Source organism: Cervus canadensis, chromosome 8 (assembly GCF_019320065.1).
Source record: "Cervus canadensis isolate Bull #8, Minnesota chromosome 8, ASM1932006v1, whole genome shotgun sequence".
NCBI lineage: Eukaryota > Metazoa > Chordata > Mammalia > Artiodactyla > Cervidae > Cervus > Cervus canadensis.
The window spans coordinates 14,705,541-14,777,629 of record NC_057393.1 but is presented as its reverse complement, the minus strand read 5'-3'; the positions used below and the strand labels follow the sequence as shown (position 1 = coordinate 14,777,629).

The window sequence follows — 72,089 nt, the reverse complement described above, 5'->3', positions numbered from 1 at the left end:
ACTCTGATTCTTCGTGACCCCGTGGACTGCATGCAGCACGCCAGGCTTCCCTGTTCTTCAGTATCTTCCCAGAGTTTGCTCACATTCATGTCCATTGAATTGATGATGCCATCTAACCATCTCATCCTCTGTCTCCCCCTTCTCCTGCTGCCTTCAATCTTTCCCAGCATCAGGAAATGAGTCAACTTTCCAGTGAGTCAGCTCTTCACGTCAGGTGGCCAAAGTATTGGAGCTTCAGTTTCAACATCAGTCCTTTCAATGAATGTTTGGAGTTGATTTCATTTAGGATTGACTGGTTTGATCTCCTTATCATCTTCTTAATGACAAATGGCATGCTAAATAGACATAGAATACTTAAAAGAGGTTGAGAAAAAAAAAATCACAGTGGAACTGGGCTGGAACACAACACCAAAGGGCAAGATTTCATGGCCAGGAGGGAATTACTGTACAGATACCCTCGTAATGCCAGCATAGCTGCCTGAATCATTGATGAGGGAGGCTCCCCAGTGTTACCAGGTATGGTGGAGGCAAGAGGCAATGCTTCTGCTTGAGCAGAATGAAGGAGAGAAAAGAGAGGGGAGAGGTGATACAAGTGTCAGCCCTGTATCTCCTGGCCTTTGGGAAATGCCACTCCTCTGCTGAGCCTCATTCTCGGAATCCAGTCTCTGCCACCTCTCTAGAATCCATGTGGGAAGACACAAGAACAACTGTTGGTCTTTCTGCAAGTCTTTGTTTCTTATACTTTCAAACTCATGCTCACTTACTTATTCAACAAATATTTGCCTCAGGTAAGAACTTGCTTTTTGTGTTTGAAGAACTGTGCAGGGTTCAGGGTGGTCAGAGCCCAGAGCACAAGGAAGAAGGTGAGAGGACATGACATCAGGGAGCAGAGTGACCAGCCTTACAAGACGTGGTGAGAAATTTGGAATTCATTTGAAGAAAGTTGGGGGACCAGTGGAAGATTTTGTGCTTTCTAAAAGTTAACTCCCTAATAAAATAACTTTGCCATTAACTTTTGCAGAGCTGTTGGCTAAAGATGTGTCCAATTTTTGTGAAGAGGTTTCCTATTAACAGACTATATCAGCCTGGGAAATTTGGTAATCTTGTATGCTTTTTTAATTCTTAACTTCTTATTGGGTGTTTTATTTAGTGAATTGATTCCTTTGAAGAATGACTTCCTTGCAACTTCTTTGCAAGTAAACATCTTTTCTTTTTTAAATGCTTCTGTTTCCAAGTCATTCTTTCCTCCAACCCACAAGCCTTAGTGACTTTGCTGTGCTCAGAAAGGAGAGCAAATTCATTAGAACTGTCTTCCCTCCTCCAGCAGCTATAATGGATGTGGACCTGAGCTGGGCAAGGGAGATTGCTCATGGCTGGGCTATCTCAAGATGTGATGTGTGTTTGGAGGACAGGTTTTGGTGGCAAGTCCACACAGCCCACCTTTGGTATCTGAGTGCTGTCTGTGTTACTGATCCACTGGGCAATTCAGCCTCACAGAAATGGTGTCTGAAGACCCAGGCAGACACTGGGTGTCCCTTGATCTCAAACTGCCTGGGAATCACAGTTCCCACAGGCATGATAAGTAACAAGCATTGTAACAAATGCTCTACAAATCATGGATTTTAATTTAGTGACAGCAAATGGAAAGGGATTTTTTTCTCATATGCTCTTTTTAAGATATAAGGGTTATAAGCGAATACCGTTTCTTCAGAAATACTGAAAAGAATGGCCCAAACCATTAATGATGTTTGCAACTTGTAGGAGATTTTTGTTTCATTTGAACTTTTAATGGACTTTAGGGGGAAATCATTGGAAAATGAAATACTGAAATATTCTAAACTACTTTTCTACTGGGAAATAAATGGCACTCTAGAGGCCTGAATAAATCATTACAGCTAATAAAATTTCCTGATATTGTCTCCTGTAAATTTGCACCAGGAAGATTGAATTTCCACAGATTTATACAACCAAATAAGGTCAGTCTATATGAAAGACTGCTGTTTATCCAGCATGGGGGCAACATAAATTTAGACTATTCATTATGTAACCACACCTTCAGTGGGAGCCCTTTGTAGTTTTTCTGAGACTGGAGGCTAGAAGGCTTACATTGCTAGTAGTACTTATTACTGCCAGTAAGAGAGGGCTCTATAGGATTTGTTCCAGGAGATTTGACTCAAAAGTCTGTGTCTTTAGTCATGATGGGCTTATGTTTTTTACCTCATCAAACTGATATCTCATTTTAATTTGCACCTCTCATTACTATACTTCATTTTTACATTTTATATATTTTGTTTTTACATATAATTTCCACTTTTCATTATTACATTTACACAGATTTTTAATTTCTGAATATCCTTTTTATGTGCTTTGCCTATTTTATCTGAATGGTTTGTATTTTCCTTATTGGTTTATAAAAACTCTTTGTATATAAGAGGTTCAATTTTTTGTCTGACCTACATATTGCACTTATTTTCCCCAGGTTGTGATCTGTATTTTGTTTTTATACTGTGGAGATGTTTCTGACTCTTATGAACTGTCAGGTTTGGTGTAAGAAATGAGGTTAGGATTGACTTTAATTTTTTTTTCAAATGGTCCATTAATTATCTAAAATTTATGATGTTCCACTGATTTAATGACACCTTTTATTAGATTATACTTTGATAGGTAGTTAGATCTAATGCTCCTTTCTCTACTCTCTTCTATTCATTTTTGTCTGTTTTAGTTTCGCTGCCTTCCACTATTGCCATTTGTGGGCCAGATTATTCTTTATTTGGGACCAAATGATTATCAGGGGTGGGAGTGAGGGTTGTCCTGTTAGATTTTTAGCAGCATCCTTGACTTCTGTATACCAATCCAGTCCCCATTCCTGAGTTGTATGATCAAAACTGCCTCCAGATACTGCCAACTCTTTAAGGGGCAAAGCTGCACTAGTTTGAGAACCCTGGTCTGTATCTACCCCAGTACCTCATTTTTCTAATAACTACAGCTTTATAGTGTAGGTGGTGCAGTGGTAAAGAATTCACCTGCCAATGTGGGATATGCAAGAGACACAGGTTCAATCCCTGGGTCGGGAAGATCCCTTGGAGTAGGAAATGGCAACCTACTCCAGTATTCTTGCCTGGAAAATTCCACGGACAGAGGAGCTTGGTGGACTGCAGTCCAGGGGTTTTGCATAGAGCCGGACACAACTGAGTGACTGCACACACAAGGCAAGTTACCTTTATTTTTTCTCAGAATTTCCATGTTTAGGTTTCCAGAGTTTAGAATCATTTGGCAAATTGAGAAAAAAATCCTGACATGAATGATTATAAATCAATACAATTTTACATTTAAAAATTCTGTCAGAATTTTATTAGGTTTAAATTAATTCAAATATAATCTGTTAAGAACTGACATCTTTCATGACGTTCAGCCATCCTCTTCACAACATGTGTTAGCGATGGTTGGTCGGTCATGTGCAGCTCTAGAACTCCATGGACTGTAGCCCACCAGGCTCCTCTGTCTATGGAATTCTCCAGGCAAGAATACTGGAGTTGATAGCCATTCCCTTCTCCAGGTGGTATTCCTGACCCAGGGATTGAACCCTGGTCTCCTGCACTGCAGGAAGATTCTTTACTACTGTCTGAGTCACTAGGGAAGCTCTTCTTTGCAACATATCTTCCCTGAATTAGGTGTTTTTATGATCTGTTAGTAGAGTCCTTTGGTTTTCTTTGTAAATAGTAGGGGTGGGGGGGGGGAACCTATGAAAGAAAAAAAATAACCCAATAAAAATGGTCAAGACTTACCTACTGGTTAAGATCGTGAACGCTGGTTCAAATCTTTACTGTGTTCCATGGATGACCTTGGCAGGTTACTGAGTTCTTCTGCAGCTCAGTCTTTCAGTTACAAAATGAGTATAGTACTTGCGCATAATCATAGTTTGCTTTGAGAATTAAGTGATAAATCCCTCACCCTCAATAAGGGCGTTAGTGGCAAAGAACCCGCCTGCCATCACAGGAGATGTGAGAGTCTCAGGTTCCATCCCTGGGTTGGGAAGATCCCCTGGAGGAGGGAATGGCAACCCACTCCAGTGTTCCTGCCTGGAGAATCCCATGGACAGAGGAGCCTGGCGGGCTACAGTCCATAGGGTCGCAAAGAATCAGACATGACTGGAGTGACTTAGCACACATTAGTTACTCTTGGAATCCCTAGGTATTTAGTGTCATTGTTTCAGTGAGCAGAATCTCTTCTTTTGTGATGTGAATTACTTCCATAGAAATGAATCTGTTGAATTTTGCATTTAACTTTTACAACTGGCCATGTTACAGAATTCTCTTATTGTTTTTGGTGATTTTTTTCATAAATATAATGATAGCTTCTGGAAATAAGAAAATATCACCTCCTCCTTCCCAGCTGGTATATTACTTGTTATTGAAATGTTGCATTATTTAGCACCTTCACAACAACTTAAATTATGGTAAATAACGAACATCTGGTGTAAATGAAAATGCTTCTAGTCTCTCATCATTAAACATTAGTTCCTGAGAGGTATTATTGTTATGTTAAGGAAGTAGCTTTCTATTCTTACTCTCTAAATTGTTTTTTTAAATGAGATGTTGTTAGTCAACAGGTGTAAAGTTTCAGTTATTTTCGTTGCTGTTTAGTCACTCAGTCATGTCCAACTCTTTGCGACCCCATAGACTGCAGCACACCAAGCTCCCCTGTCCTTCACTGTCTCCCAGTTTGTTCAAACTCATATCCATTGAGTCAGTGATGCCATCCAACCATCTCATCCACTGTCACCCACTTCTCCGGCCCTCGATCTTTCCCAGCATCAGGGTCTTGCCATGTAGGGCCGCCTAAGACAGATGAGTCATGGTGGGGAGTTCTGACAAAACGTGGTCCAATGGAGAAGGGAATGGCAAACCACTTCAGCATGCTTGCCTTAAGAACCCCATGAACGTATGAAAAGGCAAAAAGTTTCAGTTATACAAGATGAATAAGTTTGAGAGATCTGTTGTATGATATTCAGCCTATAGATAGCTATCTGTACTGTACACTTAAAATATGTTAAGAGGGTAGGTGTTCTTATCATATAAAGAGTTCTTATCACAATAAAATAAAAATTAAAATAATAAATGTTGAGTAAAAAAGCAGACAAAGAGATCTATGAAACAAAAGATGAAGACCCACAAAAATATAGAAATGGTACAATTTTGAACTGGAATCTGCAGAACAGTAGGAATAGATTGGATTTTTTAACAAATAGTGCTTGAACAATTGGTTATACATATGTGGTTGGAACCTCTACATCATACTGTGTAGTTAAAAAAAAAATGTATTCCAGGTGGATTAAGACTTACATATTAAAGGAATAACTACAAAACAGTTAGATATTATAAATCAAATATCTTTGCAACTTTTTCTTTAAGAAGGATAACTGACAAAGGAAATACATATTTAATTACACTAAAATTACACTAAAATTAAGCCATACACATAAAAAAAAACCAGAATGATACTAAGAGTAGACAATGCAGAAGAGCATTTCTGAAAGCAGAGTAATAGGAACTACCAAAAATGATACATAGAGAGAAAAGAGAAGAACTTTTGAAATGAACAGAATATCAGTGAGCTATGGAACAACTTTAAGCAGCTTAATATACACATAATTGGAGTCCTGAAAGTAAAGAGAAAGAAACAGAAAACATATTTGAAGATATAAAGGTCATTTATTTTCTAAATGTGATGAATTTCAACACATCCCACACACAAGAAATATGAAGAAAATCAGACCAATGTACATCATTATCAAATTGCTTAAAGTTAGTGATAAGAGAAAGTCTTAAAAGCAAGGGATATAGTTACAATACCTACAGAGGAATAAAGACAGGATGATGATAGATTTCTCATTGGAAACAGTACAAGTGAGAGGACAGTGGGTCAACATCTTTAAAGTACTGAAAGAAATAAAACTGTCAACCCAAGATTCTACACCCAGCAAAAAGAGTTTTAAAAAATTAAGACTTTTTCAGACATACAAAACCTGAAAGAATTCATTACCTGCACTATAAGAAATGTTGAAGAAAGCCATTTAGGCAAGATAAAAATGAAACCAGATTGAAATCAGAATCCATGCAAGAGACTGAAGTACATAGTAAGTAGTAACTAAATGCGTGAGTTGTTATGTGATTTATTTTCTTATTATCTAAATATGTTCAAAAGATAATTGACTAATAAAAATAACAACAATGTAAAAAAAAAAAAAAGAACTTCTGTTCATGAAAAGAAAACATAAAGTAAAAAGTCCACTATCCCATAGTCAGAAGAATATAGTGACATGTGTAACTGATAAGTTATTTATATCCAGAATACGTAAGGAATCCTTACAAATATGAAAGAAAAAAATAACCCAATAAAAATGGTGAAGAGGCACTTTACAGAGGAAGAAACCTAAATAGCCAAAGAAAAGATGCTGAATGTCATTGATAATCCAGGGAACACTGACTGAAACCACGAGGTGGTTTTGTTGCCAACAGACTGGCTAAACTGTCAAAGTCTGATAACATCAAGTTAGTGTAAGATGTGGAGCATCTCTGGTTAGAGTAGATGTACAGTCCTGATGGAAATGTAGATTGGAACAGCCTCTTTAGAAATATCAGGAATTTGACACAACCACTAAAGAGCAAGAACAAAAGACCCAACAGCCTATCAAGTCCATTCCTAGATATGTAATCTGAAAACACACAGTCACACAGGTAGTGTGTAAGAGTGTTCACAGTGACAGTTTTTGTAATACCAAAACCAGATATAATCCAAATGTCAGTAAACAGAGAGAAGTGGATAAGTTAGTGGTGGTATAATCACAAAATTTTATAGGCCAAAGCTACTCACAATATGGATGAACTTCAAAAACGCAGTGTTAATGGAAAAGCCAAATCGCAGAAGAATGCATACATACAGTATGATTGCATTTATAGAAAGTCAAAGATATGAAAAACTAAACCATATGTTTTTAGGCATACAAACACATATTGTATTTCAAACACACAAAGTTGTTTTTAAAAATGCAGGGTGGTGATAAACAAGGTTAGATTCATGGCCACCGCTGATTGAGGAGGAAAGGGTGGAGTGGAGGAGGGTCACGGAGAGGATTTGTCCTGTTCCTTCAGTTGGGTGCTAGATACAGGGGTGTCTTCTCATATACACACACAGCAAATATTTACCCAGAGCCCTCTGTGTATGAGGGGAGACGACCATGAACAAGACAGACATTGTGCTCTTTGGAGCTGACTTTTGGCGCTAAAGTGATAAAGAACCCGTCTGCCAAAGCAAGAGATGCAGGAGACGTGGGTTCAATCTCTGAATCAGGAAGATCCTCTGGAGAAGGAAATGGCAACCCACTCCAGTATTCTTGCCTGGAGAATCCCATGGACAGAGGAGCCTGTTAGGCTACAGTCCGTGGGATCGCAAAGAGTTGGACACGACTGAGCATGCACACAACTGGAGCTTAGAAATAAACCAAAAAATATGATTAATAAATAATATATGTTATTTAGTGATAATAACTAAAGATTTTTAAAATGAAGTACAGAAGGAGATGAGGAAGGAAGTGTTGACTAGGATGAGTTGAAATTTTATGTAGGGTGACCAGGGAAGGCTTGCTGTGGAGGTGGCATTTTTCCAGTAGTCATGTATGGATGTGAGAGTTAGACTATAAAGAAAGTTGAGCACCAAAGAATTGATGCTTTTGAACTATGGTGTTGGAGAAGAGTCTTGAGAGTCCCTTGGACTGCAAGGAGATCCAACCAGTCCATCCTAAAGGAAATCAGTCCTGAATATTCATTGGAAGAACTGATGTTGAAGCTGAAACTCCAATACTTTAGCTACCTGATTCAAAGAGCTGACTCATTGGAAAAGACCCTAATGCTGGGAAAGATTGAAGGTGGGAGGAGAAGGCGACAACAGAGGATGAGACGGTTGGATGGCATCACTGAGTCTATGGACATGAGTTTGAGTAAACCCCAGAAGTTGGTGATGGACAGGGAGGCCTGGTGTGCTGCAGTCCATGGGGTTGCAAAAAGTCAGACACAACTGAGCGACTGAACTGAACTGAACTGACCAGGGAAGGCTTGCTATAGAGGTGGCATTTGGATGAAGTCCTGAAGGCAGTGTGACTCAAGCCCTGTGGCCGTGTGGGGAAGAGAGCTGCATGAAGAGAAAGGCCAGAGGCCTGCTGTGGGAGCAATCAGCCCTCCAGGAATAGGGAGAAGTCAGGTGGCTGGAGCCCAGCTGAGGGATGGAGGGTGGGGAGGTTAGGGGTGGGGGGTGGAGGGTGAGTAGGAGACACATTGGAAGGTGCCAGGTGGGAGTGCATCACAAGGAAGATTTTGGTTTTATTCTGAGGGCAACATGATGCTATTGTGGTTTTGAGCAACGAATTAACCGTCCTTTATCATGATTCTTTATGCCACACACATATTTTACAAGTATTCTTTTGTGACAATTCAATATGAATTTTTAAGCGTATTTAAGAACTAAAGTAAGTCCTTCTCCCTCTGCTTCTCTCCTTCTCTCTGCTTTATTCCATGGACTTATGAAACAGGAGACAGGTGAACATGCAACTCAAATGTTTAATTAGTAAATAAGCTTTGAACACAACTATAAATAGCAATAGTCATCAGAGACTTGAAGGTGTGCTTTCTAAAGCAGCCAAAAGAAGCTATGGAGAACTCACTTTTGTAACAAGCCCAGACTTAGTCTCTGGCTGTGACTGAAAGGTTAGCTTGATATTCACATGACCAAATGCCTTGAAGAATTAGGACTGTGATTCTTAGAAGTTTCTGTTCTCTGATGTTTTAACCTAGTTCTGAGATAACGAGAGCTCATTAAAATACCCATGCAAGATTTTACAGACAGCTGGTATGATGATGCCTATTGAACACGATAATTCACTCTTCCTCTATCCATAACTAATCTGACTTTATCAGAACTGGTTCTTTTCTCTGTGTGTGTCACTACAAGCAGGTCACTCACCAAACTTCTCGATCATTCATTATACACAAAAGCCTCTGCCCTTTTATTCCTCTTGCTTTCTTTTTTTCTGCACCTACTCTCTTATCTGGGTATGGAGTCATCTTTTTTAGGGACACATATTCAGGACTCAAAGGCACCGGCTCTTTGTCATGAGGCTCGGCTCCTGGCCTCACAGAGCACATCTGAGCAGGTAGACTAGAGAGATGCTGTACACATAAACCTCCAACTCTCTTCAAGAGAATATCTTTTCTGACTTTTTTTTTCCTGGACAGAATTTTCCAAGTTGAATCTCAGCTTATTCTTTCCCTCATAATTTCATCCGATGGTCTATAACTTGTTCTTCCATTATGCGTTAACCACAGCTCCTTCACTTAGCTCACTTTTTCTTCTGCATTATTGTTGAGAGGTAAATTGGTCGGGCATCCTTTATTCTAACTTAAAGTGCACTCATTTTTCTAGAATGACTGAATGACTTGGTTGAGTTTGCAGTGAAGAATTATCTTCAATCTCCTGTTTCTGAATTTACTGTGGTTTAGTCAAGCTGTTTATAGAAAAAATACATGGGCAGGTACTTTTTAGGGTTTATTTGGCAGCCTTCCCTAACAGCCTCCGTGGTAACAAAGTCTTTTTCAACCACAAGCATATTCCAGAATTATGGAATTAAAAAGAACCACAGTGAAATAGTGACTCATTTAAGCATTGCTTACTCAGATGTAAGAAGGGCATGGCAACCCACTCCAGTATTCTTGCCTGGAGAATCCCCATGGACAGAGGAGCCTGGCGGGCTGCAGTCCATGGGGTCGCAAAGAGCAGACATAACGGAGCAGCTAAGTACACACACACTCAAATGTAAAGATAAATTTAATGGATACACATGACTTTCCCTCAATGTTTAATGATAAAAGTTTTTCAATGGTTAATATTGGAAACATTTTGTGTTCTCTTTCTTTGGAATTACAAGCAAAGGGAAACATTTACCCATTAAAGGACATTTCTATTCTAGCACAGTATACGGAACCTCCTGAAACTGCCTGGTGAATGGGGAAATTTTGTCCTATTTAGTCAGATATTGCAAATGCTTTTCTTAAAAGAATAAAACATACTTCATACCTATCTACCTTTAAGTTAAATTTAAATATATCATGGCTTTGAGTATTCTGTGTCATATACTCTTAAAAAGTGTCACTGTTAAATATCCTTGAGAGTTTTTAGGTATAATTTACGTAAAGCAAAGTGTACGATATGGCTTGAGTGTAGGGCTTGATGCACTCTTATGTATACTGTGTAACCTTTACTCAGATCAATATGTAAAACATTTCCATCACCCTACAGTGTTCCCTTCTGGCCCTGCTCTCTGCCTCCCCCACTCAGAGGTAGCCACTTCTCTGACTTTGTCACCGGTTGATAGTTTTCTGTTTGTGACCTTCATATAATAGGAATCATACAATATTATTACACATGTTTTAAAGTTTTTAAAACTGAAATTATTAAGTAGAATAACCATTTGATCCAGGAATTCCATTTCTGAATATAGGCCCAAAGAAATTGAAAGCAAGGCTTCAAACAGATATTTGTACACCCGTGTTCATAGCAGCAGTATTCACGATAGTCAAAAGGCAGAAGCAATGAAGTGACCATTTGTGGATGAATGGATAAGCAAAATGTGGTACATAAAAATATTACTCAGCACTAAAAAGGCAAAAAAGAATACTCAAGTTACATCATGGATGATACTTGAGGATACTGCTCAAAGTGAAATATATCAGTTACCAAAGGAAAAATACTGTGAGTCCAGTTACATGAGGTGCCTAGAGTACTCAAGTTCATAGCACAGAAAATAGAAATGTTGGTTGCCAGGAACCATGGGGAGAAGAGAACTGTAGAGTTATTCTTTAATGGCACAGAAAATCAGTTTAAGTGAAATAAAACTGAAAGAGATGGATGGTGGTGATGATAGCACAGCAATGTGAATATGTTTAATGCCACTGAACTATAAACATCAGAATGATTAAGATGGTAGACTTTGTTATTAGTATTTTACCACAATTTTTAAATCAAATTATTTCAGTCATTTTTCCAGTCTTTGAAAGCTAAATTCAACAGTTTTTTTGCACTTGTTTGTAGATGCTGCTGTTGGGGGCAATGGCAGAGAAACACAAATACTGTGTTTCAAGAGTTATCTAATGAAAGCCTTTGTAAAGTGCTAAAACCCTATACTTTCAAATTACTCAACAGGTAAAAGTTTGGTTATGCTGCATATTTTTTAAATTTAAAGTCTGTATTCATAAAATAGCCTTAGAATCTTGAAAGAAAGCCATACACTGTTTTATTTATAAGTGCATTTGGATCCAGGATATCTCCAGATCAAGCCAGGGATGGAAAAGTTGATGCATGAAAAGGGAAGTCTTCTGACCAGGATAGGACTCTTATGCTCGAGTTTAAAGCCTAAACCAAGAAAAATCAAAACCCAGTATTTCTCCTGCCTCTGAATTAATGGTCATGGCCACCAGCATTCAGTGGGAAATAAGGTTTGAAAGTATGACTGACCTGAAAAATGTCAGGGATAAGATACTTCTGTGCTTAGGAAAGAGCATTTTTGCTGATGATATTGCAGATAATTGTTGACACATTTGTTTGGATGTTTGGATATGAGTTGCTCTGACAGAGGAGAGAGGGGAAAGACATACCTGCTACAATGTGTGTGTGTGTGTGTGTGTGTGCACGCGCGCATGCATGCGCGTAGGAACACAGTATGAGATCTACCCTGATAACAAGTCCTTCAGTGTACAATACAATATTGTTGACTATACGTACAGCACTATACAGCAGATCTCTAGAGCTTATTCATTTTGCTTAACTGAAATTTTATGCCTTTTGATTATTAACTCCCCATTTCCCTTTCCCAGCAACTGGTAACCACCATTTCACTCTGTTTCTGTGAGCTTAACTATTTTCAGTACCTCATATAACTGGAATCATGCAGTATTTTTCCTTCTGCAACCTTATTTCATTTAGTTCATGTCCTCAAGGTTCATCCATGTTGTCACATGTTACAGGATTTCCTTCCTTTTAGAGGCTGAACAACATGCCATTGTGCACATGCGCCATGTCTTTATCCAATCATCTGACAATGGACACAACTCAATATCATAAAAACTAATAACCCAATTTTAAAATGAGTGAAAGATTTGAGTATCCCTTTCTCCAAAGAAAACATTAAAATGGCCAACACCTGTGGCTGATTCATGTTGCTGTTTGACAGAAAACAACAAAATTCTGTAAAGCAATTATCCTTCAACTGAAAAATAAATAAAATTTTTAAAAATTTATGAAAAAGTGCTCAGTATCTCTAATCATCAAGGAAATGCAAATCAAAATGACAATGAGGTATAACCTCACCTGTCAGATTGGCTATTACCAAAAGAACAAAAGACAACAAGCTTTAGTGAGGATGTGGAGAATTTGGAACCCTTGTAAAATGTAGATGGGAATACAAAATGGTACAGCTGCTGTGGAAATCTATATGGGGGTTCATCAAAAAATTAAAAATAGGACTACCATGCAATCCAGCAATTCCATTTCTAGTTAATTATCCAAAAGAATTGAAGTCAGGAGTTCAAATAGGTATTAGCATCCTCATGTCCACTGCAGAATTATTCACAATAGCTGAGATGTGTAAACAAATTTTATTTTGACTCTCCATGTACCATTTGGCAGAGGAAGGTCCTTAAATTATGTTCTGGATAAACTTGAAGCTCATTTTGGAATGCTTTCCACATAATTTTCCATGAGCAGCCATTTGGAATCCTCCTCGGGGAAAGATTTGAATATCTGCTCCTCTAAGGATAACAGAAGCAAACTTTCAGGACTACTTTTTTTTTAATGCCTATGTATTTTATCTAATCAAAATGAAGTTAAACTTATAAACTTTTTTTACTTATGATGCTGTAATTCTACTTTTGATATATGTTCACCTGAAATTACAGTTTATTTTTGCCAAAGAGATGTGTTCCCAACTCGTAGTATACTGCAGTAGCCAAAAACCAGAGACATCTCATCATCTGCCAATAACAAGGTGGCTAAATAAATTGTGGTATACTCATGCAATGAAGTAACACACAATTTTTAGAAAGAAAGGACTACTGATATATTCAGTATATCAGTATACTGGGCTTCCCTGGTGGCTCAGACTGTACAGCGTCTGCCCGCAATGTGGGAGACCCGGGTTCCATCCCTGGGTCAGGAAGATCCCTGGAGAAGGAAATGGCAACCCACTCCAGTATCCTTGCCTGGAGAATCCCATGGACGGAGGAGCCTGGTAGGCTACAGTCCACAGGGTCGCAAAGAGTCGGACACGACTGAGCGACTTCACTTCACTTCACGTCACTGATATATTCAACAACACGAATTATTCTCATAGACATAATATTTAATGAAAACTGTCAGGCACAAAATAATACATACCATATGAGTCCACTTATATGAAGCATAAAAACAGGCAAAACTAATAAACAAAGGTGATATAGGTCAGAATAGGATTCTTGGGAGTAATTTCTGACTCAAAGGGGTCCTAAGGAAGTCTTCTGGGTGCTGAAATATTCCATATCTTGATTTGAGTAATGGTTACATGCATGTATACATGCATAAAAATTCATCAGGTGGTGTGCTTTTTTCTATATAAGCCCTTAATTTTTAAAATGCTAAATTTTAAAGTCTAGAAAACTTCAAATAGTGAAATTGTATGTTTGGGGATCTTTAGAGTCAGTAAGCCCAAGTCATTTATGTAATTTAATGTTAATTAATATATTACATTGGTATTATTTTTGTTCTTCCATATAATAAATAGATTCTATTATTAATTGCTTTTTTCCCATGAAATGAGGCTTTTGGTAACATTTCCTCATAGGTCTATTTTTAATCAACTTTGTCATAAATTTTGTTATTTAAAATAAACTGCATTCAATTAAAGTAGATGATTTGATGAGTTCTGACAGTTGTATAAGCTGTTAAAACCTTCACCATAATGAAGATATACCCTCAAAAATTTCCTTCTTTCCCCTTTACAGTCCATTCTTCCCTCCACCCTGGCTCTAAGCAACCATTATGTTTTTGTATATGCAAAAAAGATTCACTTGTATTTTCTAGAACTTTAAATAAATGGCGTCAGACAATACATATTCTTTTGTTTCTGGCTTCTGTCACTCAACGTGATGACTTTGAGATTCATCCACGTTCTTGTGTGTGTCAGCAAGTCACTCCTTTACATTGATGAGCATTACTTCATTGTATAGACATGCCACATTTGTTAACCCAGTTATCTGTTGATGGATACTGGGTATTTCCAGGTTTGGCTATTGGAAAGAAAGACGCTATGAACTTTCATGTAGAAGTCTTCCTGTGTACATATTTTAATTTTTCTTGTGTAAATACCTGGGAATCAAATGGCTGCATCATTTGGTAAGTGTATATTTAACTTTAAGAAACCAAGAAGTATTTTTCCTAAGTGGTTATATATTATTGCATACCTACTAGCTTTGTATTTTTCAGTTTCTCCATATTCTTGTCAACACTTGGTATTGTTAGTCTTTTAAATTTTAGCCAGTCTAATAGGTATAGTGGTATCTTATTATGATCTTAATTTGCATTTCCCTGATTATGCTAATATTTTCAATGGTATAAAGGAAATTATGTCATAAGAAATGAACACAGAGAAAATCTTAGAAGAGAAGTAAAAACTATACAAAAGAATCAATTAGAAATTCCAGCATGAAACCATAAAATACATTAAAAATTCCACAAATGGCTTAATAGGTTGATGATGACGGAAGAACTTGACTATAGATCAGTAGGAATTATCCAATTTTAAGAACAGAGAAAGTATTGAAAAATAATAAAGAACAGAACCTTAACAACCTGGTGAACCATATAAAAAAGTCTCACATACTTATCACAGTTTGAACCCTGGAAGAAAAGGGACAGATGGTACATTACAAATATTTGAAGAAAAATTCCCAAATTTGCTGAAAGATATAAATGTACAGATTCAGTAAGCTTAGCAAACTCCAGGGAGGATAAATGCAAAGAAACCACACCTGGGCACAGTATAATCAAAATGCTTAAACCGAAGGTAAACTCTTGAGAGCAGCTGGGGAAAGCAACATATGACACATGATTTAAATAACTGCTCACTTCTCACTGGAAATCTAAAATCCAGAAGAAAACAGCATGTCTTTAAAATGCTGAAGGGAAAAAGCATCAACCGTGTATCTGTATCCAACAAAATACCCTTCAAGACTGACATGAGAAGAAAACAAAAATACTGACTCAAAAAGATACATGCATTCCCATGTTTAGAGCAGCATTATTTGCAATAACCAAGATATGGAAGCAACCTAAGTATCCATCAACAGATGAATGGATAAAGAAGATGTGATACAGCACACAGACACACAAAAATTGAACAATGGAAGACTCATGCTCAGTCACTCAGTCATGTCCAACTCTTTGCAATCCCGTGGACTATAGCCCACCAGGCTCCACTGTCCATGGAATTTTCCAGGCAAAGATACTGGAGTGGGTTGCCATTTCCTTCTTCAGGGAACCTTCCCTATCCATGGATCAAACCCAAGTTTCCTGCATCTCCTGCATCACAGGTGGATTCTTTACCACTGAACCATCATGGAAGCCCAATGGAATTCTACTGAGTCATTAAAAAGAATGAAATATTTTCATCTGCAATAACATGGATGGACCTTGAGAGAATTATGCTAAGTGAAATAAATCAGACAGTAAGACAAATACTGTATGTTCTCACAAGTGGAATCTAAAACCAAACTAAGCAACAGCAAATAAAACCCCAAGCTCATGGGTAGAGACCAGATCAGTGGTTGCCAGGGGTGGGGGTAGGGATTGGGCTAGTGATACGGGTTAAGGAGATCTAAAAATACAAAGTTCCAGTTATAAAATAAATAATTCATGGGATGTAATATACAGCCTGGTGACTATGTATTCATATTTAAAAGTTGATTAGAGATGAGATCTTAAAAGTTTTCATCATAGGAAAAATAATTGTAACTATGTATGGAAATGGATGTTAACTGGACTTACTGTAGTGATCATTTCTCAGTATATACAAATATTGAATCATTATCTTGTATACCTAAAACTAATGAGATGTTATAAGTCAGCTATATATGGTGTGCTAAGTCACTTCAGTCGTATTTGACTTTTTGTGACCCCACCAAGCTCTTCTGTCCATGGGATTCCCCAGGCAGGAATACTGCAGTGGGTTGCCATTTCCTCCTGCAAGGGATCTTCCTCACACAGGGGTCGAACCCGTCCGTGTCTTTTATGTCTCCTGCATTAGCAGGCGTGTTCTTTACCACTAGCGCCACTAGGGAAGCTCCTCCCCACTAAAAAATAAGTGGTGTGCCAAGTTGTTAAGGTGACAGAGAATGAGATAGTTGAATGACATCACTGACTCAATGGACATGAGTTTGAGCGAATTCCAGGAGATAATGAAGGACAGGGAAGCCTGGCATGCTACAGTTCATGGGGTATCAAAGAATCAGACATGACTTAGTGACTGAACAACATGTCAACTATACCTTGATTTTTAAAAAAAGATTTTAAAAACAGTTCAGAGAATTAGGGAGCCTTCTCTAAGAAGAGTAATGCAAAATTATGAGTGTAAAATTAGGCATAAAACCTTGAAAAGACTCATGCACCTGAAAGGAGCTCTAAAATCCAAGCTCCATTGGTAGATCTGGCTTGAGATGGTTCCTGCTGGCATTCTGCTTGCAGAAAAGTTTCTCCTTTTTCAAAGACATAATACCAGTTCTTAAAATATAAGCCTTCTGTCCTGTCTGTCTTGACTAGGGCTTAATAACTATACTTCTATTCCTCATTCTATTTCTATTTCTGTTCCTAATTGCTATTTCTCAATTTGAGTTAACTTGAGAGCTGTCAGAAATGGAAGTTTCCTGGTAAAGTCTTTTACAATGCAAAAGTCCTCTGCTCTCAACAACCTTTCTTTTGTGGCCTGAATCTTATTGTGTCCCATGATTTTAGGCAAGAACAGTATCTTTATATTGAATTTCTTTTAACTTAGAGGACACTTGCATTTGTATCCAGAGCACTTTCCTCAGTAATCTGAAGTCTTTCTTGTTAAGAGGTTTTTCTTCCTTTTCTTGTCATCTCTAATCCATGCATTAGTTAATTTTCTGAGTTACTGCAATTTCATTGGTTCTCGGGTAGCACTAGTGGTTAAAAAAAACAAAACCCTGCCTGCCAATGCAGGAGACATAAGAGACATGGGTTCAGTCCCTGGGTGGGGAAGATTTCCTGGAGGAGGAAAATGGCAACCCACTCCAGTATTCATGCCTGGAGAATCCCATAGACAGGAGTCTGGCGGGCTACAGTCCATGGGGTAACAAAAGAGTCAGAAACAATTGAAGTGACTCAGCACACCCGCATAAGCATGAACGCATATTCTTGCTTATAAATAACTAGCTTAGTAGAAAGATTGTGGAATTTCAAGTCAGAGGATCTGGATTTAAGTGCTGACTTACTCTACGTACAATCTGTATTGTTTTGAGTAAGTCACTTAATACCTGTTCTCAATAATTTGTCATGAAATGGGGATAAGGTTACTGTGAGAGAAAATCATGTGGGGAAGCAGTTGTAAAAGAAAAGAATGTGTTTTAAAAACAAGAGTGAAGTGAAATGAAGCCAGTTTTAGATCAAAGAAAACAAAGCGAATGTAGGCCTGCTAGACTACAAGAAATTCCAAAGATGGAAACTTGCAATGAAACACATCAGAAATGGTGAATATGTGGGCAAATAAAACAGATTATCTTTCCACCCATAAAATTTTTTAAATCTGTGGCTTGATTGTAACATTATCCTGTGAGGTATGTCTTATATACATGTAATAGATATGACAACTATAGCATAAAAGGACAGTGAATGGTACGAAATGAACCTACATAGTTGCAAAGTTGTTAACATTTATGTGAAGTGGTACAATGTTAACTCTAAGCAGACTGTGAAAAGTTAAAGATACATGTCTCCCTAGAGCAACTGCTAACAGCCAATAGAGGGGTTAAAATAACACAGTAGAAATTAAAGTCGATGAATTTGTATAATCAGAAATAAATACCTGAAGGGACTCCTGGGGCATAACTTAAGGCCAGAGGTGTGTGGGAGGAGGAACACAGTTCCACCTCAATGAAAACAGCAGTATTAGTGCTCAGCCCCAAAGTCAGAGGTTTCAAGGACTTTTCCTAGGTAGTTAGATAGACTGACAGATATTGACAGATATCAATAGAGGTGGAGAATAAAGCTACAGACAGTTGGGGAAAGCCTGGCAGTGGGGCTTGGAGTCTGGTCTGGACTCTGCAGTAATTGATGCTCTCTCCCTCTGCAAATTACTTTCCCTCTTTGAGGCTCGACTCCAATTTTGGTGAAATTGAGAATGTTAAAGATTATTTCACAAAATACTTTGGCCACCTGATGTGAAGAACTGACTCATTTGAAAAGACCCTGATTCTGGGAAAGATTGAAGGTGGGAGGAGAAGGGGACAACAGAGGATGAGATGATTGGATGGCATCACTGACTCAATGGACATGAGTTTGAGTGAACTCTGGGAGTTGGTGATGGACAGGGAGGCCTGGCGTGCTGCAGTCCATGGGGTTGCAAAGAGTCAGACACAACTGAGCAACTAAATTGACTGACTGACTGAAAGATTATTTCTAAGATTGCTTCATTTAAACGAACAGGATTTGGAATGAGGTTAGGATATTTCTAAATTAATTACTTTTAAGTTTTGTTGTTGGTGGTTTTAGCTTTCCCTCAAGCTCTAACATAGTATGATTTCATTTTTTATTTTGCTTATGACATTCTCCTCTATCATAGACTCCCCACATTATAAAGCTCTGGTGAATATCTGTATGTTTTCGTTCGAAATAACTTTCCATTGATATGTATTAATGGTAGAGATGTAAAAGTCATTTGATGTTTTTTTAATGGTCTTTTAATCATGGGAGAAAAAAAAACTTTTTTCACTTCCCTTCAATACATTTAGTTAAGGGGCCCTCTAGTGGAAGAATCTTGAATATAGCACTACAGTAGTTAAAGATGCTTACAGATTGATGGCTCAGATGGTAAAGAATCTGCAATGCAGCAGACCTGGATTCTATCCCTGGGTTGGGAAAATCCCTTGGAGAAGGGAATGACTATCCACTCCAGTGTTCTTGCCTGGAGAATTCCCAAGATAGATGAGCCTGGCGTGCTGCAGTCCATGGGGTCACAGAGTCAGACACAACTGAGCGACTGAACTGAACTAAACTGATACATTAAAAAATAAAATATCTATGTTTATATTACAATAAAATTCCCAAAATTCAGGCCCTCATTTAAATTAAACTTCTAGTGAATTCAATATCAAAATATAAGACTGCATAGATAAGATTATAAGTTAAATTTTCTGTCCCAATTATTGTTTGATTACACATTATCTAATCTACCCATTAGATTATGCATGAGAATGTATAAAATAGAAGTGATATTATGTTATTCCCCAAAAATGTGTCCAAAGAAAAGACAGTTGAGTCCCATATCATTCACCTCTTTCCTAGAGAGTGTCTGCATTTTTCAGGTGAAATAAAGACTGTGTTGACCGGAGAGAAAGTACACCTAGGACCCAAACTTGGGTCTCACAGAGTGATGGTGGGAGCCAACACGCATCTTTTGTGGGTGTCAGCCAAGTAACTGCGGAGTGGGGTAACACTATAAAGTGGTTTCCCGAGGCATTTCCCCTTTTGCTTACATGGTCAAAGGAGAATCACAAACACTTATAACTACAAAATATGCCTTATGAAAAACAAACAGACAAAATCTGACCTGTTACCAGGTTCCACAGGTTTCACCCTTAGGGGTTTGTTCTAAATCAATTGCATTAAGTGTGATAATCTATACACATTCTCCCCTTAATTCAGCAGAAAAGTCCTGTGAAAGACAATGATTTTTAAGCTTCATTCAGAAGCCAGTTTGACCTTATTTTCAGTCAATGATGCTTAGCAGCAGCAGCAGCAGCATACTTAAAAGATATAAATATATCTAAAGCAATTTAATTAATTAATCTGGTGTTTATACTGAATTTCAATCCATTATTAGTTTTAGCTTTAACAAATTGATATAATCCATCTAAAATATCAAATTGGTTGTATTAAAAGGAACCTCAAACGGCAAATGAAAAACTGAACCTAGCAGAAAGAGATATGAAAATCATCTTAGACTTGAATTTCATGGGGGTAAGTAACTATTTTAGGGCTTCCCTGGTAGTGCAGTTGGTAAAAAATCTGCCTGCAGTGTAGAAGACCTGGCTTCAATCCCCAGGTCAGGAAGATCCCCTGGAAAGGGAAATGCAGCCCACTATAATATTCTTGCATGGAAATCCTATGGACGAAGGAGCCTGATAGGCTATAGTCCATGGGGTCACGAGAGAAGGACATGACTTAGTGACTAAACCACCACCAAGTAACTATTTCATTATTAGTTTTAAAACAGTTTCCTAAATTGGTTTCTGATGAGAAGAACCTTAAATGACTCATCAATAAATTTAGCTTTCTTTTCACAGTAGAGGGATAAGATAATGACTCATGGTAACTACCTTAAGAGTTAGATGTACTCTTATTTTCTTTATTAAAAACAAAGGAAAAAAAAAAATGGCTAAAAATATTTGGAATGCTTTTATATCTTCCCTTGAGTGGACCTAAATCCCACTGTTCCTCTTAGATATTACCGTCGGATTATCTTGTTAAGTCAAAGTGCCAGAGGTTTCCACTGCATAGGCTATTTTATTATTGACTCATTTGGGCACGTTCTGAAGCAGTTTACTGTCTGAAAATGGACACTTGTCTTCTGAGGCTCACGTCACTGGAGACTCCTGGCTCCCAGTCTCCTGGGAGGGCTGAAAGGAGGACGGATGGGGCCACCAGGCAAATCACAGCCTGTCCATCCTGCAGCTCCGAGTAGGAAAGGCAATGCATTTAAGTCCCCTGATTATAATCCAACTGATAGTAATCTATCCCACTGGTGTATCCTGACCAGGGTAATAATTAGGAAAAAAGAAAACTATCTTTAATGTATAATCAAGTCTGATTTCACTAGATAATTTAGGATGTCTAAACATTTAAGAAGTAGTTATTCTAGTAGAATTCTCAACTCAAGAGAGTTTTGCAGGATATCCTTACCCTTCCTGTAATGTTTAATTGAGAAAAGTATTTATCATGACGTGGAGATGACTAGGGAATGGATGTCATCCATAAAAAATAGGACAGTATTTCCAGTAATTTTTATGACTCATACAATTTTCTCATACATTTAAGAAATTCTTTATATAACTGCTTATCCAGGAAAAGGTATTTTAGAGAAAGTGGAATTTTAATTTAACTTTAAACAATATTTAATATAACTTAAGTTATCCAAATGACTGCCTTATCTAAAGTATTTACTTTTCAGCAACGTGCTCAGTACTCTCTAAACAAAGTTATAGTCATCCTGTAAATGAAGAAAACAAATTGGCTTAATTATCTCTTACTGTGTTAACTGTGATTTTCCTTATGTGCTTTCAATTACTTGTCAATTATTTCTCATAGTCAAGTATAAAAATACACATATTTATTAAACTCAGACTTGGTGAATATGTATCGTTTCACAATTAAAATATCAAATTATGTGTTAAGCATGTATTTTTAATCAGAGGTAAGATATTTTGGCCTAGAAGGGTTAAAGATTGAGTTTAATTAGAAAAAAATAAAATTAATTGTTAGTAAATTATGCAAAGCCTTATAGAAGCACAAATAAAATAGGAGAAGTTCATCAGAATAACAACAATAATAATAATAAATAAATAAATCATCTACTCTATACCAGGCCCCATTCTACACAGTTTCCTTTATTTACTTCTCACAGGAGCACAGTGAGATAAGTTTTATAGCATCTCTATTTTATAGATGAGGAAATTGAAACACAAAGATCATTAGATTTCATTAGTTTTTCTATGATGAGCATCTGTGTGATTTTCATTGGATTTTTCCTGCTTGGGGATTGTTGAGTTTCTTGTATGTATGGATTCATTTTTAAAAACCGATGTTAGACATTTTCAGCCATTATATCTTCAAATATTTAATTTAGCATCTTCCCCAGGATTCCAGTTTTGTCTATGTTAAACTGCTTGTTATTTTCTCACCAGTCACTGTGGTTTTATTCAATTTTTCAGCCTTTTCTTCTCTATCTACTTCAATAAAATAGTTTCCATTGCCATGCTTCAGTTTACTGACCATTTTTTCTGTAGTGTGCAATCTTTTGTTATATCCATTGTTAAAATTTCTATTCCTAACTCATATGTCCATGTTTTCCTTTAGATCTTCAATATATTTATGATGTGTGTGTGTGTGCTCAGTCATGTCCAACTCTTTGTGACCCTATGGACTGTGGTCCTCCAGGCTCTTCTGTCCATGGGATTTCCCAGGCAAGAATACAGGAGTGTATTGCCATTTCCTCCTCCAGGGGATCTTTCCCACCTAGAGATCAAACTCATGTCTCCTGCATTGGTAGGCAGATTCTTTACCATTAGCACCACTTGGGAAGTTATATTTATGATAGATATTTTTAAATTTTTATTTGCTAATTTTATTATTTCCATTAATTCTGGATCTCCTCCTATTAACTGGTAAGTCATATTTTTCTGCTTCTTTGCATGTCTAGTAATTTATCATTATTGCTGGTCATTTATAATTTTACATTATTGAGTATATTCTTGTCTTCTACCAAAGAGAATCTTATGAGTTTAATTTTTCTTTTTTAGTTGAAGGGGGCACTCAGTTAATTTACTTGCAGATCAGTCTAATCTTTTTGAAATTTGTTCTTATGTTTTGCTAAGATAGATTAGGATTAACCTTTATTCTTGGGCTATGTTAACTCTCCTCCTATGGCATGGGCTTTTGGAAGGTATCTATTGAATGCCTTGATCATTCAATTAAATCTCTTACATTGTTATGCCAGATGTTTCCCAATTGTGTGTGAGCTGCAGGAGTTGTTCAGATTATAAATTTTTCCCCAAACAGTTGACCTTTCCCTAATCAGTTTAGTTCAGTCACTTAGTCAGGTCTGACTCTTTGAGACCCCATGGACTGCAGCACGCCAGGCTTCCCTGTCCATCACTAACTCCCAGAGCCTACTAAAACTCATGTCCATCACGTCAGTGATGCCATCCAACCATCTCATCCTCTGTCATCCGCTTCTCCTCCTGCCTTCAATCTTTCCCAACGTCAGGATCTTTTCGAATGAGTCTGTTCTTCACATCAGGTGGCCAAAGTATTGGAGTTTCAGCTTCAGCATCAGTCCTTCCAGTGAATATTCAGGACTGATTTCCTTTAGGATGGACTGGTTGGATCTCCTTGCAGTCCAAGGGACTCTCAACAGGTGGCCAAAGTATTGGAGTTTCAGCTTCAGCATCAGTCCTTCCAGTGAACACCCAGGACTGATCTCCTTTAGGATGGACTGGTTGGATCTCCTTGCAGTCCAAGGGACTCTCAAGAGTCTTTTCCAACACCACAGTTCGAAAGCATCAATTCTTTGGCGTTCAGCTTTCTCTATGGTCCAACTCTCACATCCATACATGACTACTGGAAAAACCATAGCTTTGACTAGATGGGCCTTTGTTGGTAAAGTAATGTCTCTATTTTTTAATATGCTATCTAGGTTGCTCATAGCTTTTCTTCCAAGGAGCAAGCATCTTTTAATTTCATGGCTGCAGTCACGATCTGCAGTGATTTTGGAGCTCCCAAAAATAGTCTCTCACTATTTCCATTGTTTCCCCATCTATTTGCCATGAAGTGATGGGACCAGATGCCATGATCTTAGTTTTTTGAATGTTGAGTTTTAAGCCAACTTTTTCACTTTCTTCTTTCACTTTCATCAAGAGGCTCTTTAGTTCTTTTTCACTTTCTGTCATAAGGGTGGTGTCATCTGCATATGTGAGGTTATTGATATTTCTCCCAGTAATCTTGATTCCAGCTTGTGCTTCATCCAGCCCAGGCATTTCACATGATGTACTCTGCATATAAGTTAAATAAGCAGGGTAACGATATATAGCCTTGACCTACTCCTTTCCCATTTTGGAACCAATCTGTTGATCCATGTCCAGTTCTAACTGTTGCTTCTTGACCTGCATACAGATTTCTCAAAAGGCAGGTCATGTGGTCTGGTATTCCCATCCCTTGAAGAATTTTCCACAGTTTGTTGTGATACATACAGTCAAAGGCTTTGGCGTAGTCAATAAAGCAGAAGTAGATGTTTTTCTGGAACTCTCTTGCTTTTTCGATGATCCAGCAAATGCTGGCAATTTGATCTCTGGTTCCTCTGCCTTTTTTAAATCCAGCTTGAACATTTGAAAGTTCACAGTTCACGTACTGTTGAAGCCTGGCTTGGAGAATTTTGAGCATTACTTTGCTAGTGTGCAAGATGAGTGAAATTGTGCGGTAGTTTGAGCGTTCTTTGGCATTGCCTTTCTTTGGGATTGGAATGAAAACTGACCTTTTCCAGGCTTGTGGCCACTGCTGAGTTTTCCAGATTATCCAAGATTCAAGTAGACCCCCACGCCATTTTCTGAAAACTCTTCATCTTTATAGCTTCCTGCACTCCAGTACTTTGCTCTGCACCTTCTAACTACCTTAGGCTCCGTGAACTCTGCTCTTTTTCTCCTTGGCTCAATTAGTCTGCCCTGCTCCAGCTGGAACCGCCCTCCTTGTGCTGAGGTTCAGGAAATGCCTCTAGGCATATAGCTCGAGTGATCAAAAGCCTCACCTCATTTGTTTTTCTTTTTTTTGTTTGTTTGTTTTTCTTTTTACCCCATTTATTACCTATCTACCTTTTACCCCATTTATTACCTATTACCTGTTTACCCATTACCTATTTTACCCCTATTTATTACCTATTACCTATTTACCCCATTTATTACAATCTTGCACTACCCATTGTTCAGTCTTTGCAAATCATTGTTATATTGTCCAAGCTTTTAATTATGTATGGTAAAAGAACAGTCCTGATGCTTCATCATGACTTGAAAGAGAAATCCATTAGCTTATAATCTTTTAAGTGGATTTTGCCAACCTTAAAAGGTTATTTATGAAATGCACATGGTGAGACAGCCTCTGGCTTTGCCTGCCCTCTGTCAGTTTCCTCAGATCTTTTCTAATTGTTTGATTCCCAAAACATCTCAGGTATAGAAAAAAAAAGATTTTTGTACAAATTATTAGTTTAGTATTTTTCTTTTCCTTTGTTTGTTATCTCTCTTTTGTCCCTCTTTCATCGTAGCTCTCAGTACCCAAGCTGTGACCTCTGAGTCTGTTGAATTTTGCATCTCTCTACCTATTTGCTATTTCTTCCTGCTCAATGACATCTGCTGAATCTTGTTATTTCATTCTTTAAGTACCTTGTAGTTGCATCCTATTAAAACCTCTTGAGAGCTCATGTCTTGAAAGAAGTTCAGACTGGCTAGAAAAAGGTCCAAATGGGTATGCAGCAAGGTTGGAGACCTCATATCTATATGAGGTCTAATCATATATATAAAGTCTTACTTGAAGTGAGGAATACAGCAGACACTAGCTACACGTGGCCACTTGAAATAGAACACATGTTGAAATGATAATATTTTGGACATTTTAGATTAAGTAAGTTGTTAAAATATATTCACCTACTTCTTTTTACTTTTCAAAATGTGGCTTACAGTACAATATTCCTATCAAGCCGTGCTGATCTGGAAAGCACAGGGCAGGGAAGGAGGCTCAAGTTTTAAGAGCAATAGTGTGGCCAGTCTGTGTTTTAAACCTGACTGTCAGGCAGTGTAGAGGATATACACTGTTCTCCTGGGGACAAGGAAAGCAGTTAGAAGACTACTGTGATGGTCCAGGAGATAAATGATGATCATATTTAATATCACAATGGTTTTATTTCCATTGGAAAAAAAATTGCCATTTGCTGCATTTGTAGTAACAGAGCAAAATACAAATAAAGCAAGTTATCCAAAAAATATGTGTTATTTTCTTTTGGAAAACAGATACCCAGTCTTATACACAAATATATACATACACATTTAACATCGCCTACTATGCCCATTCCTGACCATTTTTTTTAATCACCTCTAGACTAACACAGTCCTGGAGGGAACGTGACCTTTTGTGAATTTACATAAGTCATCTGGGGCTGGAGGAAAGAAATTATCCCCAAGACACCTCTGATGCTTACCAACAGCATGGGCCTGGAAAGCCTCTGAGTCTCACTGTCCTCATCAGTAAAACAGCTGAAGTGTCAAGGGTTCTGCAGGAGATTAACTACTAAAACTTCAGAAGTACGTAAAACTGAATATCTAATGCTCTAAAATTTCAATTATGCTTGTTCTTCTTTTTCACAATGTAAACCATCTTCATGCATAACAGAGGAGGGTTAGCTATAATTTCAGTCCCTGAGTCTGGGAGACCTGGAACCCCTCACACTTGGCGGGACAGATGCTCCGGAAGGTTTAAGACACAGTGACCCCCAGATGACTGCCAGCTCCGTCTGCTCAGGGGGCGTCTGGCTTTGCAGGCAGGTGTGTTCTGCATGCCGCTGAAGGCCTTGGTGGTGGGTGGAGCCAGATAAGGGAAGATAGGACAGGCTCTCTGAAGGTTAAGTAAATGAGACTCTGGCTAACATGCTGGTTATCTGGCCACGCAGGTGTCCCAGGGTCTTTCTTTCCCTCACCTGGTGTTTGGTATCACGAGGTTGCCAGAATCAAAGCCTAAACATATTAATATGTCAATATTTAACTCCTCTGCAAACATAGCTACTGGCTTAGAAACTTCTAAGTTTGGATTTTTTACATTTAAATGTCTAAGGATTGAGGGTCAAAACTGAATCAATGTTATGTAGTGCTCTGCTGAATCCAGGAGAAAGGAGTGTTTTGAATTATTTTTCAATAAAAGGCCACTTTCAGTGCCATACAATACCTGGGGAAGGACTACTATGGCTCTATCACCCTTCCCAGGGCCCACCCTGTAGCCTGCAATCCTGAGATGTCAGGAGTAATAAAAGCTGGTGGAGAGCAGAGTTCTGGTGGTAGCTACAAGCCACCTACCTATGATGTTTGAGAATTTCCTCTGTGTCCAGCACACCGAATTGCTCTAATTACACATAAATTGCATCTGGGGACCCAGGCAACATTGGTTGAAATTTTACTAAAACTCGAGGTATCATTTTGGCCTCAGATTGCTTTTGAAAACAATGGTCACCATCAGGGTCTGAATGGGAAAATGTCCATTAAAATTAAAATTCTTTAAAAAAGGAGTGAAGAAATTAATTTTTATAATTTAGGAAGAAAGGAGTTTTTTAAAACCAAGAATTGGAAAATAATCTGTCAAAGTATTAATGTTTTGCATCCAAATCTCACGGTAAAGTTTGCAGCCCAGGGTGAAAAATCCCATGGACAGAGGAGCCTGGTGGGCTACAGTCCATGGGGTCAAAAGAGTTGGACACGACTAAAGCTACTGAACACACACACATTCAGTGTTTGGTACCAAAGCTGTTCTTGGAAGTAGGAGAAATTATACAATAAAATAATCTCCATTAGTTAAGTTAATGCTAGTTGATATAACCTGAAATATCAGTGGCTTAACATAATAGGAATTTATTTCATGCTTATGTAAAGTTCAAAATGGGTGTTTGTGATTGATGAGCAGCTTTCCTCTAAGCAGGGAACCCAAGCTCCTTCCAGCTGTGGCTCCGCCAGCTTCAACACACAGTCTTCAAGGTCACTGTCTTTGTCTGCATCAAGCCATGGGAAAGAAGGAGCATGGAGGGTCATGTGAGGTTTCTTATGAACAGGACTAGAACTGATACACATCTGTGCACTCACATCTTATTGGCCAGTTGGTCTTGTGGCACATCTTGTTGCAAGAGAGATTGAGCAGTAGAGTTTAATTCTATTCTCTGGGAAGAGGCGCGCAATCTCTGCTACAAACCCTATAAACAGCCATTCCTAGATAGCACTTTTGTGATATGAATGAAACAATATGGTTTACAAAATTTTACAACCCAACTAACACATGCAGCAAGACTGAATTTAAGGGAAGTTATTCATCCAGAGTGGACTTGATAGACTGCTGATTATGTACAATTCCTTTCTTAGCTTTTATAACAGTTGTGGAAATTGACTCTTCCCAAAGCACTCTAAAATTTAAGCCTATCTCAGTTCATAAAAAAAATTCTCCATGGACTCTATGTTTCAGAACTTAGTGACTTTTAGTCCTAAGTCTACAATATATACTGAACAAAGATCACCTAAATTATGGATTAAATTTGTACTATCTAAAATGCCTACTTAGAAATTCTGTATGAATTACTTGGTAATTCACATGGAATGTATTTTATTTTATAGTAAACTCCAGTGTAAAGAAAGCTGAGCACCGAAGAACTGATGCTTTTGAACTGTGGTGTTGGAGAAGACTCTTGAGAGTCCCTTGGACTGCAAGGAGATCCAACCAGTCCATCCTGAAGGAAATCAGTCCTGAATATTCATTAGAAGGACTGATGTTGAAGCTGAAACTCCAATACTTTGGCCACCTGATGCGAAGAGCTGACTCATTGAAAAAGACCCTGATGCTGGGAAGGATTGAAGGCGGGAGAAGAAGGGAACGACAGAGGATGAGATGGTCAGATGGCATCACTGACTCAATGGACATGAGTTTGAGTAAGCTCCGGGAGCTGGTGATGGACAGGGAGGCCTGGCGTGCTGCAGTCCAAGAGGTTGCCAGGAGTCAAACATGACTGAGTGACTGACTGAACTGAAACCCCAGTGTGAACTTTGTTTCCCCTACCTCTTTTTTTTTTTTTTTTGGTTTGTTTGTTTGCTTGTTTTAGGTTAAAAATCACAGTTCTTTTCTGTGAGTTTGTGTAGGCAGTTGTTAGTATAGCAGTGATTCAAACTGTATTGTTTTTTGTATTCATTCCCTCATTTGTTTGGCCGTTCTTTCAAGGGGGATGTGTTCAGGGACCGTTTTGTGCCAGCCTGGCTAGATACTGAGATGTGACATGGCCTAGAGAATCCCAGCCTGGTCAGAGTTTCTGATCCACAGCTGCTTGTGATGGGTGTCATGTGAGGCTAGTTCTGAAGGGAAGTTTTTCTAGAGGGGAGAGGGAAACCAACCTCATCAGGTTTGGAAAAGAGTCCCTAAGGATGGGATTAAATGCTGAGACCGGAAGGATCCAGTGGGACTTTGCCACGGCTCCCATCCATGGAATTCCTTCCTTGCAACTTCTGTCCTGGTGTTCATATTTCCCTTGCTCAACTTTCCTGAATTTTCTTCATGCACAAATCATTTTGTGCCTTTTTTCTGTATCTGTAAACTCTGTCAGGGAACTGGACCATTTGACCATTTTTCATCTACAAACGTGGCTATTTCAAATCATTCAACCAATATCTGTGATGCTGTCAGGCCAAATGCTGTGGTATCTTAAAATTATGGTATCCTATCATAGTCTTTCTAAAATTAATTTTAAGCAATCTGTCACCCAATGAACACATCCTAGTTCTTTTCTATCAACTACTTCTCTTCCATATTATATTTCCCAGACCATTTTCTTCCAAGTTGGATTTGGTTCTTCTCTTATGGGTAATTTCATTTGGTGATAGGGTCACTGATTTCACCTCTATGTTCTTAGAAGTACCCCTGGTTCCTTTCATCAGTTCATTTATTCTGTCTTCCATGTTATTGTTGAGAAATAAACTATTCCTGTGGACTATCAAAATAAAATATCAACAGCTTTCCCCAAAGAAATGAAATCTCTTGAAGAATTGCCTCTATTTCATTGTTTTGGAGGGTAAGGCAAGATTGTACAAAATTGCATGAGCTGGTAAGCTCTTAGTATTTGTTGTCAAGACTATGGCTGTCAAATCCGTGGAAACAATTTAATTTCATACATACCCACAGACCAGCCCAGAAAACTGCAAACTAAGAAAGGGACAGACCAGAAACTTCACTACAATGAACTTAGGATGATTCTAACCGTTATAGTCCCATTAAAACAGAATGATTCATATCTACCGTTTTCTCCTCTTTCGAAAACTATGGTGGAAAACTTTACCTACTCTATCAGTCGTGGTTTATTTATGACTAAAATTAGAAATACATCCTTGGAACCTCCTCTTTTCTCTTGCTACTTTTCCATGGCACTGCCCAAAAAGATAAGATTTGCCCATAAAAGGACCTCTAGGTGCTATCTGGTTGTGCGCAGAACTCGACAGAACTGCCACGGTGAGTCTGAAGCATACTGTCTAATTTATTCAAATTTACCCATTCAGACTTGTATTATGCCAATCTTTTAAAAACTTACTTCCCTGGACTCAATTATATTTTAAACTTTTATTTAGATGCTGCTAATCTGGACATTTTCAGTGTTGCTGGGAACAGTCGTAGGTAAGAAAAAATATTTATGTCATGCTGGAAGAGACTTACTGCTCAATACTTGGAAGAAAGGCTACAACAGCTGAATTCAAGCCACTATGAGGATGAGGAATAAGTGAGTAGGAGAGATTCATGATTAGGAGCATAGGTATTGGGAGTAAGGCTGCTAGGTGAAAGCTAAGATGTCCTGTTAAATTTGAATTTCAGATAAAACCAAGAATATAAGCCACAGTCATATAAATAGTAAAATTTATCATTATAAAAAATAGAATTTAAGTTTATTGCTATTCTTACAATAAAAATGTATTGTTTATCTGAAACTCCAATTTAACTTGCATTTTTCTTTCTGAATTTAGCACTCCTTGCTTGGAGTCATGTGTAGAGTTTGAACCCGGGTTCCACCAGCCACAACTGCATTTCCCTGAGCAAAATTCTTAACCTCTCTGTGCGTCCCTATCTTCATCTGTCAACTGGGCACATAGTACCACCTCGCTGTAAGATAATTGTGAGACGTAGGTATGATAATGTATGTAAATCATGTTGCCTAGTACCTGGCACACAGTAAGTTTTGAAGAATGCAGCCTCCACAACAACTGCTGCTCCTAATGTTGATGGAGTAACTCCTGGATAACCCTTCCTTTGTATTGTTCTTTTAGGGGTTAACATTCGAGTGCAGAGTTGTGTCACACCATGGACTTTCTTTTAATTTTAATTAAATTAATTAATTAATTAATTTTTGGCTGTGCTGGGTCTTTGTTGCCGCACTGGCTTTTCTCTAGTTGTGGCGCGTGGGCTTCTCGTTGCCGTGGCTTCTCTTGCTGTGGAGCACGGGTTCTGGAGTGTGGGGGCTTCAGTAGTTGTGGCCCGTGGGCTCAGGGGTTGTGGCTCCTGGGCTCTAGAGCAGGCTCAATAGTTGTGGCGTATGAGCTTAGTTGCTCCATGGCATGTGGGATCTTCCTAGATGAGGGATTGAACCTGTGTCTCCTGCATTGGCAGGCAGATTCTTTACCACTGAGCCACCAGGGAAGCCCCACCATGGGCTTTATATTTGATTATTTGTGAGCAGCCTTTTTTTATCACAAGAATCTAGGATGCCCCTAAATATATCCAATATGGTGAGACCTAAATACTCACCCAGGTGGATATATAAAGTTTGGGCATTTGCATGAAACTTAAGCTTTCAACCCCAAACCCAAAGTCAGAAGATGGTTACAAGAAGGTAAGCACTTCATCCCCTACTCCAAGGCCTAGGGACACAAAGCTACTCCTTTCTTGGGCACCAGAGGACCAAAGAAGACATCTGAGTTGAGAGTCTTAATCAAGCCCTAGCATGGGACCGGACAGGGACAGAAGTGGAGTGAGGCGGTCCTATGTGGTAGAAACGAGAAGCAGCAGCGTGTCCTTAGCTGGGATGTTGTGTGTTGAAGCTGTTTTGTGAGTGTGTGGATAAGAAGGTATCTGAGGATGTGGAGGAAGAAAACATGTCACAAAAAGTAATTTAACTCAAACATTGGCAGGGAGACCATTAAAAAGAGCATTCTGCTGAAACTAACACTGCTGTGTGATTGTAGGAAAGGAGGTCTGCTACGATAGACTTGGCTGCTTCAGTGATGATTCCCCTTGGGCGGGAATTATAGAAAGACCCCTCAAAGTATTGCCTTGGTCTCCAGAAGAAGTCAACACTCGCTTCCTCCTGTACACTAATGAGAACCCAGACAACTTTCAAGTAAGAACGCTCATTGTTTTCAGAACTAAGTTTCATCTGCTTTATGTAATAAGGATACTGAATTTTGTCTTCTAAAAAGAACAAGTCACACTGTGGAGATTTTTAGGGCAGAGAGCTTAAGTATTATTTCATCTAACTTGTTTATAAAAGTCTTGTTTGGTAACTTGTTTAAAGTATCCATTTACTTGGTATTATTCTTATTCTACCTCTATGGTACATTTAATACCATATTCTAAAAATGGTTATTATATATATATGACATCTCCAGATGTCATGTGTAATCTCCCAACATATTTTGTATCTATAAAATACATACATATGTAGTTTTCCATTGGTCAAAGACAAGACCCCACCACCAGTATTGTGTTGTTGTGTTCAGTCACTAAGTTGTGTCTGACTCTTTGTGACCTCATGAACTGCAGCACGCCAGGCTTCCCTGTCCTTCACCACCTCCCGGAGTTTGCTCAAATTCATGTCCGTTGAGTCAGTGATGCTATCTAATCATCTGATCCCCTGCCTCCAATATCATAGCAGACATATTACCCAAGTAGAGCAAATGCAAAAATTTTATGACATCTGGAAAGTAGTGACTTGGTAATGTTTGGAAATAGCTTGGTTGTAATGAGAGACTCTTTACTCCCAAGGACCCCGAGACTCAGTAGTCTTCTCCCACCTGCCACTTCCCTCCTCGTACAGGCAGTCCTACTGGATACTCTCAGAAACTTGACGTTAAACATTTTTCTCCCCCAAACAGGAAATCGTTGCAGATGCATCAGTCATTGCAAGCTCCAATTTCAAAACAAATAGAAAAACCCGCTTTGTTATTCATGGATTCACAGACAAGGGAGATGAAAACTGGCTGCAGGGTATTTGCAAGGTGAGACTGTAAATCTCTTAAGGAAATTTGTTTCCAGGGTGATAATTAACAACGTAGAAGGCAAGGCCCCACCCAGTGAGGACAGATTCCTGTCAGCAGGAGGTTGGAGTATCCTCTGACCTCACTGGGCCTGGGGTTCCCAGAGGAGGTCCAGGAGGTGACACAGGGTGGAGGTCAGACCAGCAAAGCTGGCAGGCACGTGGTGGCTCTAGATAATGATTATTTAGTAACTAATACAGAGATATTTCAAAATTTTCACAACAGATGCTGCCATATTGATGCAGCATTTGTTGCATTGTCGATAGCTTTCATTTCTTCAATAGGCTTTGATTTCTGTGTGAAGAACTAAGATAGCTCATTTTGCCCAAACTAATTATTTTCCTGTGATTTTCACTTGCTACTCCTTGATCTCCTATGGTAGTGATAGCTTGAAAAACTGTGTAGATTTTCATTTCTGGCTCCTGTTGTTTCAACAGTAGTGATCCTATTTTCTTGAATTTGCCTTTGGCTATGTGCCCTGTGATAATGAAGATTTAAATGACAGAAAATCAAATAGAGTACATTTTCTGAGTAACTGCTAGTGCTGGAGGAACATTATTGTTGATTCATTTCTTCATCAAGCTTTTGTGGCCAACTGTGGCACCAAGATGCAGTCTTTTCTTTAGAGGTTTTATTTCAGGCCTGCCTATGACTCAAGTTAAAGGCTAAATTAACTCCAAGAGTTTTGACTGATCCTGAAGACAGTTAAGGTTAGAAATAATCAGTAAAGTCACAACTTGTCTTCTAAAATACTTTATAGTTGATTATTGAACTGGGGAATGAGGGAAGGTAAGTAATAGATTTATATACTACAGTGAAGAAAAAATAAGTTTACGATTCTCAACTCCAAAGGTATGTCGATTTTCAGATATATGTATAGTTTATTTTTGAGATCCCGAATGCAGCTGTGTTTTTCTTGCATGTGATCGGCTTTGGTCATCAAGATGGAGGAGTGAGTATGTTAAATTAGAAGATCAAATGCCCCAAATTCCAGTTCTGACTCTATCCTTAGCTAACCAGGACACTAGCAAATTGTTTCCCCTATTTGGATTTTACAGTCTGTAAAATGAAAGAGTTGGAGATGGATTCTAAGATTGCTTCGTTCTCAAATTCTTCTTGGCAAAAAGGTGGGGATATGCATAAATACATACTCAAATAAACAAAATTTCTGCCAGTTCTAGCATTCATGAGACTATCACTGATCCTCACTTCCAGTAGATATCTGGAAGGTTGTATTTTTCTCTGAAATAACTTCAGTGATGTACAATAAAACACGTTCATACAAAAACTTAGATTTATCTTTCCATCATGGAAAAGCCTATTCATTTGCCTTCAATATCTTTATTTAAAGGGTCTTAACACAGTCTTTCACTTATTCCATTATTTAGTAAATATTTACTGAATATCTATTGTATGCCAGGAACTATCCGAGGCACTGAGGATACATCAGTGAAAAAGACAGGCGATGTCCTGGGGTGCATTCTAGTAAGAGACAATGTAGTCTTGTGAAGTCGATGATGTGCTAATGAGACAAACCACTGTACCACATTTTATACACTTTTCCCCGAAACAAACATCCACGCATCTGTTGTTGTAGATATCCCAAGAATCCATTTCCCATTATGGCCAAACCTCTAGTTTAGAGCCCGTATTAAGCTTTAAAAAGTATTCCATAACTGTAACAGAAGTTTTGTTTACTGATTTCGAGTTAAAAAGCGAGCTTGATATTGTATAGGTCAAGAAGAGAATTTATCCTAGTCTTCAAGAGTGTTAATTAGTAGTTAGTTAAGATCCTGAATTATTTACCTATTTATTGTGTCCCTCCCCCCAGAACCTGTTTACCGTGGAAAGTGTGAACTGCATCTGTGTGGACTGGAAAGGCGGCTCCCGCACAGGGTACACACAAGCCACACAGAACATCCGGATTGTGGGTGCAGAGGTGGCGTATTTAGTGGATGTTCTTAAGGTAACTAACTCTGGGTTATATAAAAGCCCATGGACATGGTTCTCTGAATTCTCTTCCCCCCAAAATTGCTGCGTGTATGAGAATTCATAAAATATTTTTCTACTGAGAGTTGCATTCTCCTTGATTGAAGAGAAAAATGCAAAAAAAAAAAAATCTTTATTTAAGCTTCATCAATTAAATCAATTTGAACTTCATCAATTCATTGCCCGTTAAGTTTAAACTAAACTAATTCTAAGTGCTATTATTCAAGCAACCAGGTAAGGTCTTTCTACTGAATTTCACTGTTAGTTCTTTTAACATAACCAGTTATTAAGCCAAGTTGACGTGATAATTAAACTAGGGGTTTCGTTTGTTTGTTTGAAGAGAAGCACAGTGATAACAAGTTAACCTGATTGGGTAACTAAAAACTGAGAAAATATGAAACTTGAAAATGCTTAAGTAATTGATTTCATTATTCTTTTCTTGTCTTTCTTGTTTAATTTTTTTTTCTTTTACTTTTTTTAAAAATTGAAGGAAAGTTGACACACAATATTCCATTAGTTTCATGTGTCAATATATATAATTGCAATGTCTGGTTGGTGGAGCTAGCAGAACATTTATTGATTAAATTCACCATCCACATGAGTGTGGTTTGTGGCACCCCAAAACAATTACAGTAGTAATATCAAAGGTCACTGATCACCATAAGAAATACTATGATAGTGAAAATTTTGAAATATTCTGACTATTACCAAAAAGTGGCACAGAAACACAAAGTGAACAGATGCTGTTGGGAAAATGGCAGTTAGACTTGTTCAAGGCAGAGTTGCCAAATGCTGTAGCTTGTAAAAAACAAACAAACAAAAAAAAACCCACAGTGTCTGTGGAACACAATAAAGCCAAGCTCAGTGAAACACGGTGTGTCTGTACCGCGGCTCCTTTATGCACCTACTGATACACCCTGAGGTTGTTTCCATAGCTTGGCTGCTGCAAATAATTCTGCAATGAACACAAGAGCGCACGTATCTTTTGGAATTTATGTTTTCATTTTCGTAGAAACAATACCCAGAAGTGGAATTGCTGGACCATATGATAGTTCTATATTTAATTTTTAAAGAACCTCCATACTATTTTCCATAGTGGCTATATCAATTTACATTCCCACTGACATACTTGAGGATTCCCTTTTCTCCACATCCTTGCCAACCCTCAGTATCTGTCGTCTTTTTGATAATAGCCGGTCTGACAAGTATGAGGTGTTGTCTCCCTGTAGTTTTGATTTGCACTTACCTAATGATTAGTAACCTTTTTCAGTCAGAAATGGCCACAGTACCGCACAATTGCACTCATCTCACATGCTAGCAAAGAAATGCTCAATATTCTCCAAGCCAGGCTTCAACAATACATGAACCGTGAACTTCCAGATGTACAAGCTGCATTTTGAAAAGGCAGAGGAACCAGAGATCAAATTGTCAACATCCATTGGATCATCAAAAAAGCAAGAGAGTTTCAGAAAAACATCTACTTCTGCTTTATTGACTACAACAAAGTCTCTGACTGTGTGGATCACAACAAACTGTGGAAAATTCTTCAAGAGATGGGAATACCAGACCACCTGACCTGCCTCCTGAGAAATCTGTATGTGGGTCAAGAAGCAACAGTTAGAACTGGACATGGATCAACAGATTGGTTCCAAATTGGGAAAGGAGTAGGTCAAGGCTGTATATCATCACCCTGCTTATTTAACTTATATGCAGAGTACATCATGCGAAACACTGGGCTGGAGGAAGCACAAGTTGGAATCAAGATTGCTGGGAGAAATATCAGTGACTTCAAATATGCAGATGACACCACCCTTATGGCAGAAAGTGAAGAACTAAAGAACCTCTGGATGAAAGTGAAAGAGGAGAATGAAAAAGTTGGCTTAAAACTCAGCATTCAGAAAACTAAGATCATGGCATCTGGTCCCATCACTTCATGGCAAATAGATGGGGAAACAATGGAAATAGTGACAGATTTTATTTGGGGGGGCTCCAAAATCACTGCAGATGGTGACTGCAGCCATGAAATTAAAAGACGCTTTCTCCTTGGAAGAAAAGATATGACTAACCTAGACAGCATATTAAAAAGAAGAGATGTTACTTTCCCAACAAAGGTCCATCTAGTCAAAGCTATGGTTTTTCCAGTAGTCATGTATGGATGTGAGAGTTGGACTATAAAGAAAGCTGAGCACCAAAGAATTGATGCTTTTGAACTGATGTGTTGGAGAAGACTCTTGAGAGTCCCTTGGACTGCAAAGAGATCCAACCAGTCCATCCTAAAGGAAATCAGTCCTAAATATTCACTGGAAGGAATGATGCTGAAGCTGAAACTCCAATACTTTGGCCATCCGATGTGAAGAACCAACTCATTTGAAAAGACCCTGATGCTGGGAAAGATTGAAGGTGGGAGGAGATGAAAGTGGGGCATGACAGAAGATGAGATGGTTGGATGGCATCACCGACTTGATGGACATGAGTTTGAGTAAGCTCCTGAAGTTGGTGATGGACAGGAAGGCCTGGCATGCTGCAGTCCATGGGGTTGCAGAGTCAGACACGACTGAGCGACTGAACTGAACTGAATGATTAGTAATGTTGAACATCTTTTCATCTGTCTGTTGGCCGTCTGTATGTCTGACTTGGAAAAATGTCTATTCAGGTCCTCCCTTCATTTTTTAATCAGATTATTTGGATTTTTTATATTGAGTTGTGAGCTCTTCATCTGTTTTGAATGTCAACCTCTTATGGAATATATAATTTGCAAATATCTTCTCCCATCTAATAAGTTGCCTTCTTGGTTTGCTGATGGTTTCCTTCACCGTGAAAAAGCATTTCAGTTTGACTAATTCCGTTTGTTTATTTTTGCTTTTGTTTCTTTTGCCTGCTTTTGACACATCCAAAAAAATATTGCTAAGATGGATGTCAAAGAATGTAGTTTCTATGCTTCTTCCGGGTGTTTTATGGTTTCAGGTCTTACATTTAAGTTCTAATCCATTTTGAGTTTACTTTTGTGTATGGTTTAAGAAAGTGGTCCAGTTTTATTCCTTTGCATGTAACCGTCCAGTTTTCCCAACATCATGTGTTGAAGAATCATTATTATTTTCTACAAATACTTGCTTCATCGCCTCAAGACAGCAAGTCCTCATACCATCAAAGGTTTCTTCTATGTAGTGAAACAATAAAAGAGAGTACTACTTCCACCAGTTTAAGCACCAAACCATCACCGTTTTCTATTATAAATGAAAAGAATCCCTGAAAATTGATTGTTTTGAAGGGGCAGCATGTCTTCTTAAAAGTTGAGTTTTCAGAGCTCTCTCTTTTCTGCCCATCTTGAAGTTTGCCAGTTTGAAAACATTCTGAAGGAGTTTTCTTTTCAACAGTCATCATTTGAATACTCACTTTCTGACGTCCATGTCATTGGCCACAGCCTGGGTGCCCACGCTGCTGGGGAGGCAGGAAGGAGGACCAATGGGGCTATTGGACGTATCACAGGTAGGTCAAAACAGTAAAAAGCTGCAAAATTGGACTAAGTGAAGCCTATATGGGGTCTACAAGGATAGAAATTTGACAGAGAGACCTGTTTTTTACCTGAGAAGACAAGTTTTTACATTTTCCTAATTAGGTCATAGGATCAGAGAAATCAGTGTGTTCTAAGACCTTATTAATTGTTTATTAATACTGATCTTTGGTCTACAGAGCCCTGTGTAGCATATAAATACCCACATGTGACTAAAACGTGAATTAAGAGCATCTGGCAATCTTATTCATATCTACTTTCTCTTTGTCATATATTCACAAAGGATGAGTTTAGTGAATAAAATAAATAGCATAAATAATAGAATAAATAGAATTAAATCCAAAGAGATCAAAAATGTATTCATTAGTTATATTCTGCTTCACAGCAATTGGTAATTATTCCAATCCTCATCAACCACAACCCAAGTGGTGGGGACAGATAGTCTGGGTGCCTGGGCTGGCAGAGCTCAAGCTGCTAGTTAGGTCAAAAATATTATTTTATCAATCTCAGACTGGTTGCATTTAGCCAGTGGAGTCGTGTGTTGGATACCCAGGTCCTGCACAAACCTTGTAACTTTCTGAGAAAGACTTTGCTCTCCTGGATCTGAGAGGTGACTATTTTAGGGAATGATTACTTATTCTTGCATCTTCTGACTCTGTCCCCAAACTCCTGATTCTCTTTTTTAATACTTCAGATAAGCTGGTTATATTTGGATTGGTGAGGGCAACTGGAATATCTCTCTTTAATTTGTTGGAGAGAACTTTCCTTTTCACAGTCCATTAATGTCCAGTGGAACCCGCTCAGTCAGGCACTTTGTCAAGCTGTGGTCCCAGTGACTGTGAATGCCAAGATCCTTGCCCTCAGGGGAGTTAGTGTAGGTGGAACTTTTTTAGCCTGAAAGTCTCTTAGGAGTCCAGTGCTGTCTCCCGGAGTCTGACCTCGTTTGTTGTAACTACGCTAGTGACAGAATTGACCCAGTGACTAAGTATCCACGAATATTCCATGCCTCAAGGAAAATTCACTTTAAAGCAAATAGTAAATTAGACATAGATTTCCTTTCAGAAAATGGTACGTTACGGAAGAACTGACTCATCTCTTTGCACACACTACTCATGATTACCACCTGTGCGTGCACTCGGGTTTGTTACTGGCGAGAGAGGTAAACGTGCCTGTCCACTGATAAGACACTGATATGATACATCCTGTCTGTTTTAGGGTTGGATCCAGCGGAGCCTTGCTTTGAGGGCACACCTGAATTGGTCCGACTGGACCCCAGCGATGCGCAGTTTGTGGATGTAATTCACACAGACGCTGCCCCAATAATCCCCAACCTTGGTGAGTTCTTAAATTCATCCTCCTGGAGTGTTTTTTTGAATTTACACATGAGCATTTTAGAGTGTTTTGAGTCTGTATGTTGACGTCAACTTTCCCATATTTTAAAATTTCTCAGGGTTTGGAATGAGCCAAGTTGTGGGCCACCTAGATTTCTTCCCAAATGGAGGGAAAGAAATGCCTGGATGTCAGAAGAATGCTCTGTCTCAGATTGTTGACATAGATGGGATCTGGGAAGGTAAACCTATTTGTTATGTACATAAGGAGATTTCCTTGGGGGCGGAATCTGTGTTTTCTTTTGGTAAACATGCTGCATATTTTGATATGGTACAGGTGTCACATTTTCTATAACCAAAGGACTCTTCATTGTATCCCCATGATACACATTTTCACTGGGAGAAGTGGACATGAGCAGACTACAGGAAAGAAAATGTACTTGTATTCAACTTTCCAAGAATCTAATTCAGGGAATATATTACTACATTATACTTGTATCTATATGGATGGATCTTTCCTTCCTAGAGTTATTTTTCCATTTCATTCATCTGTGGCGTAACTATTATAATCTTAACTTCTGATTGCATCTCAAATGATAACAAGCCTTCATAAATGATTTTGTTCTGTGACTGCCAGGAGTTTGCACTAATTAGAGAAACCTATTCAACAACTATGTTCCAAACATGACATTAACTTGGAAAAATAGCATCTGTCTCTGATGTGTAATCACGTCTGATTTCAAAGGAACGCGTGACTTTGTGGCCTGTAATCACTTAAGAAGCTACAAGTATTATGCTGACAGCATCCTCAACCCTGATGGCTTTGCTGGGTTCCCTTGTGCCTCTTACACCGCTTTCAGTGCAGTAAGTACATCGTCTCTTGCACCTGAAGGGTTTTGTGACCATCACTTCTCATGACTGGTGCGGTTCACCGCACCCAGTATGCTCTCAGTGAATGTTACTATATGACTGATACCTTATTTACTCTTTCAATCATATGTGTTTATTCTAATAGTGATAAGGCAAGGGAGAACTTTAGAGAATTGGACTTGTAAACTGAAATGCCTGCGTCCACCTTGTTCTTTATCACTTCTGTGTGTGTTGGGTAAATGTGAAAACTTGCTTTGGAAATAATTCCAAGGGCAGACATTGTCTCTGGAAACCTGAGCTATGGTCACAGGACACTGATGATCATGGAAAACCTGTCTTAAATGTTAACCTTACAAACGAATAGGATTGTGGGTGTGTGGACATTTCTGTGCAATCACATAATTGCCCAGATTTTTTTTTTTTTATCATCTTTTTTGGTAACCTCTGGATATCTAAGTTCAGTCCAGTTCAGTTCAGTCGCTCAGTCGTGTCCGACTCTTTGCGACCCCATGAATCTCAGCATGCCAGGCCTCCATGTCCATCACCAACTCCCGGAGTTTACTCAAACTCATGCCCATTGAGTCGGTGATGCCATCCAGCCATCTCATCCTCTGTCGTCCCCTTCTCCTCCTGCCCCCAACCCCTCCCAGCATCAGGGTCTTTTCCAGTGAGTCAACTCTTTGCATGAGGTGGCCAAAGTATTGGAGTTTCAGCTTCAGCATCAGTCCTTCCAATGAACACCCAGGACTGATCTCCTTCAGGATGGACTGGTTGGATCTCCTTGCAGTCCAAGGGACTCTCAAGAGTCTTCTCCAACACCACAGTTCAAAAGCATCAATTCTTCGGCGCTCAACTTTCTTCGTGGTCCAACTCTCACATTCACACATGACCACTGGAAAAACCATAGCCTTGACTAGACGGACCTTTGTTGGCAAAGTAATGTCTCTGCTTTTTAATATGCTATCTAGGTTGGTCATAATTTTCCTTCCAAGGAGTAAGCGTCTTTTAATTTCATGGCTGCAATCACCATCTGCAGTGATTTTGGAGCCCCAAAAAATAAAGTCAGCCGCTGTTTCCACTGTTTCCCCATATATTTGCCATGAAGTGATGGGACCAGATGCCATGATCTTAGTTTTTTGAATGTTGAGTTTTAAGCCAACTTTTTCACTCTCCTCTTTCACTTTCATCAAGAGGCTCTTTAGTTCTTCTTCACTTTCTGCCATAAGGGTGGTGTCATCTGCATATCTGAGGTTATTGATATTTCTCCCAGCAATCTTGATTCCAGCTTGTGCTTCTTCCAGCCCAGCGTTTCTCATGATGCACTCTGCATATAAGTTAAATAAGCAGGGTGACAATATACAGCCTTGACAGGAGACAGGGATCAAGACCATCCCCATGGAAAAGAAATGCAAAAAGGCAAAGTGGTTGTCTGAGAAGGCCTTACAAATAGCCGTGAAAAGAAGAGAAGCAAAAAGGAAAGGAGAAAAGGGATTTCTAAGTTAGGATACTTAAATCTGATCTTGAATGTGTGCCTGTGTACTAAGTCGCTTCTGTTGTGCCCAAGTCTTTGCAACCATATAGACTGTAGCCTGCCCAGCTCCTCTGTCCATGGGATTCTCCAGGCAAGAATACTGGAGTGGGTTGCCCTGCCCTCCTCCAGGGGATCTTCCTGACCCAGGGATGGAACTATGTTTCTTTTGTCTCCTGCATTGGCACGCAGGTTTCTTACCACCAGCGCCACTTGGGAAGCCCTGATCTTGAATATAACATATCAGTTGCCTTTTTTTTTTTTTACTATTGCTTTTCCTTTCACTATAATTTTTTTCAAATAAAAATGTATACCGTGTGTTATTTAATATGTAACGTATGTACATATTTACTATGTACAATATTTAATATGCATTTGTACATATTTAAATATGTAAATTTTCAAGTAACATGCCATGTGAAGTTATAATTATCAAGCAGATATACTTTAACAATGAAGAGAGAGGATCTGATTCCTAGTTCCACAGTTAAGAAGGTGAATGATTTGGGGCAAAACATTCAACTTCTCTAAATCACTTTCTTCATTTTAAAATGTAAATAAAATGGTAAATTCCATATATTTGGTAGGAATTAATGAGATAACATGTTCTAATTACTTAGCCCAGAACCTAAGATATAATAATTAGCACTCAACAAATGTTAGCTCTTATGTGTAAGGAAAAAGAGATGGGTACATATTTATTCACAATATAGCTTGCATGTACAACAAGAACATCCTGGCTTCTTTATTTTTATTTTATTCCAAAACTCCATTTTCTAGGTAATGGGGAAAACAAACAACACAGAAGCTTTAAATTTCATCCAGTTAAAACTTAACCTGATTCAGTAATAATAAACAGTCCTTTTAGGTGATGCTCAGACACCTTTATAGGAAAGCATTTTCAGTTTTGCAGATTTCTCAGCCTTTGGGCCACCTATATCCAAGTTGGTATTGGGCGGGATGATCTTGGTGGTGGTGGTGGTGGTGTGTGCGTGTGTGTGAAGGGTCAGAAAGGGAGACTTGGGAGATCCACCACATTGATGGGCTCACTGCTGCCATCTGCAGGTGATATCTAGGCATGTCCACTCTTGCAGGTTGGGTATTTCTCCTGGACTGACTCCATTTCCCCTTAGCTTTCTCTGGATGCAGACCCTGAGATTTGGCCCAGGCCCTACCTGGTCCATTGATTCAGGAGTTCACCACTCACCTCTTCTGTGGGGCAGCCTTGCCCTTTCATAGTAGGAATTTCTGTATCTATCTACTTGTCTACCTCCCCTCTGTTCATTTCTGTCCCTCTTTTCTTCCCATCGATTCTTGATCCAAAAAGAAAGGACATTTTCCTATATGATATCCATCTTCTTCAGACCTTCACCTCATGGCTAAGTCTTAATAACCAACTAGGACAATTTCCCTTCCCACTGGGAAAATTCTGAGATTTGAATCTTTCAGACCTTGATATGCTAAGTGGGAACTAAAGAAATTGAGAAAAATGACTTTTAAGTCTATTGTCCTCCCAGTGGATTCTATTTTATATATCAGAAGCTGATTATCACCTTGCTCTTTCTTTTCCAACTTTTCTAAAATAAATTCTGACCACCTAAAACAAGAGGGGTGTCTTGGGGCAACTGGAGCAACTTAAGAGAGGCAAAAGAGAAAAGGTTAAATATATATAGATAAGTTATCTTAAGTGACTTTTATAATTTTTTCTTAATATCGTGTTATTTAACAGTGAAATAGCTGATTTATTGTTCTAAATAATGAGACTCATTTTTAACCTTTGTTGAGACACCGTTAAAATCTTCTGTTACTATCAGAACAGGATTAGGATTAGAGTATTTGAGAATTCAACAATACATGGAATAAGATAGTATGCTATTTTTAAAAAGCACATCTTTGTTCACCATTTGCTTATATTCTCTAGGACAAGTGCTTCCCCTGTCCAAGTGACGGCTGCCCCCAGATGGGTCATTATGCTGACAGATTTCCTGGGAAAACAAAATCAGAGGGCCAGACATTTTATCTAAACACTGGTGATGCCAGCAATTTTGCCCGTAAGTTCCTATTTTATTTGTCTCAAATTCTCAATACTATGTATTTTATCATGTCCAGTGGAAATGTGTGAAATTGCTTTTCTGCACAAAAGTTTTAAACACTCCTCTCCAAAATGGAAAAACATTTCAATGCCATGCTTACTGTAAACATGGCTAAATTTGAGGGGCAGAACGGAATTTAGAGCCTGATCTGAGGTGGCACAATGGTAAAGAATCCACCTGCCAATGCAGGAGACACAAGAGACGCAGGTTCAGTCCCTGGGTGGGGAAGGTCTCCTGCAGGAGGAAATGGCAACCAGCTCCAGTATTCTTGCCTGAGAAATCCCATGGACGGAGGAGCCTGGTGGGCTACTGTCCATGGGGTGGCAAAGAGTCAGACACAGCTGAGCAACTGAGAAGGCATGCATGCATGATATCAATTGATACAAAAATTAATTTCTCCACAGTTGATACTGGTGCTGAATTCAGGAGGCTTCTTCTGCTTCAGCCGCTTCATACTCTGTTAAAAGTTTAACTGTGCAAAATTATGAGGTTTTTTTACAAACAGAAAAGTAACCCATGAGAGAGATAGCAGAGATTATGGAAATGGAAAGGAGGTGACAGATTCAAGAGATATCAGGATTGTAGACTCCATGGGTGATGGAAATCAGAGGATGTGGGAATGGTGAGGCTTGGGGACAGACCCTGGGTTTCTTTACTGGGGTCGCAGAGGAAGAAAACTATTTGTATTGGAGTTAATAGGGTTAACTGCATAATAAAAACTAAAGCTAAATTTTATTGCCTTCCCAATTTGGCCCAGGCTAGCTCTAAATGGCAAAAAATGGCAATTCACTATTGACTAGTACTATAAAATGATTACCATAAGTCAATACAATTCCAGTGATGATGGAAAGTTGACTTATAGAATATTTGAGATAAATGTAGATTATTTAGACCAAAAGATGATAGTACTCTAAACTTCTGTGATCTATAAAAATGAAATAAACTGATGAAACATCACATTATCTTTTATTTTGTATTTATTTTTTTTACATTATCTTTTAATATAAAGTTCTTCTAAGATTCAGAATACATTGTTAGGTTTAAAAAGTTGAAAGCAAAATATATTACTTAGTCCTTTGACTTGAAATCTTTTGAACTTGGGAAGAGTCTGTGTTCCTCCCCCACCCCCTATTGTTAGCCCTCTGAACATTTAGTTAAAGGAATATCCATCACTATTTGATTAGAACTACCAAAACCAGACAAAAATTATTCAAAATTCAACAGTAATGGAATCCTGTTTTCGGAGTAATTTTTCTAAAAGTTGATATTTTGCAAATATTTCCCCTTTGTAGGTTGGAGGTATAAGGTGGCCGTCACACTGTCCGGAAGGAGAGTTACAGGACACATACTAGTTTCTTTGTTCGGAGATAAAGGAAACTCTAAGCAGTACGAAATTTTCAAGTAAGTAAGCTCGTTAAATGTTGGAATCCTTCATACGTACAGTGTATGTCATAGACATAAGAGCTTATTCATTACCACATGGGAATGCAGGGAAAGAAAGCTTTTTGCTTTACCTTTCTTGGCTCTTTGGCTAGTCTAGTAATAAAATTAACATAGGACAGATAACAGGAGAAACGCTAATTTAATAATGTACATATGGGGCTCCTGTAATATGAGGCCTACAATCAAACAATTGAGGCTTATATGCCACTCTGAGCTAAGGAGAAGGGAGCAGGGGTCTGGGACTTGAAAGGGGAGAAAGGAAGATGGGAAGACCAAATATTTGGTGAACAAAGGTTTGCTGTGCCGGGCAGAGACAACAGGACATGGAGAGGAATTTGGATATCCAGGCCCAACTGAGCTTCCTGCCAACTTATCACACCCAGGCCATATTCCTTGTTTTTATCTAAGGTGATATTTCTCTTCCTGAACCAGGCCTTCTACCTAAATTCTTTTAGGCAGGTAAGGGAAAAGCAGAAGTTATTCTTGAATCTGGCAAATCTTGATTTTCTTCAGCTCAAAATAGTCCACCTGCCAAAGTGGCACATTCTGGAGAGACTTGCTCTGAACCCCTTCAGAATTATAGAAATGCCATGTGTCATTAAAAGGAAGATATTATTTCACCCTTGTGCCTTAATATGTTTTAGAATTCTATTCCTAAATTTTTTCCCTACTATTTCCTGAGAAAACCACAGTTATTTGTTTTGATGTATGGCATCTGATTTATAATCACTAAATAATTATTCTACCCATGAAAAAACTGGAATGACATCATGATGTCATCCTTTATTAAATTGTGGGAGGATTGTGACTAAAATATGTTTGAAGTTTTATCAAAGGAAGGCTGACTTTAAAGTAATATGAGTTATTGATGGCAAATGAACTACCACTGACTAAGCATACATGTCTATATTTATTTAACCATTAGACTGACAAATGTACTATCAATCATCTTACTAGAGATACATTGTAAGCTGGTTTTAGAAACATATATGTGTGTGTGTGTGTGTATTTATGTATGTTCATGTATGTGTTTAACTTCACTCCCAAGCGGTACTCTCAAACCAGACAATACTGAATCCAGTGAATTTGACTCAGATGTGGAAGTTGGAGTTTTGCAAAAGGTTAAATTTCTTTGGTACAACAATGTGATCAACCCAACTCTACCCAAAGTGGGAGCATCCAAGATCAGTGTGGAAACAAACGACGGACAAGTGTAAGTAATATAAATCCAAAGAGATTGGAAGCATTGTCACATTTATAATTCTACTCCCACTGAAAAGCAACTTTAAGTTAAATAATCTGCAGTGGTTCTTCTCTGTCTCAGCAATAGCTGCTTCCTAACACCTTTTATTTTTTTGGGAGAAAGTGTAGAACTTTAGGAAAACAACTTTAATAGATTTCTGGATGACCATGTGCGTTTCTCTAGTATCTCAGCTGGTAAAGAATCTGCCTGCAATGAGGGAGACCTGGGTTCAATCCCTGGTGGAGAATGAAACAACTACCCACTCCAGCATTCTGGCCGGGAGAATCCCATGGACTATACAGATCACAAAGAGTCAGACACTACGAGTGGCTTTCACTTTCATTGTGTGATCTGATACAAATTAAGTGTTAGATTGAGAATCTTGTTTCATGATCCTAACGTGAAAAGATTGATTTCATTTAGCAGTTGTGCTTTGTGCTATGTGTGTGCTTAATATGTGTATCTTCCCCAAACTTCCTGGATTCACCAAATCACCACTTCAATTACCAGGAAAACATGCAATGTATCAAAGAACACAAATAGGTTGTCCCGTATCATTGGCCCTTTTAGTGAAGATAAAGATCAACCCTTGGTTCTAATCAAGACTAAAGTGTGTGTGAATCAAAGGACATTTACCATAGTGTATCACCAGAAACAGTGAGTTGAGAATGACGATACTCTTAAAAGTACCAATATCAGCCCAGTGTATTGAGTATAAAGCCCGATTCTGAGGTACAGAGCTATGTGGCTTCTTCCATCATATCATTCAGTCCTCCTGTAAGTCCAAAGAGGAGCTTTTGCTTCTGGAAAAGATGGAGACACAAGAGACCAGATTTACCTTCCCCCTGAAACAGACAGAAATTCAGACAAAATATATCAAACCACAGTTTTCAAGATACTGAACATTAGGCAACAAAGGGAAGTGACTGCTGAGAAATAATAAACAAATAATGTAGTCTTGAAATTGTCCTGGCTTACAGCCTTAAGAGAGTAACCAGGATGTCCCACAAAGAGGAAAAATTCAGGTGGAGCCCACTACCTGACCTGAGAAACAGATCTGAGAATCCAGAAAATCCAAGACAAGTAGATTTCATAGGACTGAGTACCAGCAAGGAGAAAGCTTCAGAGAGGGAATCTCAGAGAGCTGGAAAATTTCCTTAAGTACTCAGTAGACTGCTGATCAGCACACATATGTGAGGAAACTAGCCAAGGCTGTGAGTGGAATAGGATGGGAAGGAGAGATTGCAAAGGACAGGAGAAACATTTCAAAACACTGGTTATGTTTACGCTCTTGATGGTGGTAATGGGAGGTAAGTGCTACTAATATCCCCGTTTTACAGATAATTCAATGAAGGCTCAAAGCCACAATTCAGGGGCAGGAAATCTGACTTCAGCAAATTCTTCACTACCCCAAAAGAAATTCAATTCAACCTTATCGGTATTTATAGTGTGCTCTTCGTTTCTTGTGACGCTTTCAAGATTAGTTTTTAACCTTTAATTTGCTATTTGCACATCTGCTAGCCATTACATTACAGGGAAGAAAATGAAGAGAAAAGAGTCTTTTCTAAGCATTTTTTATGCCTCAGGCACTTTACATATGCTTATGTATTTTGTTGGACTCCCCTGGTGGTTCAGATGGTAAAGAATCTGCCTGCAGTGCAGGAGACCCGGGTTCGATCCCTGGGATGGGAAAATCCTCTGGAGGAGGGCATGGCAACCCACCCCAGTAAGAAAATGAGCCTCCTAAATATCATTCAGTCTTAATGAGCAAAATTATCATTTCAGTCGAATATTGAATTAAAATGAGAACACCTGGCCAGTGTAACACCAGGACCTCAGGATTTTTACTCTGGCTTCTTTCTTTTTCCTTTTTTAAAAAACTCTGGCTGATTTCTTGTCATTCTGCCAACCTTCTTCTTCCTCACTGCATTCACTGACAACATGCCATATTTAGTAGGTGCTCTGGGGATGTGACTGGTGGACCTTCCCTGTCTTTTGAGAGTCCAATAATATCTTTTCTGTCTGCTATTGCATAGTCACGGCCTAAAATTGGAAAGGAAAATGCAGTCCTTTATACCCAAGAGGTATCCCCTCAGCCAGTATCTAGTCTCAGGCATAAGGGGTCACACTCACTCAGACTGAGGGCAGAGAAGAGGCTGTCATCTCAGGTGACACACCAGCTGTGAGACAGGAAGGGCTGACGTCTTGTTTTCTCTCCCCAGGTTTGACTTCTGTAGCCAAGACACTGTGAGGGAAGAGGTTCTGCTCACCCTCAACCCATGTTAGGAACTGCGGCCATGTGAATACTGAATCTTACTGCTAATAAAATCTGGTGGTAAAGCAATACATTCCTTTTTTTGCCATCATGTCCATTATTTCCAGTGAAATTTCTGGATAATAGGGTTAAAGATCCAAAATTTGGAGTTGGTCTGAAGAACCACAAATAACTTGAATTTTGCTACATGTTACTTGACATTTGAACTTGGGAATATTGTTTACTCGATACTGGCATCATGCTCGTTTTTGATGTTACCGATGTCATTCTGATCACTTAAGGAAGACTTCCAGGTCCAAAATGAGCCTTCTGTTGGTTGTGGGCATATGTGATCAGTACCCACCTTTGCCACTTTTTCCATCATCTTTAATCAAATGATATGTTATATGTTGTGGACCATGTTTAGACAGAGGAGTTGTAGGAGGTGGGACTAAATGGGTCTTGATTGACCATTTATTCCCCCAATGAGCACTTGCTGAGCACATACTGTGTGTAAGGCACTCTGCTAGGTACTAAGTATACACAGTGAGCAAAGAGTGGGCCCAGTGCCTGGTCCATGGCCATCAGATGATGGAAGACTTCCATAATGATGAGCAGAGACCGCAAAGGGCATTGAAAAAGGCAATGACTTGACCTACATATGGGGTTTATGTCGGTCCCTTTGGTACTTGCACAGAGTGCAAATTCTGATCATGTTCTAATCTAAATCTTGCTCCACCTGGCCCAGAACTTTCCTACTCTGGGATTCTGAAAGTTGGGGCTGTTTTGGAAATTCTCTCACACCCTACAAAGGTTATAGACTTTGGTGCCTAATTTTCCCCAACTGGCACCAGGTCTACTGATATGAGACTTTTACTTAGTAGTCAGTCCACAAGAACTGGTAGAAATCTACCAATGGCCATCAAGGGCTTTGGGAAGTCTTAAGATACACTCAGAACCTGAATTCACTTCCCATAGATAGGGCATCTCTGATAAAAGAAAAAGAAAGAGGTCAATAGTTGACAGATGATAAGGCAAAGTCTTGCACCCCACTTTCATTTACAACAAACACAGGGAGAAATTCAACCAGGTCAAGGGATGTTTTGAACTATGATTTAAACAAATGTAGCTGAGGGTCCAGCTGTGAAAAAGACTTAGAAAACAGATTTTTCAGGACAAAAACTTCTTTGAAATTAAAGGCCTCCTAGAACCCAGCCCGAACCAACCTTCTCTTCCCCTAGAACTTATAAGATCATTGTCTTATGAGATGACAAGATATCTATACGTAGTGAACTTGAAATTGAAGGAGAAAAAAAAATAGAGCTCATTGGCTGGAGGAAAGCACCTTCATCTGGACATGTGGACATGACAAATGATGGTTAACAACCTTATTCTCTATCTTTGTGACTTCTAAGGAGTCATACATCTTGAAGACTGGAGAGTTGTCTGGTGGAACTGAAGTTACATTTTCAAAAGAGATCCACAGATTCGTATGCCTTAAATCCCTGAATCTGACCAGGATACAAGTTCATTCAACATATTTCAGTTGTTATTCTCAGTTAAAAGCCCCAATTCCATCTTGTTGTTCAGTCACTAGGTTGTGTCTGATTCTAATCTTATCTGGATCTCTCACATACTTAGGAGTCAGCTGGCTTTGAGCTGGTCCAAGATGTTGCTGCCATCACATTTAACAACCAAACCAAGTCACACAACCAACCAGATTCAAGTGGTGGAGAAATAGACTCCAGTAATTGATGAAAGGAGCTGCAAGATCATGTGGCAAAGGGCAGCTTCGGGAAGGGGAGGGAGTAAAGAACTATGACCATTTTCACAACACATCCATCATCATCTCTAACCTATTTCCTCACTCCAGGGAAGCCTGGGGCCGGGAAAGGAACAGGGCAGGTGTCAAAAAGGTTTTCACAGCAGTGGGTCAACCCAGGATCCAGACTCCAGTCTTCTTTACCTCGATTATCAGAAGTGAGGGTGTATTTTAGGTTCATTTGCTTTTGTCTTTTGTAGAATACTAACTGCTCTAGTATAGCACACTTCTTCTTAGCCAACTAGTGCCCATGAGTACTGATGGCTTCTTCTTAACACAATGCAACAGTACTGATCAACTTTCCTGATCAGCAAGTCCAATCTCCAGAGTTGCAAGTCACTCTCGATGGCTCAGTGGGTAAAGGATCCATCTGCAATGCAGGAGACACAGGAGATGCAGGTTCGATCCCTGGGTCAGGAAGAACCCCTGGAGGAGGAAATGGCAACTCACTCCAATATTCTTGCCTAAAAAAAAATCCCATAGACAGAGGAGCCTCGTGGGCTAGGACTACAAAGAGTCAGACATGACTGAGCACGCATGCAAGGACAAGGACTTGACGACTCAAAATGAAGAGATCGTCCCTTTATTATTTCAAATTCTGATAAACACAAGCATACTCTTAAAGAAATCCCCTACCCACGGGCACTGCCCCACCCCCTGTGCACTTTGGTACAAAGTGAGTAGATCAGTTGATATAGGATTGTTATTTGATTCTGCAGAAACACATACCTCTTGCAGTGGCTGCCCAGCTCACAAATTCACCTCCATCTTTGTGCGTAAAACCAGACCTGCCCAACAGGACCCATATCCTATTACTAATTAATTCAGGGACAGCTCCTGGCCTCACCAGACCAATCATCTGATAGACTAAAAATTCTGGGCTGAGATGTTCAAAGCCAGGGAGACCTTGTAGCAGAATCAGGCCTAAGGCAGAGGGGCTCTGAGGACGATTTGCAGAGGTCTCCAGGGTGGCTCCATTTCTTGGTCTTGGTCCCTGGGTGTCACAGTTCAACAGCTTCATGGATTCCATGAGATGCCCCAGTATTCGTCCAACAAATATCTTCTTCTAAAAAAAAATTAGCTATTCAGAATTGATTTCTGTTGCCTACAACTGAAAGTCTCACAACTAACATACCTCTAAAACATTACCTGTTTAAATAGCGAATGGTCTCTCCTTCACTCTCGTTTCAGGAGTGAGGGGGAGAGAATAGCCAACATACACAAAGGTTTCTAGTAGAGTTATCAGAACATAGAAACAGAGTGGTAACAACTAACAAATGTTAAACGTACTATCTTTTGTCCCTTAAATGCCATATTTTTAGGAATTTACCCCACAGATACACCATCCATCCAGAAAACAGATGTATAATATTCATAAGGCTCTATTTCTAATAGTACAAGATTAGAAACAACCAAATGTGCATCAGTAGAGAACTATTAGTAAATATCCAAATGTCAGAAGGCTATGCAGCTGGTAAAAAGATTGGACTTTTTATGCACTGATATGGAATGGTTTCCAAACATATAGTTAATTTTAAAAATCAGTTTGCAAAATAATGTACAGAATGTGTCAATCATTTATATTTTTAAATAAAATGCGATATATATATATACTCATAATGCATAGATAGGCTACCTCTGGAAGGACACACAAGGAGCTGGTGAAGCATCATTTTTTAAACTCTGTATTGTATCAGATATAGAAGGGCATATATTACCTATCTATAAACATGAAAGAGAAAAAATTTAGGAAAGAAAAATTAAGCCCTAAATGCCCATAGTTCTACATTTTAGTGTCTGGAGTCCTCACGTGCTCTCACTGCTCAACTGAGCGGCTGCTAGAGATTTAACCTTCCTTTCCTGCCCAGAGGATGTCACATCAGCTCTGATCACCTTAATGTGGTTTCAACCGTTGAAGCCCTGACTCAGAGCTATGCATGCAACCCACAGATGAACTTGACAGTGAGGTGAGCTGAAAGGGAAGTAGGCAAGGGAAAGTAACCTCTGAGCAAACTGTGACAGATCATGTGATGATTGTTTCTCTTAGATCTCGTCAGATGCTTATATTCCTCTTGCTTTTCTGAAGAAAATATCTTTTTTTTTTCCCACCTTAGAACTGTGCCCTCTCACCATTCCCAGCTATGAAATCCACTCTGAGAATAAGGATAAAATATCTATGAACTCTATTCATATGTACATTCTTTATTTCATTAATTCATAAATACCTGTGTTGGTCATGGTTCTAGAAGCTGGGAGCACAGCAGTGGCCAAAGCAAAAGAGGTCTGTGTCCTCATGGATTGTATTCGAGATGGGAAAAGCAAGAATGCAAATAAATAAACAGAAAAACAAGAAAGATAATTATAACTTGTGATGAGTGATGAGAAAGAAGCAAATAAGGTGCCAGGGAGGAAGGGTCTGGGTGGGAGGCTAGCAGTGGAGGAGTTGCAAAGGTGGCTAGGGTTGGCCTCACTGAAGAGGTGACATTTAAACTAACTTTTGAATGACAAGAAGGAACCAATGCCACAGAGGTCTACGGGAGGGAGTTTCAGGCCAATGCAAAGGCCCTGATGTGGGAAAGAACTTGGCAAGTATGACAGGGGCCACTGTGGTATGTGGAGAAGGTCAAGTGAATGGTAGGAAGAGAAGAGGTCCAGGGAACAGATAGAGTTATCCAACATTTCCTCTATAAAAAAGCCAAGACATCATTCTAATAGTCATGTAGGAATATGAGAGTTTGACCATAGAGAAGGCTGAGCACAAAAAGAATTGATGAGTTTGAATTGTCATGCTGGAGAAGACTCTTGAGAGTCCTTTGGACTGCAGGGAGATCGAACCAGTCAATCCTCAAGGAAATCAACCCTGAATATTCATTGGAAGGACTGATGCCGAAGGTGAAACTTCAATACTTTGGCCACCTGATGCGAAGAGCCAGCTCACTGGAAAAGACCCTGATGCTGGGAAAGATAGAAGGCAAAAGGAGAAAGGGGCAGCAGAGAATGAGATGGTTAGATAGTATCAGTGACTCAATGAACATGAATTTGAGCAAATTCCGGGAGATAGTGGAGGACAAAGAAGCCTTGCGTGCTGCAATCGATGGGGTCGTGAAGAGTTGGACATAACTTGGGGACTGGACAACGAAAACAACAATCACCCAATTTACCTATTTTGCCCAGGTTTTATTACCATAAATCTCATCCCACATTAGCACTGCAACATCAAAGAAAAGCATTTGTCTTCTCCAGTCTTCGTCAAGTGCTCCAGTACCTTCCTACATCATGTAAACAGATTTCCAAAGCTTGAATACCTCATCAGTCAGGTCAACCAGATGGTTCAAGTCTAGAGTAGGGAGAAATTTATTTTCTATTTCAATTTATTCTATGTGAGTATTTCCCCTATTCTTGGCAGCTGACACTCAACAAATCTTGTTGATAACTTGCTCAAAATAACTGATATTCAACAACTCCATATTTCATTCTGGATAGTTCTGGATTCAAAGCCCATTTTATCACTCATTGTCTGCATGATATTATAAGCATGATATTAAAGGCTGGTGCCTCAGTTTCCACATCTGTTTACCTACCTAATGAGGTTGTTGTGAGATTAAAGTCTCAGTACATGTACTTTTCAAAGTACATGAAAAGTACTCTGACCACACATACTAAGCCTCAGTAACTGTTGGCTGTTATTCCTTATTAGTCCAAGGGAAGTCCTTTCTGTTCTCTTCACAGGAAGGGGGCCCTCTAGCCTGTATCCAGTGTCCTGTTTATTCAGGAGCAGTGTGAACTTTGACAATGAGATATATTTAACTTGGAGGTGGTTAGGACACCAAAGGCTTGGCTGTGTGAACCAGCCAAGCTGCTCACAGATGCTTGGGTAAGTGGGTAATTCATGACAGCTTCACAAGGTAATCTCATAGAACAGGTGTGCAAACTTCAGAGGCTCTGAGGAAACTCAACAGACATTTTGTGGTCTGGTGACATGGGCTTTTATAGGCCCCTGAACCCAGCTATTCCACATTATAGCAGGATAATATGATTGCTCTTGTTTTAAACCCTTATGTTTTGGGTTGGCTCATCCCATAGCAATAGGTAACTGGAACACTAGTCAGTGGGGAATTGTAGTCAGAGGATATTATTGGGGCTGTTGACTCTGTCTTCACTGCTCATATGCTCAAGTATTACTAGACTGCCAAAAAGAGACAAACAGGTTTTCTTAGACCCTTCCCTTTGCTATCAGCTACTTGCAAGGGCATTTCCATTCATTCTAAGTGAGAATGGGTTCATTCATGGTTAGAGTTTGCTGCAGTGTTCTTCCTGGGACTTGTAAAGTACTAGATGATCAAATAAAAAAAATTGGAAAGTGGGGTCCACTTGGCTCATAATTACATGCACAGGTACATAGGTGCAAAGTTAGACCTTTCACCTCCTTTTAATCAAGCATCTTTCATCTTCCTAGACTTATGGGAAGATTTGACCTCTGTTATTAATCTTGTTTTGTGTATTTGTGCAGACTGAAATATTAAGTGCACACAGCATGCTCTATCATTACCTGCTCTTTCTCTGAAGCAGTGTCCCAGTGATAAGACTTGAGTATAAGAAAATGGCCCAGGCACTTGATCCAGGGAGAAGAAAGTTCCAGAACATCCAAAAGGGTAAGTCTTCCCATAGCTGTGAAGCGGGGAGGCAGGGCACAGAGCCTTGAATTCCCGAGTCTTTGCTTATTACTCTGGTCGTGCTTGGTGAAGCTGAGTGTCTGAATTTCTTGTTGATGGTGAACATCTGGGCAATTTCTCTTTTCCTGCTGGGAGCAGCCAAAGGTAAGAAACATCCCACCTGCCTCTTGGGAAGGACTTAAACTCATCATCTCAGCATTGGCCAGAGAAACCTCAGCCATGGCTGGGTTTCAGACAGCTCCAAGGTTCCACAGAGAGGCAGATAGGGCTGCCCCAGTGCCTGGGAGAGGAGGCAGTTTGTGGGGGACCTGCCTCAGAGCATTTCCCATCAGCACACCTTTATGCCCAGGGTACCTGGGGCCAGACTTTTCTAGATAAAGCATTACATCCTTGTCTGGGTTAACATATTGACTGACCAGTGCCTGTTATCACATTATTAGTCAAATAAACACATCTGAAGCTCTGGGGATAGAACTTTTTTTAAAAAAATTTCAAGGGAATTGCTTTCCATTGTGTTGGTTTCTGCTGTACAATGTGAGTCAGCTCTCAATGTACATCCATCCCTTCCCTCTTGCCTCTGGGTCATCGCAGAGCCCCAGGCTGAGCTCCCCGGGCCGTATAGCTGCTCCCACTAGCTGTGTAGTTGACACATGGTAGTGTACATATCTCAATGCTACTCTCGAAATTCATCCCACCCTTTCCTTCCCCGCTGTGTCCTCAAGTCTGTTCTCCGTGTCTGCCTCTCTATTTCTGCCCTGCAAATAGGTTCGTCAGTACCATTTTTCTAGATTCCATGTATATGTGTTAATGTACAATACTAGTTTTTTTTTTTTTTTCCCCTGACTCACTTCACTCTATATAACAGGCTCTAGGGAACACAGAACTTTTAAGTTTTGCTGGTGGTTTGAGGCAGAGAGGTCTCTGTGGGATTCAGTGGGACAGGTCCCTAATCAGAAGATGGGCTTGGGGGCCAGGCATGAGGCAAGACTCTGCCTGGTCTTCAGCCTGTCCCCAAGCAGGGGAGTGACCAGCCCAGCCTTGGGAGCTAATCTCTGAGCAGAGTCATCCTTTCTGTCCAGGAAACGAAGTTTGCTATGATTCTATTGGGTGCTTCTCTGACTCCGAGCCCTGGGCTGGGACTGCAATCAGGCCCTTGAAAATTCTCCCCTAGAGCCCGGAGAAGATTGGCACCTGCATCCTGCTCTACACCAATAAGAACCCAAACAACTTTCAAGTGAGACCTCTGCTATTCTAATGTTGTTGTAGAGGAGTGCGCGGCTGTGTCTACTCGGGGACCAGAAGTTCCTTATCCCTGTACCCTTCTCCTCCACCCCATCCTACCAGCTGCTCCCCCAGGCCTAGCCAGACCTGGACAGAGTTGGTCTCTGGTTTAAAAAAAAAAAAAAGGCTTGAATGAATGTTTTACTTTTGTCAGAACCTCTAGCTGGTTATGTGATTCTGGTCTGTGGCAAAGAGCTTACCAAAAAAAAAAACAAACAACCTACGGAAGTAGACCATGAGTCACAATCCAGACCTAGTAGAGGTAATGATTCCTGTCTTGAGAAGGTGGGGCAGGGAGAGGTCAGGATGGGCTTCCTGGAAGAGGTGGCTTTTGGCTAAACTTTGAAAAGTTGTGGCATTGGAACAGGCAGAAATGGGGCAGAAGGAGACAGGCCAAAGTGACTGGGCTACAAAAACATGGAACCCTTCTGTGTTTGTCACAGATTCTCCATTCCTCTGATCCATCAATGATTGAGGCGTCCAATTTCCAAACAGACAAGAAGACCCGGTTCATCATCCATGGCTTCAGAGACAAGGGAGATGAGAGCTGGCTGGTGGCCATGTGCAAGGCAGGGCCCGGCTCTAACCCCTGTGGCCTGTGCCACAGGCATACGCCCTTCCTTCCCATGAATGCCTCCACCTCCCTTTATGCAATCTCAAATAGTGAACTTGGAAACAGGAAACCCTGACATATTGAGGTTTTACTATGCAATTAAAATGCCTCTTCACAAAAATAAAAAGCCCTTTCCACACTTCTGGACTGCATCAGCAGCCTGAAGCAGTGGCATTTGCTATGTGAGCAATCACTTCCACCCTCTCATTTCTGATTAGATCATGCCTAAACGTTGTCTGTTTCATTTCAGTGAGGCTACTTTGTATTCCCATGGATGAGGGATTATGTTCCTTTTGTTCAAGTCTTTCCCACTTCCCTAAGAGTCAGAGATATGTGCTATGGTCGTTTATTTGAGATGCGAGGAGCTAAGGCTGACCAGGTGCCCAAAATGGCAGAATGTGTGCGTGCTTAGCTCCTCACAGATTCTCGTGTCCAACTCTTTGCAACGCTATGGACTGTAGCCGGCCAGGCTCCTCTGTCCATGGGATTTCCCAGGCAAGAATACTGCAGTGGGTTGTCATTTCCTCCTCCAGGGGATCTTCCCTACTCAGGGACTGAACCTGTCTCTCTTGCTTCATCACCTGGGAAGCCTTTGCACTAAACTGCAGAATAGAAAGTGCCAAAACCCACCGTAATAGAGCGTCTTTAGGTCAGAAGGATAGGTGATGGAATAACACACATGTGTACACATGCACATACACACACATGTACACATACACACAAGCGTACATGTGCAAAGGCACACAAACACACACATAATATACCATCCATCCCTTCCTTTCTTGTGTTCACTGATTCAATATGTTTTTCTGACACCTAAGAATTTATCTTAACAGCCTGCCTTCCACACACACATTAATAACTCCAACCTAAAATGTCAACAGGAAAAGTTACAAACCCTGAAAAGTGAAATCATTCTGCATTTGACCTCGGATTTTACCAGGTATTTAACTCAGTATCGCTTCTGTCCCATCATTAATAAGTATCTTAATGTGTAGACTGTAAGATATAGTTTATACTCCAAATTCTCCAAGTTTGTAAGAGATTCCTCAGGGCTGCTTTAAAAATAAAGGTCCTGAGAAAACAACTGTTGGTATCTGTGTGTGTGACCACACATACTAGTATCATGTATGTGAAAAGATTCTTGATGGATTTTTAATTTATAGCACCATTTTAGACTCAGTCTGGTCCTATGTCTTCCTTGGCAGAACTTCTAAGCATATATCAGTTCCTGTGACATCCAGGAAGAAGTTTCCCTTTCAGAATTCTCCAATATATTTTAAATCAGTACAGTTCCATTTTTCAAATATCTGCACTGTGTCTTTCTTCTGTGAAATACTATGCTATCCTAACTCTAAAAATAGTGACCCTTCCCTCCCACCTTAGAACTTAGTGCCCTGTAGCCTGGGGTGAAGCAAGCCCAGGCTTTGTCAAGAGGCTAAAAGGACCCCTAGTGGTCAAATCCGCAAAGTCAGTTAGACCCGGGCTTCCAGACAATGAATGCACTTGAGACCTTTTCTTTGCTCAACAGGGCTCTTTAAATGATGCCCTGGTTTTATCCACCTTACTGAATCAACCTTACTGAATCTAGTCAAAGAAAACCAGAGTGGTCCGCTTTTAATTAATCTACAAGCTAGAGAGGAAGCTAATTTGCCTTTCTCATAACAAACCCCCCGAGGGATAATTCCTGCTGGCAACAAGATTCCTAACAAAGTCAAGTTCATCCCAGTGCTCCTGCTAGGAAGGGACAGAAAGATGGCCAGTGGTAACTCTCAGGGACTATTTCTGAGCCCTGCTTGGATGTGGATTCATAAGCCCCATGATAACCCCCTGGGGTCTCTCCAACCCCAGAACATGTTTGAGGTAGAGGAGGTGAACTGCATCTGTGTGGACTGGAAGAAAGGCTCCCAGACCACCTACACTCAGGCCCCCAACAATGTGTGTGTGGTGGGCGCCCAGATGGCCCAAATGCTGGCCATGCTCAAGGTGAGTGGTGGCCGGGCTGCAGAGGAGGCACGTGACACGCACTGGTCTCTGTATGAAGATGCAACTGAGGGTTCTGTGTTTAAAGAGGAAATATAATTGATAGCGCTCTCAGAGTCTTACTCCTAAAACTCACTTTGAATCGAGGCGCTGTGGATCTGTAGACCTGTAATAAATAAGTACATTTGGGTGAACATCTCTGAGACCAGCAGGTGTGAACACTTTGAGCTTTGTGTTGTTTGTTTGTCCATCCGGTATTTAGGAGCACAGTGTCAGGAGCTCTGCCAGGATGTAAAGAGGACAACTGTGGTCCCGGGCCCTGGGGGAGTTTACAGTGCCAATAGGGTGTGATCAGGGTTCTGGTGTGGGGATGGGGAGGGGGTAGCTATAAGGCTTTATAGGAGCACATGGGGGTCAGTGAATCTAGTCCCCATGTGTAATTAAGGATATCTCCCAGAAAGAGACATCTAAGTTGAGAGCTGATGGCTAAGCTGTAGATGACAACAGGAAGAGAAGTTGAAAACAGACCCAAATACAGCATATTTGAGGAACTGCAAGTCCCACAAAAAGTGTGGGTAGAAAAAGAGTCTAGAAAAATAGGTGTTGAGTCAGGAAAGCTCTGAGGCTTTTGTAATGAGTTGGGTTTCATCCTAATGGCAGTGGAAGGTTTTCAGCAGAGGAGTAATGGCTTTAGGTTTGCAAAAACCACAGCAGAGAAATATCCTGACAGTACAATCTTCCCTCTCCAGTTGAACTACAGCTACTTACCTTTCCACCTCATTGGCCACAGCCTGGGGGCCCATGTGGCGGGAGAGGCAGGGAGAAAAACTCTAGGCCTGGGCAGGATTACAGGTAAGACTCAAGGGCCAGGGCCCCAGGTTTTGTCCCCAGTAGCCCCAGGACATGATACAAGACTCCCTAGCTTGGAGCTGGCCCCAAGGAGTCCATCCCCTTGGCTGTGGCAGAGCCGGTTAGAATCTGCACAGAACATTTGGGAAGCTCCTCAGAGGCCTATCTTTGTGGCAGGGGAGGTAGTGGCTTTGTTCCCTTTGCTTCCTCCGCTCTGTCCGCATTCCTCCTCTCTAGATCCATGTTTTCTGTTGCTGTGGTTCTCTTAGCAGGACTGGGCACCCAGGAATATGCAGAGCAAGACTGATATGAACATGAGCAAACACAGTTAAGAAGGATTCATGTTGTCATTCTTTTTCCCTTTCTCTGAAATCAAGGGCAGAAGAGAACACAAAAATTCCACTGCCTTCATTGGCAGAAGAAATACCATCACCATCACACCAAAAGCATCCTTTTAACCCAAGCAAAGCCTTTAAATTATAACAACAAATTACACCAATGAAATATAATCATTATGAAGCTAATATAACTATTACAGTAAGCATAGATTAAGTGCCTACTTATCCCAAATACTTTGCAAAGTGCTTTACATTTTTCTCATTTAATCCTCAGAACTAAAGAAAAAGGCTGAGGGAAGCAAATGACTCACCCAAGGTCACACATCTAGTCAGTGATAGAACTGACACTCAATCCCAGTTCTCCTATCTTATGGCTTAAGCAAGTCTCTGCCTTTATAAGAACGCTACCATTTATTTTCAAGAGACAGTTATGTTCGTGCCTTTACAGCTTCTCTGATAAAATCTTCAAAGACAACTGTTAAATCCAGGAGTCCTGTCAAGAAGGAGATATAGTCAGTAGTGTCCAACTCTTTGAGACCCTAAAGAGCCTGGAAGGCTTTACCACAAGTGCCACCATATAGTCAGGGGAAAATAATACTAAATATTTACTTACATACCCGTAACAATGTGCCAGTCACTTTGCCAAATGCTACATATCCTATCTCGTTTAGTCTTATCATAGCTGAATTATTACCCCTATTTTATAAATGGGGAAACTGAGGCATAGAAAAAGTCAAGTGATTCACCCAAGGTCATGCAACTTGCTCAAGAAATAGCCAAGCAGGGCTTTGGAGCCAGGCATCCCAGTCCAAGACGGCTTCCCAGATGGTGCTAGTGGTAAAGAACTTGCCTGCCAATACAGGAGACATACATGGGTCCGATCCCCCCGTCTGGAAGATTCCATTGGAGGAGGGCATGGCAGCCTTCTCCACTATTCTTGCCTGGAGAATCCCATGGACAGAGGTGCCTGACAGGCTATGGTCCATAGGATTGTAAAGAGTTGGACAAGACTGAAGCGACTTAGCATATACACACACATGCATGCATCCTAGTCCCAGAATCTGTTTTGAATCAGGATACTTACTGATTCTTACTACTTCTCCCCTTTTCCCTTCAAACTTGGGAAGGGAAAGAGAAAACTGAAGAAAAAAGATATACAAGGAAGTGGGAGAATCTGTTGTAGAAAAAATAAATCCTTTCCTAAACAAAATCTGAATTTCTTTTTCCACCTGCCCTTCTCTATCCATGCACTAGAATGTAATAAGCATCATAGAGACTTGATGGCTCCATATTTCATACCCTGGCCATGGCACTGCACGGCTCCAGGGTATTCCTGGAGTTAGTTGGGTAGTGCACAACCTGGGCAACTGTACAACCTCCATCTTGCTGGCACCTACAGTCAGACCTATTGTGTGCAGCACTGGCCATCTCTTTCAGGATTGGATCCTGCAGAAGCAAATTTCGAGGGTACTCCTGAAGAGGTCTGACTCGACCCCTCCGACACTGGCTTTGTTGATGTGATTCACATGGATGCAGCTCCCCTGATCCCATTCATGGATGAGCCCTGCAATGTTCCAACTGCAAGCACTTTGCAATCGTGTTTTAAGCAGGAGAGCCCTGCATTAGGAAAAGCTCACCGCTGTTCTGAATATTTCAGGCTTTGGAACGAAACAACAGGTGGGTCACCTTGACTTCTTCCCAAATGGCAGAGAGGAAATGTCCGGATGCAGGAAGAGTGCCCTGTCACAGATCGTGGACCTAGATGGCATCTGGGCAGGTAAAGGCTGAGCAGAGTGGGGGAACCACTTCCCTGGGGGAGCAATGCCATTCCCACAGCAAAGCTTAACAATGAAAACACTGTTAAGCAATCTCCCCTTCTAGACCTTATTCTTAAAAATACAGCCATGTGTCATTTGTTATATCTCAGTTCTGTTGGTTGTTATTTCCTTAAAATATTGTTGTGGGTGTCCTGGAATGAATAAGCAACAAGATTTACAAAATCATTTCTTAAAGCTGTTAACTCAAACTGTCAATTGATAGCTACCTAATAAAGGAAGGAAATACCATAAAAGTAACTATCCTGACTTGAAGAGAATTTTTCTACCAGTTCTTGCTTATGATATGGTTCAAGCTTATGTTACTGGCTTCAACTCCATGGATAAAATGGGAATATTCCCAATCGTGTTCATGGCAAACCCGTTTGCATGAGAGTCACTGCTCTTCTATGTTGGGGCAGCAATAAGAAGCAATCACAGGTAATGAAGGTTAGGGCAGAGACTTGCTACTCAATGTGGCTGTTCTTTATCAACGGTCAGCAACTGGGATTACGGGCCTCATTCAGATACAGCTCTCTGTATCAGATAAAGTCAGAATGACAACGAATAGCTGAAATTTTCAGCCAGACTGATCGTTTGGCCCCACAAATGATGCAATATTTTTATTGAATGTGAGCATAATGACTTGGCAGGGATGAACACCACTGAAACAAATGTTAAGGCTGAGGACCAATGTGTTTGTCTTTCATGGCTTTATGAGGCTTTGAGAGAACAGAGTAGCATAGACTCTCCATCAGTAACAACCAAGCAAGTTCAGGCCGGGTCTTGAAGATGTGCTATGATAGCTACCACTTGGCAAGAGTTTGTAGGGGCGAAGGAAGGTTCTAAGAAGGAGCAAGACATTGTGAGAGTAAACGGAGTGCTCACATAAAGCCACCTAAAGCTAGTCAACCTTTTTTTTTATTTGCCTGAGTGTGTCATGAAGATGTCCTTGTCCTGCTTTTGTCATGTCTGGGAGGTCATGCCACATTTGATTGTGTCCTCAAGAACCTTCAACCTGGTGCCTGGGACACAGGACAGCACACAGGTTAGAGGCTGGGCTCAAGCACCAGAGAGGCCTGGGTTTAAATCCTAGCTCCACCACTCCTAGCTGAAATCTGAAACCTGAGGCTGGAGTCTATATGACTTTCTGTAATTAAGGATGGTGTTTTACCCATCTCTGAAGAAAAGTGAAAGTGTTAATTGCTCAGTTATGTCTGTCTCTTTGCGACCCCATGGACTGTAGCCCACCAGGCTCCTCCATCCATGGAAAATCCTGTTTGCATGAGAGTCACCACTCTTGTCCATGGAAATCCCGTGGACAGGCAAGAATACTGGAGTGGATTGCCATTCCCTTCTCCAGGTGATATTCCTGATCCTGGGATCAAACCTGGGTCTCCTGCATTGCAGGCAGATTCTTTACTATCTGAGCCACTAGGGAAACCCCTGAAGAAAAGTGAGGGTTATAGGGACAATACACGTAAAGAGTTCAAAACACTGCCCAGCAATCAGAAAGCAGGCTTTCTATGTTAACTGTCATTTTGTGTCTGGATTTTGGACTCATCTTAAATTTCTGAATATATAGTCCCATCCCACTTGGAGGGAGAGGCAGAGAAGTTGTCACGGGACCCCGGCCACCTGTGCAGACTTCCTCATTTGCTTCATCAGGAACCCGGGACTTCATCGCTTGCAATCACCTGAGAAGCTATAAGTACTACTCAGAGAGCATCCTCAGTCCCAAAGGATTCACCGCATACCCCTGTGCTTGCTACAGGGACTTTGAGTCTGTAAGATGTCATACCACCTTGAGTCCCACGGTGGTGCTGTTGTCCTGCTATGTTGGGGTCTGCAGTACTCCACCAGTTTCTGATCATCCCTTATTTTTTTTGGCACTGCTTGCCAGAGTTCACGTGGAGTGAACCCCTCCGTGGAGTGGCGGGGGAAAAACCTTTAAGCAGGAGGTAGCTACAATTCTAGAAGAGTCACGTGGAAGAGGAAGATTCTGGGAAATCAGAGAGTAGAACAATCAATTCAGTGATCTAGGAAGGTTTCCTGCTGGAGGCAAAGTTTGAATCTTGCTTGGAAAATCATAGATTTTAGAAGGAGGAGGAGGAGAAGGAGTGCAGATTTCTGACTAAAGCAGAACAAAAATAGAATGTGTGAAAGAAGAATATACACACCAGAGAGAAGGAAAGGTGGATGCCAGGCTGGCGGCCGGGGGAGAGGGGTTGTGTCTTATGCAGCTGGCAATAAGAGAGACAGAAGAAATGATACACTGGAGCCTGGTGTGACCATCTCTCCCCAGCTCCCCATTCAGTGACATCACGTTGGCAGCCTGAAACTAGCCACAGTCAGAGAGTATTTATAGCATGGAAATTGGTAGACACTACAAAAGACTTTTTGTTCCAGTGTTGCCTATTAATCATTCACCAGCGCACCACTTGATGGAAGCCATATTTGATCTAACCTGGGGCCCAGGCATCAGTATTTTCTAAACCTCCTGAAGTAGTTCTAATGTGATGTGCCTCAGGCTTGGGTACCATATCCTGGATGAACGTAGTTTAGACACCATCTATTCCAATCTCTTTCCAGTTATAAAAGAGGAAACTCAGACTATAGGAAAATTGCTCATAAGATGGGTGGATCATAGAGAGACAAACATACCTTACAGCCAGATCCATCTTTCTCATTAGAACAAGTGCTTCCCCTGTCCAGATGAAGGGTGCCCACAGATGGGACACTATGCTGACAGATTTGCTGGCAAGACACGTGAGGAGCAACAGAAGTTCTTCCTGAACACAGGAGATCCCAGCAAATTTGCTCGTAAATTGTGTTGTGATTATCCTGCCCTGGTAAACAAGGTGTGATTTCTGTTTTACATAAATATAAATACTACATAAACAAAAATAACCTGAAATATTTGTGGGTACATTTTATCTTAGTAAAAGGACACATTCACTCAAACTACCCCATTTAAGACTCAACTGAGAATTTAGAAAGGGTCTGTTTTACTTCCAGTTTATTTCTATGGCATAAAATGAGCTCATGCAAATAGCATGGCTAGTGGGCTAACAGTGATTTACATGTTTCTGTGGCCATCTTCTCTGAATTTATGCCACCCCACAGTCTTTTGTTCTCTTCATCATAAAAATTGTCTCATCTACATCTGTTTTCCTATTCATTCAAAATTTATTTGATACCAACTCTTTGCTTGTCCAACCCACTTAGAAGCCCAACTCCGATCTCTCCATTTCCAGCCATCTATCCATGTGTCCCTCTTGATAATGGGTATGGGGGAGGGGTGACTATCTGGTGGAGGGTGAATAGGAATCAGAAAGGGGTAATTTCTCTCCAAATTCAGCTGAATGAGCTCAGACAAAGGGTAGAGACGGGCATGTTTCAGCCACTTTGTGCCAACTTGCCCTATGAAAGTTTCTTAAGATGTTGCACTGTAAAAAAAAAGAGAGACTGTGTATATACAAATACATAAATATAATACAAGTCTTATATAGTACTTTAAGTCAGGTTTATTGAGATATAATTTATGTACAGGAAAAGTCAGCCTTTGTGGTGTATAGCTGGTTCTATGGGTTTTGATAAATGAAGAGTCATGTAGCCATCTCCACAATCAAGACAGGGAATATTTCCATCACTGAATACATATTTATTTAAAAAGACGTTGATGAATCAATCCTTCTTCTGATGTGGTGATGCATGAAATACATGCCCATATTTTAAAACGACAAATTAAACATTCAAAAGCCATATATTATTCCTCAACTAACATTTATTTATGGACCACAGACTGTGCTAGACACAGGGGGTGCAGGGAGGATGTAAACACTCTAGTATGAAATTTATAACGCAGCAGAGAAGATGGAAACTGAGCAGGCAGCTCCAAGTGCATTGGGCTTGGCAGATTGCTGCTGGGATATCGGGGGGACAGAGCACACAGCCTTGACCAGAGGAAGGAGCAGAGAAAACACCTCTGAGGACCTGAAGGACATGTCGAAGTTAGGCAAAGGGTGTGTGGGGGTGTGTGTGTGTTTACACGCCTATGTGTGTGCGTGGGAATGTGTGTATATGAGTATGTGGGTGTATGTGTACATCTGTATACGTGTGTGCATGTGTGTGTTTATGGGGTTTTCCAGGTGGTGCTAGTGGTAAAGAACCTGCCTGCCAGTGCAAGAGGTATAACAGATGTGGATTCAATCCCTGGGTCAGGAAGAGCCCCTGGAGGAGGGCATGGCAACCCACTCCAGTGTTCTTGCCTGGAGGATCCGTTGGACAGAAGAACCTGGTAGGCTATAGTCCATAAAGTCTCAGAGACTCGGACACAACTGAAGCAACTTAGCATGCATGCACGTGTGGGCTTATGTATGTGTGTGAGTGTGTGGTCATAGATGTGCAAGTTTGTGTGCACATGTGTGTGCTCCTGGGGGCCAAGACAGCTCTTCAGGTATAAATCTTGATGACCTCTGTGCTGGAGACTGCTCAAGCCACAGAGAGGCAAAGGAAAGACAGACCTGGCCCTTGAGACTCTGAGGACGCATCCCAAGTTACCTTTCAAATGTGGGGGCAAGCCCTCAATCCTTCTCTTCTCACCTTCACTCAAATCACTGTCCTTCTAGAGTGGAGCTGTCCAACAGAAGTCTAGTTGGCGGTGGAAATGCTCTGTGCTGTCCAGGGCAGCAGCCATTAACCATGTGTAGCAATTCAGCACCTTCAATGTGGCTAAGGAAACTGAGGAGTTTTTTTTTTTAATTTAATTTAATCTGAGTTTAAATTTAAGCAGCCACGTGTGACTAGTGGTCCCTTTACTGGGGTGGGGCCACTGCCAGATGTGTGCTTCTCCTTAGGGCCTAGCTCCAGTTGTAGGTTAACATGTAGAACTTTCTATCTCAATGCCTCAGTGTAAGGAATGGGGAACAGGGATCTGAGATGTGGATCCACTCCCTTGTGCATGAATAGACTGAACTCTTTTCTGTGCCCTGTGCAGGCTGGAGATATGGCGTTTCTGTAACACTGTCTGGAAGAACAGCCACTGGTCAAATCAAAGTTGCTTTGTTTGGAAATAAGGGAAACACTCGTCAATACAATGTCTTCAAGTAAATTTCCTTTTCTGACACCATCTCTCACTTGGTGATACACAGGGCTTTCATATGCATACATTGACTGCTTGCATATTTTTCTGAATGGCTTTTAAATTATTTACTTTATGTACTGAAGCTAATTTCAGATTTCTGCTAACAAGTGTTCTTTTCTCAATTATAAATCCAGGCATTTAATTCTTTCTCTCTCAATAGATAAGATTTTTTAAGATTAAATCTAATGTTATCCCAGATATCATGTTTCCTGACTAGCCTAGTCACACATGTGTTTTGTGTTAAAATAAGTGAATAAGTTGTTATTCTACAAATAATTCGAGCAGAAAAATATGAAAGAATTACATGGTTTTCTATAACAAAGTTTTGAAGATAAATGAACTTACATGTGAAGAAATAATATTTAAATAGTAGTTTGAGGAACTTCCCTGATGGCCTAGTGGTTAAGACTCCTAGCCTCCACTGCAGGGGGCACAGGTTCGATCCCCGATTGGGAAACGAAGATCCCATATGCCGTGTGTCATGGCCAAAAATAAATAGTAGCTTGAGACTGATGGCATTGTAACTGAGTTTTTCATTTTTCTAACCTTTATCTGAGAGTTAGTTTGGAAAAATTATCTAATTAATCTCGAGTAGAGAAAAGTGGCAGGGACTTATATGTTCATTAGAACTTATTGCAGTGAATGGGAATGTTTCTATTTCTCTATTTCAAGTGGGATTATCAAACCAGGCTCCACCCTTTCCAGTGAGTTTGACGCAGATATTGATGTTGGAACAATTGAGAAAGTCAAGCTTCTTTGGAATAACAACGTGGTAAACCCAACCCTCCCCAAAGTGGATGCAGCCAAGATCACCATGCAGAAGGGAGAGGGAAAGACCGAGTAAGTGTCTTTGCTGGCTTGTTCCTGAGGATGTTTGTAGAAAGTTGCATTTGTCATGGAAACTCACCCCAGAAGGTCAGTTAAGGTTCAGCCAGGGTCCTCAGCACTCACTTTGGGAAGCATGGATGATAAGGCTCCACTTTCAGTAAAAACTGAGGAAGAAAAATAAGACAGATAATAAGAAATAGTTTCTGAGGGATATAAGGTTATAAATATGGGTTGGAGGATGGCTACATGTTAAAGAGGGGACGGGCGACCCATGAAAGCTCAGAGTAATAGAAGAAGAAATCAGTTTTAGCAAAAGATATAAAATTTGAGATGAGACAAGAGAGAGCTGAGATGGCCATACTTGCAGAATATTCATCCTGACCCGTGATGTCCCCAACTGTCCCAGCTGGGGGGCATACGGGGGTAATGACCAAAGCTCAGACCCCAGGTCCAGCCAGGAGGACACCCCTGTGGGGCTCGGCAGAAAGGGGCTTCTGGGCTCCTGGTCACTGACTGAGGTTTGGGAGGTCAGGTGGGGTCACTAAACTCAGGCCCCAGAGAATGTCCCTCCCCTGGGCAGAGGGACAACAGGGTTGGCAGACCTCACAGCTCTCTCTTCAGGCTGGATGACCTCTGTGAGGTCCTCCTTGTCTCTCAGAAGGAAGGATGGAGAGGCTGGCCCAGGCGGGTGGTCAGCAGAACAAGATCCTCTCAGAGAGCACAGCACCAAGGAGGCAGGTGGGGAATGCTGGGCAGGCCGGGGGTGCAGCCAAGGCCTCCCCTGCCGGCCCTTCCAGAGAACACTGGGGCTTGAAGGTCAGTTCCCCAGGCCCTGTAAGGAAGTAGAGCCGTTGCCTGCATCCTGGGACCATGTGGTTAAAATCAGGTCAGAAGAATGTGGTCTCATTGGAATCTTTACAACACGAGGCATTCCCAGGAGATGACTTGCTCACAGGTACATCTGAGAAAGGAAAAAATACAAGACCGAATCAGCCAGGGCAAGGCACCCTACAGTGTCTTTCTGCACTTTCTAGAAAGGGACCAGAATATGCTTGAGGATATGCCTGAGGCCCTGAGTCCATCAGCTGTCACCTCAGCTCTCCAGAGGCCTATGTGCAGCTTGCCCACCTGCTAACTCCAGAGGGAATCTATCCCAAAAAAGCTGGATGGTAGACATCAGATATTTTAAATATAGGAAGATCGAACCTCACCAACTAGTCTGGGGAATAAAAATGCTGAATTCATTAATTTATTCAAATATTTTGCTGTTGGGAAAACAGCCAATAAGTAACATTTTAAAAAATAATAATAATTGGGAGACCAAAGAAAAGTAAGACTTTGGTCCAACCTCCTTTCAGATACCCCTCAGATTTTTTTAGTTAATATGTGGAAGTTATCATGGTTTCAAGTCCTACCAAGGAATCTGCTGACAGGAATTCTCTCCAGTGACATGGTGTCAAAAGAAAAAAATGTAGTTTTCTCCCCTTTCTTTCTCTCTCCGCCCAACACTGGCCTCCTCCCTCCCTTCCTCTCTGACCTGATTAAGTACCAGGTATGCCAGGAGTACCGGAGGGGATGCAAAGACAGAGGGGAAGATGCTCTGGAGGGCTCAACAATGTCGCTGTTGGAAAATTAGACTTATAATTGATGCAAAAGGTCAAATGACATAATAAGAACTCCCTATGAGGGGCCCAAAGAGAGTGGCTGGGAAGGCAGGCAGAGGGTCCGGGAGGATGAAATGGGCAGGGGTAGGCCAGGCTGCTGAGGGCGGGCCTCCCGTGCAGAGGGCCGGAATATGATTGGAGGTTAGGGTTAGGGCTTCCCGGAAAGACAAATGAAATACAGAAGGAAAATGGGGAGGGGCCAGTGAAGGTGAGGAAAGAGGGTGAAGCTTCAGAGCTCATAGGTGGTGAGACCTGAGAGAAGCCCGTGTTTCCTAGAAGAGCTATAACCATAACCACTTACATCTGCATTGTTTTTTAATTAATTATAAAGCTTTTTTACATGTATTGTCAGGAGACATATTGACATGGAATTCTCACCAGTCATGGAAGAGAGCTACGCCCTCTTCTACATATGACACCAGTGGTGAGACTCAGGTAACCAGCTCCCTGTCATGTCGGGAAGACAGGAGAGGGGGAGCCCCAGCAGAGAGCCAGGCCCCCAACTCCAGGCTTGAAAGGCAAGATCATGGTAGCTTTGGAGTTGACCCAACCATAGAAAATATGGGCCATGACGTCAGCTAGACCTCTATTTGCATCTTGGTCTTCCACGTATTAACTGAGAGCCCTCTGTGCCTCAGTTTCCTCTCCTGTGACGGAGGACTCGTGACAACACCTCCGCACACTTGTGTTCTGAGAAGGAAGTTCACGTCGCACGCACAGTGAACAGCTAGTGTCTTTGCAGCTAGTAGGAGCCCAGTCTACTGTAGCGACTGTATTTTCTGGAGCTACTGTAAGGTTGAATCGGGTCCTCAGAGTGACTGAGCCAAGAGTGAGTCCATCTGTAAATCCATGTGCCAGGGTTTTGGGGTGCTCTCATGGGTTGTAGAGAAGGAGAGCTGTGAGAGGCCCAGTCCCTGCTTCAAGGAGCTCACAGTCCTGGCTGCCAGAGTGCCCAGAGACCATCCACCCCTGATTGTGTCCTGAGTCCAGGCCAGCCCCACCCACTGGAAGCCCCCAGGCAATCAGCCCTCCAGGAACTGTTCGAAGCTACCAGCCTACGTCCACTGAATGAGTCCAGTTGCCAAATAAGGATGCCCAGCACTTAGAAAGCATTCTTTTTCTCTCCACAGACACAGATTCTGCAGTGAAGACACCGTGAGCGAAGATATCCTGCTCACTCTCGTGCCCTGTTAAACGCCAGGCGCGGTGCCCCTGCGTGTAACACCAATAAAATCCGGTCATGCATCTATCTGCTCACCTCTGTGGCTGATGTCAGCTGCCCCCTATGGGACTTTGGGAACTGAATATTTTTAAATGTCCTGCACATTTTCCGTATATTTGGGTCTCCTGCCCTTGACCTCCAGTTACCACACCTTCCCCTCCAGTTTCCTTGGTCCTTGGGCCCACTGTCTTCTCCTCACCTGAGGGGGCGGCAACAAACAGCGGAACTAGAGGGTGGGCGTTGAGGGGCCTCCTCAGAGCTTCAGCCCAGCCCCTTCATCTACAAGTGAGGAAGGAGTCCCAGAGCGGGTTCGGGGAGGGTGGCGGGGGGTGTTCGCCGTTCCAGCACAGAGTGGGTCCGTGTCCTGTCGTTGGGACTGAGGGTCAGGGCCCCTCCCGGCTGCCTTGAGGTCACGGAAGGCCGTGCTAGGACATGG

At 40.5% G+C, this 72,089-nt stretch overlaps 2 protein-coding genes across 3 annotated transcripts; both read left to right on the top strand.

Moving 5' to 3' along the window:
* Positions 1-30,355: 30,355 nt before the first annotated feature.
* Positions 30,356-49,514, top strand: LOC122446157 (pancreatic lipase). Of its 2 annotated transcripts, XM_043476027.1 has the most exons (13): positions 30,356-30,369; positions 30,486-30,531; positions 32,091-32,245; positions 33,000-33,122; positions 34,993-35,127; positions 38,525-38,636; positions 39,877-39,996; positions 40,112-40,231; positions 40,735-40,853; positions 44,309-44,438; positions 45,773-45,881; positions 46,972-47,136; positions 49,389-49,514. In XM_043476027.1, the coding sequence occupies exons 2-13, from the start codon at positions 30,486-30,488 to the stop codon at positions 49,450-49,452; spliced, it is 1,398 nt and encodes a 465-aa protein (XP_043331962.1). In that variant the 5' UTR covers positions 30,356-30,369; the 3' UTR covers positions 49,453-49,514. The 2 variants fall into 2 exon arrangements, with proteins under 2 accessions (XP_043331962.1, XP_043331963.1); XM_043476028.1 differs by lacking the exon at positions 30,356-30,369 and having other exon boundaries at positions 32,091-32,260; positions 49,389-49,485.
* Positions 49,515-56,010: 6,496 nt separating this feature from the next.
* Positions 56,011-71,625, top strand: PNLIPRP1 (pancreatic lipase related protein 1). The gene is given in 12 exon segments (XM_043476226.1): positions 56,011-56,059; positions 56,995-57,149; positions 57,640-57,765; positions 59,661-59,795; positions 60,542-60,644; positions 62,417-62,534; positions 62,635-62,756; positions 64,462-64,580; positions 65,487-65,616; positions 67,793-67,901; positions 68,612-68,779; positions 71,562-71,625. Coding segments are annotated over 12 exon segments (1,398 nt in total).
* Positions 71,626-72,089: the final 464 nt, after the last annotated feature.

Excerpts from the sequence above, each read along its gene's own strand:
- LOC122446157 (XM_043476028.1), top strand. The coding sequence starts at position 30,486 with ATGCTGCTAATCTGGACATTTTCAGTGTTGCTGGGAACAGTCGTAG. Across the intron at positions 39,997-40,111 it reads CCCAATAATCCCCAACCTTG|GGTTTGGAATGAGCCAAGTT; the intron begins GTGAGTTCTTAA and ends AAAATTTCTCAG. Across the intron at positions 47,137-49,388 it reads GAAACAAACGACGGACAAGT|GTTTGACTTCTGTAGCCAAG; the intron begins GTAAGTAATATA and ends TTCTCTCCCCAG.